The sequence below is a fragment of the Talpa europaea genome (assembly GCF_964194135.1).
Source record: "Talpa europaea genome assembly, chromosome: 12".
In the NCBI taxonomy this organism is placed as follows: Eukaryota; Metazoa; Chordata; class Mammalia; order Eulipotyphla; family Talpidae; genus Talpa; species Talpa europaea.
Genome location: NC_140079.1, coordinates 4,687,099 through 4,748,046, shown reverse-complemented (window position 1 = coordinate 4,748,046; position 60,948 = coordinate 4,687,099). Strand labels below are relative to the sequence as shown.

The window sequence follows — 60,948 nt, the reverse complement described above, 5'->3', positions numbered from 1 at the left end:
TGTGGGTAGCTCCCTGGCTGGGGATTGGGCACAGGATGTTGCATAGTGCTGAGAGTTAACCCCTAGGCCACCAGGGAGGCCATTGGGCTAGGATTTTTCAAAGTCAGTCTCACTGCTTTTTCTTCATGATTCCAACTCTACTTGGATAATATAATTAGTCAAATGTATTTAAAAGAAGAACTCAGGAAATTTTCAAAGAAAATTTTGACTTGAAAAAATGCTTGTATTTGATGTACCCATGGCTAATTATTTTCAGCATCAGATAAGAGGCACTGGCTCGATAACATGAAATTCATTAACTGAATGTATTTAAAATGAAATCACACCATTTAAACTCATTCCGTGATTGCTCTGCTGTGGTTAAGTTGACATCACTTCTGTCTCCATCCCCCAGGCTCACCAGCGACCTGGCGCCAGGAAACCAAACCCACCCCACAGCCTTCACCCTCCTGGGGCTCTCAGAAGAGGCCTTGTTGCAGCCCCTCCTCTTCTGGGCATTCTTGGCCATGTACTTGGTCACGGTCACTGGGAATCTCCTCATCATCCTGGCCATCGTCACGGACCCCCGTCTGCACACCCCAATGTACTTCTTCCTCTCCAACCTGTCCTTTGCCGACATCGGCTTCACCTCCACCTCCGTCCCCAAGATGCTGCTGAACATCCAGACTCGGAACAAAGCCATAACCTACGCGGGCTGTCTCAGCCAGGTGTTTTTCTACATACTCTTTGGAGGAGTGGACAACTTCCTCCTGACAGTCATGGCCTATGACCGGTTTGTGGCCATCTGCCATCCCCTGCACTACACGGTCATCATGAACCCCCAGTTCTGTGGCCTCCTGCTTCTTGCATCCTGGGTGTTAAGTCTTCTGCATTCTCTATTACACAGCTTACTGGTTTTGCGACTGTCCTTTTGCTCACAGCTGCAAATCCCTCACTTCTTCTGTCACCTGGACCAGGTGATCCAGCTTGCCTGTTCTGACACCTTCCTCAATGAGCTGGTGATATATTTAGCAGCGGGGGTTGTGGGGATGATTCCTCTCAGTGGCATCCTTTTCTCCTACTCTAAGATTGCGTCCTCTGTTTTGAAAATCTCCTCAGCGAGCGGCAGGTACAAAGCCTTCTCCACCTGCGGGTCTCACCTATCTGTGGTCTCCCTGTTCTACGGGACGGGGCTCGGCGTGTACCTCAGCTCTGCCGCTACCCACGAGTCCAGGGACAGTGCAATCGCCTCAGTGATGTACACGGTGGTCACCCCCATGCTGAACCCCTTCATCTACAGTCTCAGAAACAGGGACATAAAGCAGGCCCTGGGGAGACTCTTCAGCTGCAGAGCAACCCCACCGTGACGGGGGCCGCTTCCTCAGACTGTCTGGTCGGGGGCAGCAGGGCTCACAGTCTGTGGACTAAGTCATGATCCTGTCCTCAGTCAGTCAGAGATAATCTGTGGTTTCTCTTATGTACAGAGTTTGACATCAGTGTTTTTTACATTATAAATATATTTTCTGTATTAGCTTAATTATTTTTAACTGGTCTGAATAATGGGTTCAGTATTAACAAAAATATAATTGCTGAATTTTTCTTTCGTAGAATGTTAAAACAGGAAATTGGGTACTTACAAAATAATAGAAAGAAATGGAAGAAAAATACATACAACTGTATCTGGTAAAAACAGCTACTTACGGATTATCTGCAGAAAAGCCGTGTCTTGTCAAAGCATCCATGAGTGTCCAGGGTTACTATTCAGCTGTCCCTACTTCCGTAACTTCCTTCCTTCCTTTCAGTGCTTTGTTGTCGACCCATCATACTCCTGTTCATGTCATTTTGCTCAGGGTTTGTGTTTAATTTTTTCTTTCTTGTAGAAGAACTCTTGTCAGCTTTTATGGTGAGGCAGGCAGACCTGACAGTGATAAACGCCACTGGCTTCTCTGCCTGGGGAAGCTTTCATTCACACTCATAATGGAATAATTCTGCAGGGTGGAGTATTCTTGGCGGGAAGTCTTTGTATTTAGGATTATGAACACATCATTCCTCTCTTTTCCTGGAGAGTGACTGGGGCAAAATCTGAGGAAAGCCTACTTTGGAGATCTTTGCAAATTCTCTTATTTTCAGGCATCCTGTATTTTTTTTCTTTTTTCTGATTTTTTATAATTTAACCGTGGGGTGTCATGTTGCAGGTCATTTCACTTTGAGATGTGGGTGTTATCACTACTTCCTGGATATTCGTGCTTATTTCATTCTCTAGGTTTGGGTAATTCTCAGCTATGATTTTTTTTTGAAAAGCATCCCTCCTTCCATCACTTTCACCTTCTGGATTATCCACTGTCCTGATGTTTCCACTTCTAATTGCATCTGACATTGTTTGTAGTGTTTCCTTATTTTTCCTGTGTCCTTGTCTCATTTCTCTCTGTTTTCCTAATTGGGTGATTTATACTTTTGGATCCTCTATTTCTGAAGTTATTATGTCTGCCCGTTTAATTCTATATAAAACTTTCTTTATATTTGTGGTCATTTACATTCGGAGACTCTTTTGTGTTCCTTTAATCTTGTCCATCTCTTGGTGAAGACTCTGGTTCTTTATCTTCTCTCTAAGGTCTTCCAGCTGCCTGTCTGCCCTGAGTCACCTCCCATAACTCACGGGTGTATTTAATGTTGTTGCTCCACGTCGCTGAGACTCCTCTGCTTCTCTCTCCTGTATTTATGAGCCAGAACTTCTGTTCTGCTACTGTTTTTCCTTCCTGTACTCAGATGTTTCTTGGTTTCTAAGTATTGATGTCACCTCATTTCTAGGTTTACGGCTGAGGTGCTGGGGGTCAGTTTGATTGTTTCTCTTCTAGTTCACCTTGGCATGAGGTGGGCAGTGGGGAGTCTGGGACTTAAGATTTGTCTCAGTTTGTTGAGACGTGAACTCTGTCACCTCTACCTCCACCCCTCTCTCTCCACAGAAGCTCCAATGGGTCTTCAGTTGTCCTCACCTCCTTCCCGACCTCCATCTGGTACCTCCTGCCATGGATTGAGTCTCCTGGAGACTGGAGCTGGGTCTAGTCCACAGGGTCCCATCTCTGGACTCAGCTGGCCTGGATATGAAGGGGGCACCTACATGGTCTGTGTGCCCATTGCACAGCTGTGGCCACAGGCAGTGACCACACCACAGCCACCAGCCCTGCTGTCTACTGAGGCACTGGGTTGCAAATGCAACCCTATGTTGCAAATGTTCCCTATGTTCCAATTGTCTCACTTCTGGTTACTTATCTGGAAAATACACTGAAAAAAACACTAATTGAAAGAGGTCTGTGCCAGCTACATTCACTGCAGTGGCACTTACAATAGCCAAGAGGTAGAAACAATCCAAGTTTCTATCTACTATCCACTATCAACAAACAGACCGCATGATGTGGTATTTGTAGAGAATGTAATACTATTTATATTAAAAAGATAAAATGATACCATTTGCAAAACAGAATTATCCTTACTGAAATAAGCCAACCACAGAAAGTCAAATACCATATGATTTCACTCCTATGTGATAAAGAAAATAAACAAACTGATCAATTCAATAAAATGAATTATACTTTTAATTCTGTAAGAACAATCAGTGGCTAACAGCAAGAAGCGGTAAGGGAGGTGGTTAAATCAGAATCAGAGGACAATGGTATAATGAAAGATAAATTAAACTTTTAGTAGTGAACTGAAAGTCGCATATACATATGGTGATTAATAATCATGCATAACTGAAATTTATATAATGTTATAATGTAAGGTTACTTCAATGTAATAAATTGAAAGGAAAACTCACAGGAAATGGAAAAAATTTAATGGGAGTGTCTCCTTTAATAAATAGCTTTGTATTATAATTAACTTAACATTTCAAAGTGAATAATGAAGTTATTTTGCGGTACAAAATAAAATGTAAAATTACTGAATTAGAATAGCCATACAAAATGAGGCTCACATACTGCATGGGTCCTTCATACATAATACACAAAAGATTGCACAAGCTTCAACTGCTTTCTTATATTTAAAAAAGATGTGGAAGCAACTTAAATGTCTATCAACAGATAAATGGATAAAGAAAACATGGTATTAAAAAAAAGAGAGAGAGAAAGAAAACACGGTATAACCATACAAGGGAATATTATTCAGCCTTAACAAAGAAGGAAATCCGGACACATGCTACAACACGGATAAATTTTTAAAACATTGCACTAAATGAAATGAGTCAGTCACAAAAGGGCAAATGCTACAATACATCGTCCCACTTATATGAAGAACCTAAAATAATCAAACTCTTAGAAACAGAAAGAGAATGGTGGTTTCCAGGACCTTGGGGTGTGGAGAAGGGAGGAGTTGCTGTTCAGTAGTCATAGAGTTTCAGTTTTGTGAGATGGAAAAGTGCTAGAGACCTGTTGTTACGCAACTATATGTATATGGTTAACACTACTGCGCTGAACACTTACAAAGGATGGGTTATGGGTGCTTTTAGAGGTGGGAGAACTACAGTGACCACACCAGAGGGGAGGAATCACATATTGTCTGAAAATTAAATTAAAAAAAAAAGATGATGGTAAATTTTATATACTGTGTTTTGCCATAATTTTTAAAACTCCACCTCAAAAGACAACAAAAAGTTATATATTATACTATCTACATGGCTTCCTTATAATTGCAAAACCATAGTAACAGAGGAAATAAGTGAATGCCATAGGCTTGGGGTGGGAAGAAAAGATGCAAAAGGAAGTATTTGGAATGAAGGAACTTTTCTGTTACCTGAATGTGGTGGTGGTTACATGAATCTACACATGATAAAATTCATATAACTGTTCACTCTTCAGAAAAATAATCTTTTCTATATGTTATTTTTTAAATAAAATGAACTATGAAAAAGTGAAAAAAAAAAAAGATGGCCCTAAGTCTGTTTTCTTGAGTATGATAGTGTGGGAATAAAAAAACAATATTCAGATGGATGCTTGAGAAATAAATACCTAGAAAGAGTTTTAATTGTTTAGGATGAGTTTCATTTATGTCTGTTTTTAGGGTTTTTAGTATTCATGGATGTTGGATATAACTGAAACGGTGAACAAGTTTAGTTACAGTGGCAGTATATAAACACAAACAAAATCAGCTGCCTTCCTATATATAAACAATGAGATAGAAGAGAAAACATTAAGAAAATGATACTAGTAACAATCCCACTAAATTAAATATAAGTTAAATACCTAGTTAGTAAACGTAACAGAGTATGTGAAGGGCCTGTATAAAGAAAACTATAAGATGCTGTTAAAAGAAATAGAAAAAGACACAGAGCAATGGAAAGTTATTCTTGCTCATGGACTGGAAGAATCAATGTGGTCACAATGAACACCCTACACAAAGCACTAACACAGAGTCAATGCAACAAATGAAATTTATCAATGGCACACTTTAAGAAATAAAACATACATTACAGAAATTCATATGGATCCACCAAAGACCCGGAGAACAAAGCTACTGACAAAAAAGGAAAAAAATGTCATTATCACAATACTAGAAGTCAAAATATACTATTAAGCTATAATAATTAAAACAATACTGGATAGTTAAAATGATCTGGGAACGATAACAGACACAGAGACCAATGGTCAGAATGAAGACGCAGAAACAAACCAGACATATAGGAACAGTTACTCTACAAAATAGGAGCCAGGAACATACACCGGAGCAAGGTGCCTCTTCAGGAAATGGTATTGGGAAAACTGGGCACAATGCAAAAGAATGAAACTGGATGACTCTATCTCCAAACACACAAAAATCAATTCAAATGAATAAAAGTTTTGGGCCTCCCTGGTGGTACAAGGGCTTAAGCACCGCACTATGAAGCAATCCACAGCCTCTGCAGCATGAGTTCAATCCCTGGCCAGGGAGTTACCCACTTGGCATGGCAGACCTCTCCTGTCTCGCCCACTGCTCCCCTCAGCAGTGTGTTCGGTCAATCTGCCTATTCTGTTCCCCGCTCTGTCTCTGGTGAATCCCCTTACCCCCCGCATCTCTGGCTTGTACCCCAGCTCTTGTATGTATAAATAAATAAATACTAAAGAAAAAAAACAAATGAATAAAAGTTTTGATGTAAGGCCCAATCCCATAAAACATAGAATAAAACTTGGGCAAAACAGTGTACAATATAAATTTCAGATGAGATTGTGGAATCATCTCCAGCAGCAAGGGAAACAAAGCAGAACAAAAATAACTGGGACTATATCGACCAAAATGCTCTGTGCCGTCCAGGAAAACAACACTGCAACACTAAGACAGCCTAGTAAAGGGAGGACATATTTGCACAGCTTAATTCTCTAATTAAAGTCATACAAAGAACCTGGGGTGTTGATGTCCATCCTCTCCTGTTCCACACCCACAGAGACATGCCAAGTTCAAGAGAGGTACCCAGCTGGTGAGGAGACATCTGGTGGATGGAGAGAGGCTATTGGTGCAAGCCCAGTGTGCCATTAGAATGACAGATATAAAATGTTAGTTCCAAAAATGTGCCTAACTTGATGAAATCTGGTACAGGGTGTGAGAACATCCCTAATGTGTTTTGTGGCAACACAGTAGACATTAAGGACAGGAAAGTTAAGGAACATCGATTGTCTCCAAAAGAAGAATGTTCAGTACTGAGATGTGTCCTTCAAAAGTAACTACAAGCGCTTCCTCAGGCTGCAAGAAAAGCAAGGGAGACCCTCCCTTGGAGTTTGTTGTCGTGCCTGCTCCTGCCTCACTGGGCTGTCACGGACCTGCTCTGGCAGTGACGTCTGGGCAGATTTAGAGGTTGCTGAGACAACTGTGGCTGGGGATGAGGACGGTGCCCTGAGAGGACGGTGACGCCCGTGACAGGGGAGGACTTTTGTTGGAGCTGCCCCTGTGCTGGCAGTGGTGCGGGGTGTTAGCACGTTCTGTGCTGCTAAGCAGGACACGCACCTAATCTTTGGGGGGCGGAGGAGGTGCACGGGCTTCAGAGTGAGGGTGGCAGTTACAAAAATCTTTACTCTTTGGCCCTGCACATTTAGCTGGTTAGGAACACAGGCGTTTCCTTTTGGAGTTACAAACATAAGGCTGCTGTAGACACATCACAATAAAACAAAAAACAAAAAATAAATTCCTATTTGCCTTTTTTTAAAAAGATTTATTTATTTATTTATACAAGCACCAGGTACAGTCAGAGCGTGGGAGGGTGAGAGAATTCACCAGAGCCAGAGTGGGGAAAAGAACAGGCAGACCGATGAAGTACGCTGCTGAGGGGAGCAGCGGGCGGCAGGAGAGGTCTGTGTGCGATGTGGAAGCGCTGCAAAGGCTTTGGGCAGCTTCACAGCCCAGAGCTCAACTGCTGCACCACCAGGGAGGCCCTTCATTTGCTTTTGCAAATGTGCCATGACAACAAGGAGTGTGGTGGCTAAGGTTTTATATAGAGAAACTCAAATCTCTGTTTTATGAGAGAGGAATAGCACTATTGGACATATTGAGGCCGGGGTGGGGTGGGGGGGTCTGTGCTTATACGAAATCTGTGCCTTAACGATCCAGGACAAGTCAAGACGGGCTCCTCAGGCACAGACATACTGAAACTTGAACAGAGTGAGAGTAAGGTGCTGGGTGGTTACAGCTCTGGAAGGTGCGGGAGTTCATGAAAAAGGAGTAACTAAAACTTGACATCTAATCTAGTCTCTCGGGATCAGAGAATCATTAAGAAACTTTCCTTCTGTCCAGGCCAGTGTCCACAGGGAAATCATGAGCTCAGATTGGGGCAGGAGAGTGAGGTGTGTCTAATGAGACTGCGTGGAGGGCGGTAAATACCCTGTCTCCCTCGGTCCCTCAGACTGTCCAGCCCGGGCCCGGAGAGGACATGATTCCTGTCTGTGGAGCCCAACCTCTGCCCAGGGACCAGCCCTTGGCGCCCTCCTGAGATCCTGCCTGTGACACAGCCCAGATCCATCCTCAAGCGTCCAGGAGGGACTCAGATGGCTACATGGAGAAGCCCCCCTCACAGCCCCCACCCAGGTGAGTCTCAGAGCCCAGCAGGCACTTGGGACAGATCCAGGGAAAATGCAAACTGAGAAGTTCTGCCTCAGGTCACAGAGATCAAACCAGGCCCAGGGACAGGAGGTTCCCTTGTTCTCTTGCTTGACTGAATCATCAATTTATAATTAATTTACTTAATTTGTGACCCAAAACTGTCCACTGCTCTCAACAATACAAAGAGGGGTGGGGAGAGGAAGGACTAGAGTCAAAATAAGGGGGGAGGTGCAAATGTATGGGGAATATAACCAAAATGAAAATGCACACATTTTGCAAAGATTAAAAATGATGTAAGAATTATATAAAATAAAATATTAAAAAATAACATACAGAGATGGTGCTGACAGTGAAGAGACAGGAAGGAAAATCTGTTAGGATGAGACTGAAGAGGGAGTGGGAGGCTTAACGTGGTTCTAGCAAAGTTAGGACACAGCCAAGTAGGTTTGACATTGAGGCTGCAAGAAAATAGAGCATTAAATGCGATGGGGTCGGCACTGAAGTGAGGGGCTCAGTTTTAGGATGGGGTGTATGAGCAGGTGATCTGTGTTAGAAAGATCCAGACTAATGGAGGAAGCTGTATTAGAAAGATCCAGAGCAGCTGAGGAGAGGAACAGTGTGTAGTGTTCCCTCATAGTAGATGCTCACAGAAGTAATCCTTTTTCCTTATTGTCAGTTGGGGGAGACTAAAGAGTTTTACTTTACAACCACACTATTCCTGGAAAATCTGCATAGTTTTCCTTGTTAGGTTTTGGGATTTTTCAATTATAAATTGAGCTCATTCCTATAATTTATTTACTTAGGGCCTGCATTTTTATTCTGGTTTGTGATTCAAATATTCAAACAGAATTGGAGTTTTTCAAAATAAGTGTTTTTCACTTAGTTCTCCCACATATATATAGTCTTTTGGGCAAAATGTTTAAAAGCTTTCCATTTTGTGTGGGCTTCTGTCAATCTACTCTGTCCCACTATGTATTGAAATATCGGCTGTTTCTTGCCTTCTTAGTGGTAATAATGTATTACACACACTGTGTTCCTGTCACATCTGCTTTCCCTCATCACTATGCCTCCTCACTTTTGTGATTCCATTTGTTGTATTTTCATTCAGATTTAATTGGCATGAAACATGTTGATTTGTGAAAGTTGGAGAAAAACATGTCGATTTCATATATTTATATATTGCAATATGATCACCACTGGAGCACTAGCTGGCACTTCCAACCATACACACAATTAATATTTATTTTTGTCACAAAATTACTAAGAAATCATCTCCTGATAACTTTGAATGCTGAAGAAAATACTGTTGACTCTGTCACAATGCAGTAGATTCCAGAACCTTATTCACCCACCAGTTTCAAGTTTGTGTCCTGAAACAGCCTCTTCCAAATTCCCCACCTTGGTCCATGGAAGCTATTTATGTCTGTTCTAGGACCACACACAGAAGTGATGTCCAGTGTTTGTAGTTCTCTGACTTGTGTCACGTGGCACAACGTTCTTAGGTGCTCTGTTGTCACAAAGGGCAGGGCGTCTTCCTTCTCTTGACTGGATATTATTTGATATTTTACTATATAGAATGTGTATTATAACACACTATCCTGTGCGTGTATTACATATGTTTTACATAATCCATGTATATTCATTGGGGCAGTTAAGAGCAATTGCGTACAGGTATTGTGAATACATATTTCATATCTGTTTGTTTGCACCTTATTTTCTTATGTGTCCACAGATAGATTCAGAGGTTATTTGTATTTTGCTCAATAAGAAAGGGGGTGCAGATAGCTTTTCAATGTTCTGTTTTCATTGCCTTCGTACATGTATGAAGAGAGCATGGGGGAGTCTAACTTTGCTATTTTGAGGCGCCTCTGTTGTCTTACCCAACCTGGGTGAAGCAGTGTATGAGCCCACCGACAGCATGCCAGGGTTCTCTGCGCCCCACTCCCACTACTGACCTTTGCTCATCTCCCTGGGAGCTCTGTCAGCAGGTGTGAGGTGAGGCTCCTGGTTCGGATTTGCATCTCCCTGGTGAGTGATCCTGAGCACACCCTCATGTGCTTGCTGACCATCTAGGTGTCTCCTCTGGAAAACACATATTTAGGCGCTCTCTGGTATTTGCATAGGCAATGACTTCCTTGTGACATGAAAAGCAGGAAGCAACATGTGGTGCTACATACAAGCTTCTGCATACAAGAGAGACAAAGGGACACTGGGCAGCCAATTTGTTCCTAAAAACAGCCTCCAACTTCCCATCTCCTGGATCACATTCTTCTGTATTCAAAGGACAAATGATATTTTCCTCCAGCATATTGGAATCCATTTTTGTTTATCTAGGGAGAAATGATAGCTTTGGATCTGCATTTTTCAGTGCTTTGGAATAAGTGTCATTTCTTGTTTTTCATTTTCAACTCTGCCATTTTATGTTTTAGAGAACCAGTGGATGTGATTAAGTTCTTGATATATCTTCTCTTCACAAAGTCTTAGATTTGTGCTCCATTGTGCTTAAAGCATTCATGCTGATCCCACTACATTTAACCAGGTTTTATTTTTCTTGCTGTTCCATTTATTTTATGAAATAAAATTCCTTGAAATAGTTTCTATATTAATATCACAAAAGTGGGCAAACTAGCTGGTTCCCAGCTCATGTGGATGTTGCATGATGACAGAGAGGGTTGAGCACAAGGAATAGCGCATGTGGGATATGAAGGTCTCAGGAATAAACAACACGGAGGAAAGGGACAGACTGTTGGGGCACAAGCAGGGTTTTATGGAATATTGTCTGGGGAGGCCACTGCTTGTTGGACCAGGAGGAAAACAAGGACCAGTTTATCTGTGTCAAAGGGAGATCAAAACCTAAAGCCCAAGGAAAGCAAATGAAGTGATTCCACAAAAATGAAAAACCAGAGGAGGGACAATCTCAGTCACTCTGTATCATGTACAGTGTGTGGTCACATAAGGGGGGACAGGTACAAAAACAACACTCAGATCAGGAGCCCACTGTCAACCCCACCACGGGCGAGTGGAGTGACAGCGGGTCAGTCGGCCTGGGGGCCCTGGTGTCCAAGGCACTGTTCTCCACCCGGCCTGGCTCTTCAGTTGGGGCCTCACTCACATGGTCTCTGCCTCATTGGCAAGAACTGACTTTTAAATACGTCTCTCCTGTATGCAACAGATCCCAGATTCTTCTTACTGTGGCCTAAAGTAAGATCTGTCTTTTACTCTGTGATGTAGCTCACCTACCCGCACACACATACAAAGACTACACACACATACACACGTATATATGTACACACATACACGCAACTGATGGAAGAGAACTGTAAATCAGTGTCCTGATGTGTTCAGACAATGCACTCGGACATTTTTCTATGGCCTTTACTTGGTCTATTCTACTTCATTCATGTAAACTCGTCTCACCACCTAATCGATGTATCTCAGGATATGAAAATTCCTCTTGGGTGTTCTCCACAACTATTTTAGCATCTCCCTGACTTTCTTTCTCAACTTGTCATTATTTTTGACATGTGGGTGAGCTCCCTGGCTGGGGATCGAATTCAGGCTGTCCTGATGGTAGCACTGAGTCTTGACCTCTAGGCCACCAGGGAGGCCCTAGGACTAGGATTTTTCAGAGTCAGTCTCACTGCTTTTTCTCCATGATTCCAACAATACTTGTATAATTGGTCAAATGTATTTACAGAAAACCACACAATAAATTTAAGGAAAATTTTGATTTGGAAAAATGTTTGCATTATAGGTAAGAATGGGTAATTATTCTCAGCATCAGAGAAGGTGGGTCATGAACAGCCTTGAAAATTTCAGGTAAAAGGCACTAGGTCTATAATATCAAATTAATTACCTCAACATATTTAAAATGAAATCACCCCATTTAAACTCATTCCGTGATTGCTCTGCTGTGGTTAAGTTTACATCACTTCTGTCTCCATCCCCCAGGCTCACCAGCGACCTGGCGCCAGGAAACCAAACCCACGCCACAGTGTTCACCCTCCTGGGGCTCTCAGAAGAGGCCTCGCTGCAGCCCCTCCTCTTCGGGGCATTCTTGTCCATGTACTTGGTAACGGTCACTGGGAATCTCCTCATCATCCTGGCCATCGTCACGGACCCCCACCTGCACACCCCCATGTACTTCTTCCTCGCCAACCTGTCCTTTGCCGACATCGGATTCACCTCCACCACCGTCCCCAAGATGCTGCTGAACATCCAGACACAGAGCAAAGCCATAACCTACAGGGGCTGTCTCAGCCAGATGTTTTTCTACATATTCTTCGGAGGACTGGACAACTTCCTCCTGACAGTCATGGCCTACGACCGGTTTGTGGCCATCTGCCACCCCCTGCACTACACGGTCATCATGAACCCCCAGTTATGTGGCCTCCTGCTTCTTGAATCCTGGGTGTTAAGTCTTCTGGATTCTCTGTTACACAGCTTACTGGTTTTGCGACTGTCCTTTTGCTCACAGCTGCAAATGCCTCACTTCTTCTGCGAACTGAAACAGTTGGTCCAGCTTGCCTGTTCTGACACCTTACTCAATGAGCTGGTGATGTATTTAGCAGCGGGGATTCTAGGGGCCATTCCTCTCAGTGGCATCCTTTACTCTTACTCTAAGATTGTGTCCTCTGTTTTGAAAATCTCCTCAGTGAGCGGCAGGTACAAAGCCTTCTCCACCTGCGGGTCTCACCTCTCCGTGGTCTCCCTGTTCTACGGGACGGCGCTCGGCGTGTATCTCAGCTCTGCTTCTACCCACAACTCCAGGGACAGTGCAACAGCCTCGGTGATGTACACGGTGGTCACCCCCATGCTGAACCCCTTCATCTACAGTCTCAGAAACAAGGACATAAAGCAGGCCCTGGGGAGGCTCTTCAGCTGCAGAGCAACCCCAGCGTGACAGGGGCCGCTTCCTCAGATTGTCTGGTCGGGAGTAGCAGGACTCACAATCCATGGACTAAGTCATGATCCTGTCATGCAGTCAGAGATAATCTATGGTTTGTCTTAGGAACAGAGTTTGATATCACTCTTTTATACATTATTAATATGTTTTCTGTATTTCCTTAATTATTTTTAACTGCTCTGTATACTGGGTTCCATATTAAGAGAAGCACGGTGTGCCTGAATTTTTCTTTAATAAAATGTTTCCAACAAGATATTGGGCATTTACAAAATAATAAAAAGAAATGAAGGAAAAAATATGTACAACCCTGTCAGGTAAAGGAAAACAATTACAGTATATCTGCAAAAAAGTCTTTTCAAACAAAGTATCCATTAGTGTCATCCCTGACTCTGTGCTTTACTTCCTTCATTTTGGTTCTTGTTGCTGATCCATAATACCCCAAACTCTTGTTCAGCTTCTATGGTCAGACATGCAGACCTGACAGTGATAAACTCCAATGATTTCTCTGCCTGGGGAAGTTTTTATTCACATTCATGTTTGAATAATTCTGCAGGGTGGAGGATTCTTGGCGGGAAGTCCTTGTGTTTAGGATCATGAGCTCTTCCTTCCTCTCCTGCCCTGGAGGGTGACTGGGGAAAAATCTGAGGAAAACCTAATTTAGATGCATTTGCAATTCTCTCTTTTTTCAGGCCTCCTATAAATTCTTCTCCTTTTTCTGACTTTTTATAATTCAACAGGGGGATGTCACGGTGAAGGTCATTTTCACTTTGAAATTTGGGTGTTATCGCTACATCTTGCACATTCATGCTTATTTCATTCTTTAGGTTTGGAAAATTCTCAGCAATGATTTTTTTGAAGAGTGTCCCTCCTCCCTTCTCCTTCATCTTCTGGATTATCCACTATCCCCATGTTTCCACTTCCAATTGGGTCTAACATTTTTTGTAGTGTTTCCTTATTTTCCTGTGTCTGTCTTATTTCTCTCTGTTTTCCCAGTTATGTGATTTATACATTTGGATACTCAAGCTCTGAAGTTATTTCATTTGCCATTTCAGTTCTACCTAAAACACTTTCTATATTTGTGGTCATTTACATTCAGAGGCTCTTTTGCCTTCTCTTAATCTTGTCCAATTCTTCGGTGAAGACAGCTGCCCGTCTGCCCTGAGTCACTTCCCATAACTCACGGTGTATTCAATATTGTTGCTCCACGTCACTGAGACTCCTCTGCTTCTCGCTCCTGTATTTATGAGCCAGAACTTCTGTTCTGCTACTTTTTTCCTTCATGTGATCGGATGTTCCCTGATTTCTAAGTATTGATGTCACCTCATTTCCAGGTGTACAGCTGGGGTGCTGGGGGTCAGTTTGATTGTTTCTCTTCTAGTTTACCTTGGGGTGAGGTGGGCAGTGGGGAGTCTGGGAGACTTAAGATTTGTCTCAGTTTGTTGAGAAGTGAACTCTGTCACCTCCACCTCCTCCCCCCTCCCTCCACAGACGCTCCAATTGGTCTTCAGTTGTCCTCACCTCCCTCCCCATCTCCTTCAGGTTTGTTCCTGCCATGGATTGAGTCTCCTGGTGACTGGAGCTGGGTCTAGTCCACAGGGTTCCATCTCTGGACTCAGCTGGCCTGGATATGAAGGGGGCACCTGATGGGCCATGTGCCCATTGCACTGCTGTGGCCACAGGCAATGTCCACCACAGCCACCAGCCCTGCTGTCCACTGAGGGACCCGGGTTGCAAATGCTGCAAGTCAGCTTGATACGTTGCAAAGAGGGTATGTTCTCTGTCCCACCCGTCCTTTCTCTGCTCTGGGATCCATTACGAAGCCAGCTGGTCACTGGTCACTGAGCTCACAGGGTCCCAGGCCAGAAGCGGAAACACTTATTTACGTAATGTTCATGGAATGTAAACTTGTGCATCTGTTATGGAAAGCAATATGTAAAATACTTAAAAATTTAAGAATATAAGTTCCCTATGATCCAATTGTCTCACATCTGAGTATTTAGCTGGAAAATACACACAAAAACCACATATTACAGAGGTATGTGCCACCCACATCCACTGCAGTGGTTTCACAACAGCCAAGAGGTAGAAAGAATCCAAGTGATCGGCAAATGGAAAAAAAGATGTGGTATATGTGTATCATGGAATACTATTTACATAGTAAAAAGATGAAATTGTGCCATTTGCACAAGAGAATTATCCTTACTGATATAAGCCAAGCACACAAAGTTAAATATCCTATCATATGTGATAAAGAAACAAATAAACAGATGATGTCAATAAAACAAACTATACTTTTGGACTATATAAGAACATTTAGTGGCTGACAGAAAAATGGGCAAAGGGAGGTGATTAATCAGAAACAGAGGGCAATGGTCTAATGAAAGACAAAGTGAAACTTTTGGCAGTGAACTTAATGTTGCATATACACGATGATGAATAATCATGCATACCTGAAATTTATATGACGTTATAATGCAAGGTTACTTCAGTTCAATAAATAAAAGCTAAATTCAAAGGAAACGGAAAGAAGGTAATGGGAGTGTCTCTTATAATAAATAGTTTTGTATTAAAATGAACTTACATTTCAAAGTGAATAATGATTTTTTGCATTATGAAATTAAATGTAAAATTAAGGAATTATAGGTCTCTTAAGAAATTAGGCATACATACTGCATGGGTCTCTTTACACCTAATACACAAAACATTACGCAGGCTTTAACTGCTGCCTTACATTATTTTTAAAAAAGATGCCCTAAGTCTGTTTTCTGGTGTCCAATAGTGTGGATATAATAAAGGAATATTCAGATGGATGTTTAGAGAAATAAATGCCTGGAAAGAATGTTTATTATTTTAGGATGAGTTCCACTTATGTCCATATTTTAGGGTTTTCAGCATATATGGATGTTGGATCTAATTGAGGCAATAAACCAGTTCAGTTAAAGTGGCAGGAAATAAACATAAACAAAGCCAGCTCCTCCCTATAAATGAACAATGAGTAAGAAAGGGAAAAAATTAAGAAAATGATCCCATTTACAATCACACCAAAATAAATAAAAGTTAAACATGTAGTTAGGAAACTTGAGAAAGGATGTGAATGGCCTGTGTGAAGAAAACTGTTAAGACTCTATTAAAGAAATAGAAAAAGACACAAGGAAATGGAAAGTTATTTTTGCTCATGGACTGGAAGAATCAAGGTGGCCACAATGAACATCCTCCACAAAGCACTATACAGAGTCAATCCAACACATGATGTTATCAACATCACCTTCATGGAATAAAACATACATTACTGACATTCATATGGAACCACAAAAGGCCCTGGATAGCAAAGTAACTCTGACAAAAAGGGGAACAATTATGACAATACCAGACTTCAAACTACACTATAAAGCTATAGTAATTAAAACAATACTGGATGATTAAAATGGTCTGGCAACAATAACAGACACAGAGACCAAAGGGATAGAATGAAGATCCCAGAAATTAACCAGACTTATAGGAATAGTTAAATGTACACATTAGGAGCCAAGAACAGACACTGGAGCAAGGAGCCTCATCAGTAAATGGTACTGGGAAAACTGCACACACATGCAAAAGAATGAAACTAGATGACCCCATCTCAAATCACACAAAAATCAATTCAAAATCCATAAAAGGGGCCTCCCTGGTGGCGCGGGGTTAAGCACCACACTGTGAAGCTGTCCACAACCTCTCAACAGGAGTTTGATGCCCCAGCTGTCCAGGGAGCACCCACATGGCGCGGCAGACCTCTCCTGACTTGCCCGCTGCTCCTCCCCTCAGCAGTGTATTTCATCAGTTTGCCTGTTTTGTTCCCCACTCTGTCTCTGGTAAATCCTCTCACCCTCCCGCATGTCTGACCTGTACTCCAGCTCTTGTATGCATAAATAAATGAATCTTTAAAAACACAAAATGAATAAAAGACTTTGATGTAAGACCCAAAATGATAACACACATAGAAGAAAATGTGAGTGAAACACTCTTCAAAATAAATTTCAGATGTGTTTGTGGAACCATCCCCAGCAGCAAGGGAAACAAAGGAGAACACGAATAACTGGGACTGGATCAACCAAAATGCTCTGTGCAGCACAAGAACACAGCACTACAGCACAAGGATGCCCACTAGAGGGAGGACATATTTGCACAGCATAATTCTGACAATTAAATACACACAAAGAACCTGGGTGTTGAGTCACATCCTCTCCTGTTCCCTACCACAGAGACATGCCAAGTTCAACGTGAGGTACCCAGCTGGTTAGGACACATCTGGTGGACAGAGAGAGGCTATTGGTGCAAGCCCAGTGAGCCATTAGATTCTCTGATGTAACATCAAATTATTTCCCAGAACCTGCCTAACGTGCATAGAGACCTAGTCTGGGGTGTGAAAACATCACTATTGTGTTGTGTAGCAACAAAGTGGACATCAGGATAGGAACATTATGCATACTAAGGGCAAGAAAATCTCACAACAAGTGGATACTAAGGAAAATAAATTTAAGGAAACTCTATAGCCTTCCAAAGAAGATTTTCAGTACTGAGACGAGTAGTCACAGGTCACCACAAGCCTTTCCTCTGGCTGCTAGAAGAGCAATGGGTGACCCTCACTTGGAGTTCGTTGGGGCGCCTGCTCCTGCGTCCCCAGGGGCTGTCACGGGCCCTTCTTTGGCAGTGAAGACAGGTCAGGATTTAGAGGTTGCTCAGTCAACTGCTGCTCGGATGACATGGTGACCTGTGAGGATGGGACACCCGGTGTCAGGAGTGGACTGTTGTGGGCAGCACCTCACGCTGGAAGCAGGGAAGCGTGTTAGCAGGTCCCTGTGCTCTAAGCAGGACACGTGCTTAGTCTCGAGTGTCAGAGGAGGCGCACGGGCTTCAGGGTGAGTGCGGCCATTGCCAAAATCTTCACTCTGGGCCCTGCACATTTAGCTGGTTAGGAACACAGGCATTTCCTTCTGGAGTTTCAAATATAAGGCTGCTGCAGTCGCATCAAAGTGAAAACAAAGAAGAAATTCCTATTTGCTTTTGCAAAAGTGCCATGAAAACAAGGAGTGTGGAGTCTAAGGTATTATATAGAGTGTTGGTTTGCTGCTCTATGAGAGAGGAATAGCACCACTGGACATATGATGGGGGTCTGTGCCCCAACACATTTGTGCCTTGATGATCTAGGGCACCGAGTCAAGTTGGGATCCTCAGCACAGATTTTTAATTTTTTTTTTTATCTATTTTTTACATCATTTTTCCTTTCTTGCGTAATGATTGCATTTCCGTCTTGATTATAGTCCCCATGCAATTCCCAGCACATTTTGAAAACATGAACGCGGAATTAGAACAGGGTGCTGGGTTGTTACAACATGAAGGCCGGGGAGTAACAAAACTGGATGCACTTGACATCTAATCTAGTCTCTTGGGATCAGAGAATCATTAACAAACTTTCCTTTTGCCAAGTCTAGTGTCCACAGGGAAATTATGAGCTCAGAGCTTGGGGCAGGAGAGTGAGGTGTGGCTAATGAGACCGCGTGGAGGGCGGTAAATACCCTGTCTCCCTCGGTCCCTCAGACTGTCCAACCCGAGACCGGAGAGGACATGATTTCTGTTTGTGGATCCCGACCTCTGCCCAGGGACCAGCCCTTGGCGCTCTCCTGAGATCCTGTCTGTGACACAGCCCAGATCCATCCTCAAGCGTCCAGGAGGGACTAAGAAGGCTACATGGAGAAGCCCCCCTCACAGCCCCCACCCAGGTGAGTCTCAGCCCAGCAGGCACTTGGGAAAGATCCAGGGAAAATGCAAACTGAGAAGTTCTGCCTCAGGTCACAGAGATCAAACCAGGCCCAGGGACAAGAGGGTCCCTTGTTCTCTTGCTTGACTGACTCATCAATTTTTAATTAATTTTCTTAATTTGTGACTCAAAACTGTCCACTGCTCTCAACAATACAGAGATGGTGCTGACAGTGAAGAGACAGGAAGGAAAATCTGTTTGGATGAGACTGAAGGGGGAGTGGGGGCTTAACGTGGTTCCAGCAAAGATAGGACACAGCCAAGAAGGTTTGGAGTTGAGGCAGCAAGAAATAACGTGTTAAATACTAAGGGGATGACAGGAGTGGGCGGGGTGATGAGCAGGGCATCCATGATGGAAAGATCCAAACTAATGGAGGCAGATGACCTCACAGAGCAGCTGTGACGGGGGGATCTGTCAGTTGGGGGAGACTAAAGAGTTTTACTTCACAACCACTCTAGTACTGGCAAATCTGCATAGCTTTGCTTGTAAGAATTTTGCTTTTTTCAATTACAAATTGTTCTCATTCTCACAGTTTACTTACTTACAACCTGAGCTTTTTATCTGGTTTTCTTTCAAATATTGAAATAGAATGGGAGCTTTTCACAATAAATACTTGGCAGTTAATTCCCCCATATATGCAGAGATTGCTGTACAAAATGTTTGAAAGTTTTCAATTTGTGTGTGGGCCTCAGTCGATCCTTTGTGTCCCACTATGTTAAACACAGGCTGTTCTTGCAGTCCTAGTAGTACTAAGCTCTCATACATATTGTGTTCATGTCACATCTGTGTTTCCTCATTACTATGTCTCTTCACATGTGTGATGTGATCTGTTGTATTTTCACTGATATTTAGTTGACATGAAACAGTGTGCAAGCTGGAGACAAACATGTTGAGTGGATATATTAATCTACTGCAGTATGATGGCCACTGCAGCACTAGCTGACACCTCATTAATACACAAATTAATATTTATTTTTGTCACAAAACATTTAAGAAATAATCTCTTCACAACTGGGAAGGTTGCAGGGAAGCACTGCTGACTGTCACATGCAGTAGATTTACAGAGCCTTGTTCATTCAGCAGCTTCCAATGTGTGTCCTGAAACAACTTTTTACAACTGTCCCACCCCGGTCCCTGTCACCAATTTAAGTGTGTTTCAGGACCACACACAGAAGTGATAGCAGTATCTGTAGTTCCTCCACTTCTATCACGTAGCAGAATGTTCTTAGGTGCCTGTGTGGTGGAAAAAGCACGGTTGCCTTCTTTCTCTTGACTGGATATCATGTGATATTTTACTGTATGGAATGTGTATTGTAACAACACCATATCCTGCGTGTGTGTTATTCATTACACGTTTGACATAATCCATGTGTATTTATTTGGACAGTAAGAGCAATCGTGTACATATATAATACAGCACATATATTTTTATATCAACATATATACACACCATGTCTTTTATTTGTCCATGATGGACTTACAGGTTAATTCTATATTTTGCTCACTAAGCAAGGTGGTGCAGATAGCTTTTCAATGTCCTGTGTTCATTTCCTTTGTACATGTATGAACAGATCATGGGGGACTCTAACTTTGCTATTTTGAGCACCTCTGTTCTCTTACCCACTGTGCCTGAAGCAGTGTATTAGCCATAGACAGCACCCCAGTGCTTTCTGAGCCTCATTCCCACTGCTGACCTTTGGTCATCTCCCTGGGAGCTCTGTCAGCAGCTGTGAGGTGAGAGCGCCTGGTTTGGATCCTGGTGAGTGATCCTGAGCACCCCCTCATGTGCTTGCTGCCCATCTAGGTGTCTCCTCTGGAAAACACACATTTAGGAGCTCTCTGATATTTGCATAGGCAATGACTTCCTGTGTAACTTGAAAAAGCAGGAAGCCACACATGGTGCTACATAAACTGAAAAGCTTCTGCATACAAGAGAGACAAAGGGACAATGGGCAGCCAATTTGTTCCTAAAAACCGCCCCCACCTTCCCTCTCCTGGATCACATTCTTTTGTATTCAAAGGACAATCTCCATCTATTCCTCAAGCATATGGAATCCATTGTTGATTCTCTAGGGAGAAATGAGAGCTTTGGATTTGCAGTTTCCACTGCTTTGGAGAGTGTGATTTCCTCTTTTCAATTTCAAGCCCTTGCCAATTTACTTTTTAGAGAACCAGTGAAGGTGATTAAGTTCTTGTTATAACTCTTCTTCCAAAGTCTTAGATTCTGCTCCATTGTGCTTAATGCATTCATGTTGATCCCATTATATTTAACCAGGCTCTATTTTTCCCACTATTCCATTTATTGTATGGATTACAATTCCTTGACATATTTTCTATATGATGAAGTCACAAAAGTGAGCAAACTAGCTGGTGACCCAGCTCATGTGGATGTTACATTATGACAGAGAGGGTTGAGCACAAGGAATAGCGCATGTGGGATATGAATGTTCTCAGGAATAAACAACACGGAGGAAAGGGAGAGACTGTTGGGGCACAAGCAGGATTTTATGGAATATTGTCTGGGAAGGCCACTGCTTGTTGGACAAGGAGAAAAACAAGGACCAGTTTATCTGTGTCAAAGAGAGATCAAAACCTAAAGCCCAAGGAAAACAAAAGAATCAATTCCACAGAAACAAAAACCAGAGAAGGGACAATCTCACTCACTCTGCATGTCACAGTGTGTGGTCACATAAGGGGGAACAGGTACAAAAACAACACTAAGATCAGGAGTCCACTGTCAACCCCAGTACAGGCGAGTGGAGTGACAGCGGGTCAGTCGGCCTGGAGGCCCTGGTGTCCAAGGTAACTGTTCTTCACCTGGCCTGGCTCTTCAGTTGGGGCCTCACTCACATGGTCTTTCCTCATTAACAAGAACTGACCTTTCAAATACTTCTCTCCTGTATTACATGGATGCCAGATTCTTCTTACTGTGGCCTAAAGTAAGACCTGCCTTTACTCTGTGATGAAGCTTACCTACCAGCACACACACACAGAAATGACACACACACGTACACATGTACACAGAATTGATGGAACAGAACAGTCAATCAATGTCCATGGTGTGTTCAGACAATGCACTGGACATTTTCCTGTGGGCTTTACTTGTTCTATTCTACTTCATTCATGTAAAACCAGGTCTGATCCCCTAATGGAGGTGAGTCTCAGGATATGAAAATTCCTATTTTATGTTCTCCACAACTAGTTTAGCATTTTCCTGTCTGTCTTTCTCAACTTGTCATTATTTTTGTGAGACCATATGCTTCATCTAGCTCATGAAATATGCATTTATTTTTCTACTATTCCCAACTAAACTAAGTCAGGGTGGGGTGTCACATTATAGTGAATACATTAATTTCACACTTAAATATCATGCATAGATTCTTGGAAACTGCAACTTTAAGTGAAATGATATATTGCAAAGCACCTGTATCATTAGTGCATCAAAATAAACACGGATTAAATTTCCTATGGCAGACTTCTGGTCACAGAAACATCACTAAACTTCTAAATAAAGACCCTGATGCTTCTCATATTAAACACTATTTTTATTCATCATCTTTTCATTTATCTGCCAATCAGCTTTTTCCAGTCAGGGATACAAAGTAACTAAATTAACGGAGTAAGAGAAACTGGGAAACTCACCCTTGACAGCTGACTACAGAACTGAACCACCAAAGGCGGAGCCAAAACCACCAAAGGGGAAAGGGAAGAACAAGGCAGGAAGGAAGCACAAGGGTCTGGGGTGGTGGAATATGGGTGAGTGGGGGTGGGTGCACTATGGTGCCACTATCTGGTGGGGGCTCCCCAATACTACCTCAGTTACAAATGAATACATGAATCAATAAATATGGACACAGGAAAAGGTTCTTTGATCTTAGGTATCTAGTGTCTTAAAATGCAGAGGAAATAACTTTCTTTGCAACAATTCTGGATAGGTGGCTCTTTGCAAAGTAAAACGCTTCCTATTTTCCTTGTCCTCAGTGATTTGATTCCAATTCTCAGCTCTGCCTCAATGCACAGGTCAAAATGCCCTAAGCGTGGATCAGAAAGTGTGAGTGTGGAGGAAATAAGGGAAATAAGCCTTATTACAGGTAAGGGAAACAGATTACACACCTCGCCCAAGTTGAAGCTGTCTTCCATAACCAAACATTCAGAATTCAGAAGAAATATGAGGGAAAGAAATTATAGTCTATGGCAGGATTAAATTAGGGATCATTTATGCATGTAATACATAATGTTCACACTTAGGCACAGCACACGTAACACAGTCTACACACTAGAAGATCAGCAAATGTACAATGTCATGTGCAGGAACTTCACAAGGCAGCAGGATGTCAGGGCCACCTGCCCACTCTCTCATCTCACCCCCAACACACTCCGGCCACATCCCTACATCGTGGATCTGTAATTGTGCCAAAAACACTCCTATGTTGCATCTATTTTCTGGCTATTTCCCCAAACCCAAATGTTCTTCTCATGCATATAATGTTGCCACGTGATGTCTCCTTCATAGATAAATGCTGCTGCCTTCAGATATTTTTGTTCCAAGTCTGTTAATTGGAAGTGATTATACCGGATTCCTCTTGATTCTAACTCTTCATCCCACTACATTATTTTACCTAACAATAGTAATCACCATATGAAATATTATTTTCTGAGACCACACACATACTTAGAAGAAAACTTGTTGGGGCTTGGATTTTTCCTTTTTAAAAAAATTATTTATTTATTACGCATGCACAGAAGAACAAGGAAACAGGCCAAAGATGCAGTGTGTGAGGCACTCACCAGAGACAGAGTGGGGGCAGGACAGGCAGATCTACTGAAATACACTGCTGAGGGGAGCAGTGGGGAAAAAGGAGAGGTCTGCTGCGCCATGTGGGTCACTCCCTGGCCGGGGATCATACTCAGGCAGTCCCAGTGGTAGCCCTGAGACTTAGCCCCTGTGCCACTAGGGACACCCGAGGACTAGGAATTTTCAAAGTCAGTCTCACTGTTTTTTCTCCATGATTCCAACAATGTTTGCATGATGCCATTGGTCAAATGTACTTAAAAGTAAGTATTAGGACATTTTCAAAGAAAATTTTGACTTGGATATATGTTTACATTAGATGTAAGAATGGCTAATTATTTTCAGTTTCAGGAGAAGGTGAGTCACTTAACAGCCTTGAAAATTTCGGGCAAAAGGCACTAGCTCTAAGAAATGAAATTGATTAACTGAATGTATTTAAAATGAAATCAACCCATTTAAACTCATTGCTTGACTGCTCTGCTGTGGTTAAGTTGACATCACTTCTGTCTCCATCCCCCAGGCTCACCAGCGACCTGGCGCCAGGAAACCAAACCCACCCCACAGTGTTCACCCTCCTGGGGCTCTCAGAAGAGGCCTCGCTGCAGCCCCTCCTCTTCTGGGCATTCTTGTCCATGTACTTGGTCATGGTCACTGGGAATCTCCTCATCATCCTGGCCATCGTCACAGATCCCCACCTGCACACCCCCATGTACTTCTTCCTCGCCAACCTGTCCTTTGCCGACATGGGCTTCACCTCCACCACCGTCCCCAAGATGCTGCTGAACATCCAGACACGGAACAAAGCCATAACCTACGCGGGCTGTCTCAGCCAGGTGTTTTTCTCCTTCCACTTTGGAGGACTGGACAACTTGCTCTTGACAGCCATGGCCTATGACCGGTTTGTGGCCATCTGCCATCCCCTGCACTACACGGTCATCATGAACCCCCAGTTCTGTGGCCTCCTGCTTCTTGCATCCTGGGTGTTAAATCTTCTGCATTCTCTATTACAAAGCTTACTGGTTTTGCGACTGTCCTTCTGCTCACAACTGCAAATCCCTCACTTCTTCTGTGACCTGGACCAGGTGATCCAGCTTGCCTGCTCTGACACCTTCCTCAATGAGCTGGTGATATATTTAGCAGCGGGGGTTCTGGGGGCCATTCCTCTCAGTGGCATCCTTTTCTCCTACTCTAAGATTGTGTCCTCTGTTTTGAAAATCTCCTCAGCGAGCAGCAGGTACAAAGCCTTCTCCACCTGTGGGTCTCACCTCTCCGTGGTCTCCCTGTTCTATGGGACGGGGCTCGGCGTGTACCTCAGCTCTGCTGCTACCCACGACTCCAGTTACAGTGCAGTCTCCTCGGTGATGTACACGGTGGTCACCCCCATGCTGAACCCCTTCATCTACAGTCTCAGAAACAAGGACATAAAGCAGGCCCTGGGGAGACTCTTCAGCTGCAGAGCAACCCCAACGTGACGGGGGTCACTTCCTCAGATTGTCTGGTCGGGAACAGAAGGGCTCATGATCCATGGACTAAGTCATGATCCTGTCATCATTTAGGCAGAGATAATCTGTGCTTTGTCTTAGGTACACAGTTTAACGTCATTTTTTTTATAGATTATAAATATTTTTTCTGCATTTCCTAAATTATTTTTTTTAATATTTATTTATTTACTTATAGAAGCACTGGGTACAGTCAGAAGCTTGGAGGGCTGAGAATTCACCAGAGTCGAGTGGGGAAGAGAACAGGCAGAATGACTGAAATACACTGCTGAGGGGAGCAGCAGGCGGCAGGAGAGGTCTGTGCGCCAGTGGGACCTTCGCTGTCAGCTGGGGATCAAACCAGTCCTGCAGAGGCTGCGGGCATCTTCGCAGCCCAGCGCTCAACAGTTGCGCCACCAGGGGAGGCCTATTCTAAATTATTTTGACCTGGTATGAACACTGGGAAGTGTTAAAAAACATAATCGGTGTGCCTTTTTCTTTAGTGAAATGTTTAAAACAGGATATTGGGTACTTACAAAATAATAGTAAGATGGAGGAAAATATATACAACTCGATCAGGAAAAAATAATCAATTTATGGATTATCTGCAGAAAAATCTGTGGTATCACAGTAACCAGGTGTGTCCAGGGCTAATATTCACTGTCCCTTACTCTGTCCTTTACTTCCTTCCTTTCGATGCTTTATTGTTGACCCATAATATTCCTGTTCATGTCATTTTGCTCAGGGTTTGTGTTTCATTTTTTCTTTCTAGAACATGAACTCATGTCATGTACTTTTTATGGTGAGGCAGGCAGACCTGCTGGTGAGAAACTCATTGGCTTCTCTGTCTGGAAATCCATTATTCACATTCAAACTGAATAATTTTGCAGCAGAGAGTGTTCTTGGCAGGAAGTCTTTGTGTTTAGGATTACCAGCACTTCCTTCTGTTAGGGAGCACTGTATGGAATTAGCTTTAGGACATCCTTTTCCCCCTAACACTTCCTCTCCTTTCCTGGAGGGTGACTGGGGGAAAATCAGAGGAAAGCCTAACTTGGACGCCTTTGCAAATCCTCTGTCATTCCGGCCTCTTGTACATCTATTTTTTTCTGAATTTTTTTTTTTTTTTTTTTTTTTTTTATGATTTAACAGTGGGGTGTCGTGGTGTAGGTCATTTTCACTTTGAAAGTTGAGTGTTGTCTCTACTTCCTGGACATTTGTGCTTATTTCACTCTCGGTTTGGAAAATTCTCAGCTGTGGTTTTTTGAAAAGTGTCACTCCTGTCTTCTCTGTTCACCTTCCGGATTATCCACGTCTATGGAGTCTGACATTTTTGTAGCGTTTCCTTATTTTTCCTGTGTCTGAGTCTCATTTCTCTCTGTTTTCCTAATTGGGTCATGTATATACTGGGATCCTCCATTTCTGAAGTTATTTCATTTGCCCGTTTAATTCTATTTAACACACTTCCTATATTTGTGGTCATTCACATTCAGACAGTCTTTTGTGTTCTCTTAATCTTGTCCATCTCTTTGGTGAAGACTCTCTGGTTCTTTTATCTTCGTTCAAAGGTCCTGCAGATGCCTCTCCGCATCTGAGTTGCTTTCCCATAACTCAGGGGTGTATTTACTGTTGTTGCTCCACGTCACTGACATTCCTCTGCTTCTCTCTCCTGTATAATGAACCAGAACTTCTGTTCTGCTGCTTTTTCTTTCTTCTTATGCTCAGGTGTTCCTTGATCTAAGTAATTATATCACCTCATTTCCAGGTTTGTAGCTGGGGTGCTGTTGTTGAGATTGTTCCTCTTCTAGTTTTCCTTGGCTTCTGGTGGAGGCGGTGGGGAGTCTGGGTCTTAAGTTTTGTCTCAGTTTGTTGAGACGTGAACTCTGTCACCTCCACACCTCCCCTCTCTTTCACAGCAAGGTCCAATGGGTTTTCGGTTGTCCTCACCTCCCTCCCACCACTGTCTGGTACTTTCTTCACGGATGGAGTCTCCTGGTGACTGGAGCAGGGTCTAGTCCATAGGGTTCAAGGTGTGGAATCAACTGGCACTGGTATTTTGGAGGCACCTACATTGGCGGTGACCACAGGCAATGACCACCACAGCCAGCAGGTCTGCTGTCCACTGAGGGACCCGGGTTGCAAATGCTGCAAGTCTGCTTGATACGTTGCAAACAATTGCTGTGTTCTCTGTCCCACCCATCCTTTTCTCTGCTCTGGGATCTATTATGAAGGCATCTGGGCTCTGCCTGAAAATTCTGATTTCTTAACTCTGGTAGAGGGCAGAGATTTCCTCTTCTGGACCGGTCACTGAGCTCACAGGGTCACAGGGCAGAAAAGGAAACACTTATATAGTGTTGATGGAATGTAAACTTGTGCATCTGTTATGGAAACCTGTACGGAAATTCCTCAAACATTGAAGAATATAAGTTTCCTATGATGCAAATGTCTTACTTCTGAGAGTTTAGCTGGAAAATACACACAAAAAGCACTAATTCCAAGAGGTGTTTTCCATTCATGTTCACTGCAATGGTATTTACAATAGCCAAGAGGCAGAAAAAATCCAAGTCTCCACTGATTGACAAATGTCCAGAAAGATGTGGTGTATGTAGATAGCGGAACGCTATTCATATTTGGAAGAACAAAAGGATAAGAACAGAATGATCCTTTCTGAAACAAGCCAAACAGAGAAAGTCAAATACCATGTGATTTCACTCACATGTAATAAAGAAAACAAAATAAACAGATCATGTCAATAAAACAAAATATGCTTTTGACTAGATAAGAGCAATTTGTGGGTAACACTAAGATGGGAGAAGGGAGGCGGTTCAATTAGAAACGAGGATAATGGTATAACGAAAGATAAATGTAAACTTTTAGTAGTGAACTTAATGTCGCATATACATATGTTGATTAATAATCATGCATACCTGAAATTTATATAACGTTATAATGCAAGGTTACTTCAGTGTAATAAATGGAAAGGTAAACTCACAGGAAATAGAAAGAATTTCATGGGAGTGTCTCCTTTAATAAATAGCTCTGTATTAAAATTAACATGTTTCATGGGAGAAAACGCACATAAATTGGATTATAAATGAAAGAGGAGAAATCAAAACAGATGCAGTACAAATCAAGAGAATAATCAGAGATTACTATGAACAATTACATCCAAACAAACTCAACAACCTAGAAGAGATGGGCAAATTTCCAGAATGATGTAATCATCCAAAGCTGAAGGAAGAAGAAATAGAACAACTAAACAGACCAATTACAAGCAGCAAAATTGAGGCAATAGTGAAAGCACTCCCCAAAAACAAAAGCCTGGGCCCAGACAGCTTCACAAATGAATTCGACCAAATGTTCAGCAGTGAATTAGTGCCTATCCTACACACACTCTTTCAAAAAATTGAGAAAGAAGGAATACTACCAAATACATTTTATGAAGCCAAGTTACACTAATACCAAAACCCAACAAAGACAGCCCAAAAAAAGAAAATTACAGGCCAATCTCCTTAATGAACACTGATGCAAAAATCCTCAACAAAATCCTTGCCAACAGAATCCAACAATGCATCAAAGGGATAGTACACTACGATCAAGTGGGATTCATCCCAAGGGCACAAGGATGGTTCAACATACGAAAATTGATAAGTATAATCCAACACATCAACAAAAAGGAAAATAAAAACCATACGATCATATCAATAAATGCTGAGAAAGCATTCGACAAAGTCCAACAACCATTTATGATGAAGGTCCTTGAAATTCTCGGGATAGAAGGAACATACCTTAACAGGATAAAAGCCATACACGACAAACCCACTTCCAATATTATTCTCAATGGCGAAAAGCTGAAGGCCTTTCCTTTAATATCAGGAACAAGACAAGGATGTCCTCTCTCACCCTTGCTCTTCCATATAATACTGGAGGTCTAGCCAGGGCAATAAGACAAGAGAAAGACATACAAGGAATCCAGATAGGGAAAGAACAAGTAAAACTATCACTATTTGCAGATGATATGATGATATACATAGAGAACCATAAAAATTCCATAGAGAAACTACTCAAAATAATCAACCAGTTCAGTAAAGTAGCAGGATACAAAATCAACATGCAAAAATCAATAGCCTTCCTATACACAGTCAGTCTGAAGAAGAAATCAAGAAAACCATCCCTTTATAATTGAAACAAAAAAAAAATCAAATACTTGGGAATAAACCTAACAAAAGAGGTGAAAGACCTTTACAAAGCAAATTATAAAACACTGTTAAAAGAAATTGAAGTAGACGCAAAGAAATGGAAAGAAATCCCCTGCTCATGTATTGGAAGAATCAACATTATTAAAATGGTCATCCTCCCTAAAGAAATATGCAGATTCAATGCTATTCTATTTAAAATTTCAATGACATACTTCAAAGAAATAAAGCAAATACTGGGCCTCCGACTGGTGGCACAGTCAGTTGAGTGCCATGCTGTAAAGTTTTCTGCAGCCTCTGCAGCGCCAGTTCAATCCTGGCCAGCCAGCGAGGGTCCCACGTGGTGCGGCAGAACTCTCCTGTCTCACCCGCTGCTCCCCTCAGCTGTGTATTTCATCAGTCTGCCTGTTCTGTTCCCTGCTATGTCTCTGGTGAATCCTCTTAACCTCCGTGCATCTGGCCTGTACCCGAGTTCTTGTATAAAAAAAAAAATACATCTTCAAAAAAAAAAAAAGAAATAGAACAAATACTGATGAAATTCATATAGAACCACAAAAAACTGAATAGCCAAAGCCCCACTGATGAAAACAAAGGAGAAAGGTGGCATCACACTTCCAAACTGCAAGCTATACTACAAAGCCATAATAATTAAAAGTTTGGTACTGGAACAAAAACAGACGCACATACCAATGAACCAAATAGAGAGCCCAGAAATAAAGCCACAATTATATAAACAACTAATCTTTGAGAAAGAAGCAAAGGATAAGCAATGGAACACAGTTTGTTCAATAAATGGTGCTGGGAAAACTGGACCTCCACATGCAAAAAAATGTAACTAGACCTCTACCTCTCACCGTGCACAAAAATCAACACAAAATGGATAAAAGAACTGGACATAACACCTGAAACTATAATATATGTAGAAGAAAATATAGGTAAAACACTACAAGACATACGTCTCAGAAACATCTTTAAACACTCATCACCCAAAGCAGTGATAGTGAAGGCAAAGAAAAACACCTGGGATGACATCAAACTGAAAAGCTTTTCTATAGCCCACGATAGATACATTAACCAAAAAGATTTAGTCCATTTTAACCCTTTGCACTCCGAACCATTCTAGACATTGGCTGCCAGCTACTCGATGCTACTTTGTGGCGGAAACGTGCATTTACAGACCCTTGTATTATTTAGTATAATTTTGGAACCAAGTAACGTATTATAATGATATTGGACTTATATGAATTGGGTGACATCGAGGAATGTGTATTTGCAAAAAAAAAAAACCAATATTTTATTGTTTATAATTTTGTACAGTATGATAAGTTTTGCAACACTCCCCAATATGCATTGCAGGCTGATTAGTGCATGTGTGACAGTAATCAGTGGTTTGACGCCTGCCACCAGGTGTTTTCCTGTTAGAACACACAATGCAGTCCCGTTTTCTTTGTCCCACATTGGGGATATGTAGTTTATTGTTTAATCTATTGTCCGCAGAAGATGTATATATCTTAGTAATTTTACCATATTTTGATTTAATTTCTTATGACATTTCAAGATAAAACTTCAGGGAAACATGCATGTCTCAAAAAGTTGCGTTGAAATAACTCAATTCCCCATAATCACTAATAAATTGCAGTGTCCCCTGAGAGGGGACATCCGACTGATATGCTAGAATTCCGATGTCCCCTGAGAGGGGACAGCAGAGTGCAAAGGGTTAAGTAAAACAAACATTACCAATTTTCATAAGGAACCACAAAAGACCCCACAGCGCAAAGCAAATATGACATTAAAAGGAAAAAGTCATATTATAATACCAGACTTCAAACGACATTATAAACCTAAAATGATTTTAGTAACACTGGATAATTATAATTTTACGGGATGATGACACAGAGACCAATGGATAGAATCAAGACCCCAGAAATCATCAGACACATAGGAACAGTTAATCTACAAAATGGGAGCCAAGAAAATACACCGGAGCAAGGAGCCTCTTCAGTAAATGGTATTGGGAAGACTGGACACGCATGCAAAAGGATGAAGCTACATGACTCTCTCTCAAAACGCACAAAAATCAATTGAAGATTAAAAAAAAAGACTTTGTGGTAAGACCGAAAACCATAACACACATAGAAGAGAACTCTGCAATAGAAATTTCAGATGTGTGTGTGGAATCATCCCCGGCAGCAAGGGAAACAAAGGAGAACATAAATAATTGGGCCTATAGCAACCCGAATGCTCTGTACAGCCAAGAAAACAGCACTACAGCAACAAGACACCTGCTGAAGGGGAGGGTGTATCTGAACAGCATAATTCTGAAAAATAAAGACATAGGAAGAACCTGGGCTGTTGAGGTCCTTCCTCTCCTGTTCCACAACAACAAGACAGACGGGTCCAGTTCACTGGGAGGTGCACAGCTGGTTGGGAGACATCTGTACGGAGAGAGAGGCTGTCAGGCCAAGCCCAGTGTGCCATTGGATTGTCTGATGTAACATCCAGTTATTTCCCAGAACTTGCCTAACTTGCAAGGGTTGTGAAAACATCCCTATTGTGTTGTGTGGCAACAAAGTGGACATTGAGGGCAAGAAAATTAAGGAAACTCCATAGACTTTCAAAGAAGACTTTCAGTACTGAGGCGAGTCGTCACAGGTCACCACAAGCCCTTTCTCTGGCTGCTAGAAGAGCAACGGGCGACCCTCACTTGGAGTTCGTTGTGGTGCAGGCTCCTGCCTCCCCGGGGGATGTCATGGGCCCTGCTTTGGCAGTGAAGACCAGTCAGGGTTTAGAGGTTGCTCAGTCAACTGCTGCGTTGCTCGGATTATGTGGTGACCTGTGAGGATGGGACACACAGTGTCAGGAGTGGACTGTTGTGGGCAGCACCTCACGCTGGAAGCAGTGACGCGTGTTAGCAGCTCCCTGTGCTCTAAGCAGGACACGTGCTTAGTCTCAGGGGTCAGAGGAGGCGCACGGGCTTCAGAGTGAGTGTGGCAGTTGCCAAAATCTTCACTCTTGGGCCCTGCACATTTAGCTGGTTAGGAACACAGGCGTTTCCTTCTGGAGTTTCAGACATAAGGCTGCTGCACTCACATCACAGTAAAAACAAAGAAGAAATTCCTATTTGCTTTTGCAAAAGTGCCATGAAAACAAGGAGTGTGGATGCTAAAGTTTTATATAGAGGGCTCGGTTCTCAACTTTACGAGAGAGGAACAGCACTACTGCACATATGATGAGAGTCTGTGCCCCCAACACATTTGTGCCCTGATCGAGGATACCGAGTCAAGTTGGGATTCTCAGCACAGATTTTTAAATATTTTTTTTATTTTATCTATATTTTGCATCATTTTTCCTTTCTTGCACAATGTTTCCATTTTCATCTTGATTATAGTCCCCATGCAATTCCCAGCACATTTTGAAAACCTGAACACAGAATTAGAACAGTGTGCTGGTTGGTTACAACATGAAGGCCGGGGAGTAACAAAACTGGATGCACTTGACATCTAATCTAGTCTCTTGCGATCAGAGAATCATTAAGAAACTTTCTTTTTGCCCAATCCAGTGTCCACAGGGAAATCATGAGCTCAGAGCTTGGGGCAGGAGAGTGAGGTGTGGCTAATGAGACCGCGTGGAGGGTGGTAAATACCCTGTCTCCCTCGGTCCCTCAGACTGTCCAACCCGGGACCGGAGAGGACATGATTCCTGTCTGTGGAGCCCGACCTCTGCCCAGGGACCAGCCCGTGGCGCCCTCCTGAGAACCTGTCTGTGACACAGCCCAGATCCATCCTCAAGCGTCCAGGAGGGACTCCGACGGCTACATGGAGAAGCCACCACCACAGCCCCCACCCAGGTGAGTCTCAGAGCCCAGCAGATCCAGGGAAAATGCAAACTGAGAAGTTCTGCCTCAGGTCACAGAGATCAAACCAGGCCCAGGGACAAGAGTTTCCCTTGTTCTCTTGCTTGACTGACTCGTCAATTTATAATTAATTTACTTAATTTGTGACTCAGAACTGTCCACTGCTCTCCACAATACAGAGATGGTGCTGACAGTGAAGAGACAGGAAGGAAAATCTGTTAGGATGAGACTGAAGGGGGAGTGGTGGGGGCGTAAATGGTTCCAGCAACGTTAGGACAGATTCAGGAAGGTCCGGAGTTGAGGCAGCAGGAAATAAAGTGTTTAATGCGAAGGGGATGACGGGAGTGACGGGGTGATGAGCAGGGCCTCTGTGTTGGAGAGATCCAGAGTAATGTTGGCGGATGGCCTCACAGGGCAGCTGAGGAGAGGAACAGTGTGTAGTGTCCCCTCACAGCAGGTGCTCACAGAAGTCATCCTTTTTCTTTAATGTCAGTTGGGGGAGACTAAAGAGTTTAACTTCACAACCACTCTAGTCCTGGCAAATCCCATAGCTTTGCTTGTTGGAATTTTGCTTCTTTCAATTACAAACTGTTCTCATTCTTATAGTTTACTTACTTACAGCCTGAGCTTTTATCTAGTTTTCTCTCAAATATTGAAATAGAATGGGAGCTTTTCACAATAAATACTTGGCAGTTAATTCCCCCATATATGTAGATTGTTGTGTAAAATGTTTGAAAGTTTTCAATTTGTGTGTGGGCCTCAGTCGATCCTTTGTGTACCACTATGTATGTTAAACACAGGCTGTTCTTGCAGTCTGAGCAGTACTAAGCTCTCATACACATTGTGTTCATGTCACATCTGTGTTTCCTCGTTATTGTGTCTCTTCACATGTGTGATGTGATCTGTTGTATTTTCATTGATATTAAGTTGACATGAAACAGTGTGCAAGTTGGAGACAGACATGTTGACTGGATATATATATCTACTGCAATATGATGACCACTGCAGCACTAGCTGACACCTCCTCAATACACACAATTAATATTTATTTTTGTCACAAAACGTTTCAGAAATAATCTCTTCACAACTGGGAAGGTTGCAGGAAAGCACTGCTGACTGTCACATGCAGTAGATTTACAGAGCCTTGTTCATTCAGCAGCTTCCAATGTGTGTCCTGAAACGACTTTTTACAACTGTCCCACCCCGGGTCCCTGTCACCAATTTCATTGTGTTTCAGGACCGCACACAGAAGTGATAGCAGTATCTGTAGTTCCTCCACTTCTATCATGTAGCAGAATGTTCTTAGGTGCCTGTATAGTGGCAAAAGCACGGTTGCCTTCTTTCTCTTGACTGGATATCATGTGATATTTTACTATATAGAATGTTTATTATAACAACACCATATCCTGTGTGTATACTATTCATTACATGTTTTACATAATCCATGTATATTCATTTGGACAGTAAGAGCAATCGTGTGCACATATAATACAGCACATATATTTTTATATCTATATATGTACACATTATGTCCTTTATTTGTCCATGAATGACTTATAGGTTATTTCTACATTTTGCTCACTAAGCAAGGGGGTGCAGATAGCTTTTCAATGTCCTGTGTTCATATCCTTTGTACATGTATGAACACAGCATGAGGGAGCACAAAGAAATAGCGCATGTGGGATATGATGGTCTTAGGAATAAACAACAGCGAGGGAAGGGACAGACTGTTGTTGCACCAGCAATAAACATGAATCTGCCATATGACCCCAGTAATTCCACTCCTAAGTATGTGTCCACAAAATTAAAAAAAATAATTGGAAATAGAACTTGCACTCCCGTGTTTATTGCAGCACTACATATTATAGCTGAAACATCTGAACATATGAACAGAGCAAGAAGATATAGTATATACACACAATGGAATACTACTTAGTCATGAAAAAGATAAATGTATGCCATTTGTGGCAACATGGATGGAAATTGAAATCATGATCCTAAGTGAAAATGTGTTTTGATAATGTTAAATATCAGATGATGGGATCACTATCTGGAATAAAGTAACTAAATGAACAGATTAAGATAAGCTGGGAATCTGACCATTGAGGGTTGACCACAGAACTGAACCACCAAGCAGGGAGGCCGGGAAAGGGGAAACAGCAAAGAGGGAAGGAAGCACAGCGGTATGTGGTGGTGGAATATGGGTGAGTGGGTGTGGGTGCACTATGGTGGCAAAACCTGGCGGGGTTACCCCAATATTCCTTCAGTTATAAATAGATATGAATAAATAAGGATACAGGGCAAGGTTCTTGAATTTTTAGGTAACCAGTGTCTTAAATTGCAAAGGAAAATAACAACAACAGTTGTTATTTACAACTGTTTCTGGACAACAGTTTCTTTACAACAGTTCTGGACAGCTGATTCTTTGAAAAGTAAACACTTCTTACTTTTGCTCTTCATAGTCATTTCCAAATCTCAGCGCTGCCTCCATGCAGAGGACACAAGGCCCTAAGCGTGGATCAGAAAGTGTGTGTGTGGCTGAAATAAGGGAAATGACCCTTATTACAGGTCAGAGAAGCACAGAGGAGACATCTGTCCCAGTGGAGCTGTCTTCTGTAATCAAACATTCAGAATTTAGCCGAAAATGGAGGGAAAACATTGTATTTTATGTAGGGATTCAATGATGGATCATTTATGCATGTAATACATAATGTTCACACTTAGGCTCAGCACACGTAACACAATCTACATCTAGAAGATCAGCAAATGTACAACGTCATGTGCAGGGACCTCACTCGGCAGCAGGGTGTCGGGGCCTCCTGCCCACTCTCTCCTCTCACCCCCAATCTGGAGCACCCCCTCTTGTCACACCCCTGCTTCTGGGATCTGTAACTGTGCCAGGAATGCTCCTGTACTGACATCTTTTTCTGGCTATTTCCCCAAACCCGAATGTTCTTCTCATGCATATATTGTTACAACATGATATCTCCTTTATATAAAAATCCTGGTGACTTCACATTTTTTTTTGTTCAAAGTCTCCTAATTGGAAGTGATTATACATGTTTCCTCTACATTCATCCTCTTCATCCAACTCCATTATTTTTCTTAACATTAATGATCACCATAGGAAATATCATTTACCGAGATGACACACATACTTAGAAGAAAACTTGTTTGGGGCTAGGATTTTTCTTTTTAAAAAAATAGATGTATTAATTATTTATGCATAGAAAAACTGGGGTGCAGGCCAGAGGTGCAGGGGTGAGAGGACTCACCAGAGATAAGAATGGGGAGCAAGACATGTTGAGCTACTGAAATCCACTGCTTCGGGGAGCAGTGGGGAGACAGAGAGGTCTGCTGCACCTTGTGGGTCAGCTCCTTGGCTGGGGATCAAACTCAGGCAGTCCTGGTGGTTGTCTGAGACTTAACCCCTAGGACACTAGGGAGGCCCTAGGGCTAGAATATTTCAATGTAGTCTAACTGCTTTTTCTCCTTGATTCCAACAATATTTGGATAATGTAATTGGTTCAAAGTTTAAAAGAAAATATTAGGACATTTTCAAGGAAATTTTGACTTGGAAAAATGTTTGAATTAGATGAAAGAATGGCTAATTATTTTCAGCATCAAGAGAAGGTGAATCATAAATAGCCTTGAAAATTTCAGGTAACATGGGCCTCCCGGATGGTGCAGGGGGTTAAGCACAGTACTGTCAAGCTATCCATGTCTTCCTCAACATGAGATTGATCCATGGCCAGGGAGCTACCCACATGGCGCGGCAGACCTCTCCTGTCTCCCCGCTGCTCCCCCCAGCAGTGGATTTTAGTCAATCCGCCTGTTCTGCTCCCCACTCTGTCTCTGGTGAATCCTTTCACCCGCCCACATATCTGGCCTGTACCCCAGCACTTGTATGTATAAATATATGAATCTTTAAAAAAAAGAAAATTTTAAGGCCTCCCCTGGTGGTGCAGGTGGTTGAGTGCTGCACTCTGACACTGTCCACAGCCTCTGCAGCACCGTTTCGAACATGGCCTACCATCAAGGGTCCCACATGGCACAGCAGACCTCTCCTGTCATGCCTGCTGCTCCCCTAAGAGTGCGTTTTGTCAGTCTGCCTGTTCTGTTCCCCCTCTGTCTCCAGTGAATCCTCTCACCTCCTGTGCATATGGCCTGTACCCCTGTTCTTGTATAAATAAATCTTAAAATAAAAAAGAAAGAAAATTTCAGATAACAGGGACTATCTCTATGAGAGGAAATACATTAACTGAATGTATTAAAATAAAATCATGCCATTTAAACTTTTTTATACTTTAAAATTTTTATTTATTTTTTATGTATTTTTACATCATCCTTCATTTTTTTCAATGTATGCTTTCTCATCTCAGTTACTGTCCCCATGAAATTCCCACCATCAATTCATCCATGTCTCATCACCACAGTCCCTTGTGCTCCTCCCACCCGTTTTGATCCAACTACCTTCTCCATCCTGCAGAATGTCTCCAGTTTATAGTTGCTAATTCATTTTGATTTTCACTTTATTATAATAACTTTTGTACCTGATCCCTTATTTGTATCCTCTACATTCCTCCTGTAAGTGAAACCATCCCATAGTTTTCTTTTTCTTTCTGGCTTATTTCAAGAGCATGAGCCTTTCGTGCTCTATCCATGTGGCTGCAAATTGCATGAGTTTATCTTTTTTGATTGCTGAGTAATATTCCATTGCATATATGTACCACATCTTCTTGATCCAGTTGGCTATTTTGGGGCATTTGGGTTCTTTCCATAGCTTACATACTGTAAATAGTGTTGCAATAAACATAGGGGTGCATGTCTGCCTTGGAATAATATTGTTGTGCCCTTTGGGCAGATACCTAGGAGTGGAATTGCTGGATCATATGGAAGCTCCATCTTTAGCAGGTTGAGGAATCTCCACACAGCTTTCCATAGTGATTGACCCAGTTTTCACTCCCACCGGCAGTGCACGAGAGTTCCTTTAACAAAAACAAAGAGACGCCTAATGATTGGGAGAAAATTTTTGCACACATACTAACGATAAGGCAGAGAACACAAAGATCTACAAAGAGCTGAGGAAACTCAACAAAAATAGAGTAAACAACCCAGTCAAAATATGGGCAGAAGAGATAAAAAGAGACTTTTCCAAAGAGGAAATGCAAATGGCCAGCAGTCATATGAAAAAATATTGAATATTACTTGTAATCAGGGAAATGCAAATCAAACCACAATGAGATACCATCTTACACCAGTGAGAATTGCACATTTAAAAAAAGCAAGCAACAACAAATGTTGGTGAGGATGTGGAGATAAACTCATTTCTTGATTGTTCTGCTGCGGTTAAGTTGACATCACTTCTGTCTCCATCCCCCAGGCTCACCAGCGACCTGGCGCCAGGAAACCAAACCCACCCCACAGCGTTCACCCTCCTGGGGCTCTCAGAAGAGGCCTCGCTGCAGCCCCTCCTCTTCTGGGCATTCTTGGCCATGTACTTGGTCACGGTCACTGGGAATATCCTCATCATCCTGGCCATCGTCACGGACCCCCGCCTGCACACCCCCATGTACTTCTTCCTCGCCAACCTGTCCTTTGCTGACATGGGCTTCACCTCCACCACCGTCCCCAAGATGCTGCTGAACATCCAGACACAGAACAAAGCCATAACCTACGCGGGCTGTCTCAGCCAGATGTTTTTCTTCTTACTCTTTGGAGGACTGGACAACTTGCTCTTGACAGCCATGGCCTACGACCGGTTTGTGGCCATCTGCCATCCCCTGCACTACACGGTCATCATGAACCCCCAGTTCTGTGGCTTCCTGCTTCTTGCATCCTTGGTGTTAATTCTTCTGGATTCTCTATTACACAGCTTACTGGTTTTGCGACTGTCCTTTTGCTCACAGCTGCAAATCCCTCACTTCTTCTGTGACCTGGACCAGGTGATCCAGCTTGCCTGTTCTGACACCTTCCTCAATGAGCTGGTGATATATTTAGCAGCGGGGATTCTGGGGGCCATTCCTCTCAGTGGTATCCTTTTGTCCTACTCTAAGATTGTGTCCTCTGTTTTGAAAATCTCCTCAGCGAGCGGCAGGTACAAAGCCTTCTCCACCTGCGGGTCTCACCTCTGCGTGGTCTCCCTGTTCTACGGGACGGCGCTCGGCGTGTACCTCAGCTCTGATGCTACCCACGACTCCAGGGACAGTGCAACAGCCTCGGTGATGTACACGGTGGTCACCCCCATGCTGAACCCCTTCATCTACAGTCTCAGAAACAGGGACATAAAGCAGGCCCTGGTGAGGCTCTTCAGCTTCAGAGCAACCCCAACGTGACGGGGGCTGCTTCCTCAGATAGCCTGGTCGGGAGCAGCAGGCCTTACAGTACTTCCTGGTTATTTGTGCTTATTTCACTCTTTAGGTTGGAAAATTCTCAGGTATGATTTTATTGAAATGTGTCCCTCCTTCTCTCTTCACCTTTTGGATTATCCACTGTCGTTATGTGTCCACTTCTCCCTAAGGCTGGGATTTTTGGCAGCATTTCCTTATTTTTCCTGTGTCTGTGTCTATTTCTCTCTCTTTTCCTTGTTCGGTGATTTATAGATTTGGAGCCTCATTTCCGAATTTATTTTGCTTGCATTTTAATTCTATTTAAAACACTTTCTATATCTGTCTTTGGGAACAAGCAGAGACTCTTTTGTGTTCTCTCAATACTGTCTACATCTTTGGTGAGGCGCTCCCATGTTCTTTTATCTTCTTGCTACTGCCTCGCAGCTGCCTGTCTGCCCTGAGTCATGTCCCATAACTCACCGGTGTATTTAATATTGTTTCATTGGCTTCACCGACACTCCTCTGCTTCTCTCTCCTGTCTCTATGAACCGGACCTTCTGTTTTGCTACTTATTTTATCTTTCTTGTGCTCAAATGTTACTTGATTTTTAACTATTTATGTCACCTCATTTCCAGGTGTATAGCTGGGGTGCTGTGGGTTAGGTTGATTGTTTCTCTTCTAGATTTCCTTGGCTTGAGGAGGAGGTAGTTGTGGGTCTGGGAATTAAATGTTGTCTCAGTTTGTTGAGAAGTGAACTCTGTGACCTCCACCCTCCTCCCTCACAGAAACTCCAATTGGTCTTCAGTTGTCCTCAACTCCCTCCCCACCTCCTTCTGGTCGCTCCCACCATGGGTTGAGTCTCCTGGTGAATGGAGCTGGGTCTAGTCCACAGGGTTCTATCTGTGGACTCAGCTGGCCTGGATATGAAGGGGGCACCTGTGTGCTCATTGTGCCCATTTTACAGCTGTGGCCACAGGCAATGACCACACCACAGCCCCTAGCCCTGCTGTCCATTGAGGGACCTGGGTTGCAAATGCTGCAAGTCTGCTTCAAACTTTACAAGGAGTGGTTTGTTCTCTGTCACACTGTCCTTTCCTCTTCTCTGGGATCCATTATGAAGCCATCTGGGCTCCGCTGAAAACTTTGATCTCCTCACTCTTGTAGAGGGTGGAGATTTCCTTTCCTATCCTGGTCACTGAGCTCACAGGGGTCCCACCAGAAGAGGAAACACTTATGTTGGTGGAAGGGAAACTTGTGCATCTGTATGGAAGCAGTATGGAAATCCCTCAAAATTTAAGAATATAAGTTCCCTGTTCTCAATTGTCTCATTGTGAGCTTTTAGCTAGAAAATACCCCATATACACTTATTCAAAGAGTTGTGTGTCAACATGGATGGCGCTGGAAGGGATCATGCTCAGTGAAATGAGCCAAAAAGAAAAAGAAAAATACCGGATGGTCTCACTCATAGCAGGAATCTAGAAAACGTAAATAAGGGACCAGGAAAATGAATAACTATAAGAAAGTCAAAATCAAAATCAACAAAAAACTATGAACCAGAGACACTTTTTGGGTGGTGAGGGGCGGGAGGGGAGGGATTGGGGTCAGAATGGGGGGGTTGCAATTGTATGGGGAATATAAATATAAAATTTATTATTAAAAAAAAAAGAGTTGTGTGTCACCCTTGTTCACTGCCATGGTATTTATAATAGCCAAGAGGTAGAATCAATCCAACTGATCGACAACTGGACAAAAAGATATGGTTTATGTAGATAAGGGAATACTATCTGGATATTAAAAAGATGAAATTGCACCATTTGCAACAACACAAGGGAAACAACAGAATTATCTTTACTGAAATAAGCCAAGCAGAGAAAGTCAAATACCATATGATTTCACTCATATGTGATAAAGAAAATAAACGAACAGATCATGTCCATAAAACAAAATATACTTTTGGACTATATAAGAAAAATTAGAGAGGTGGTGAAATCAGAAACAGAGGACAATGGTATCATGAAAGATAAATTTGAACTTTTAGCAGTGAACTAAATGTTGCATATACTCATGTGGATTAATAGTCATGTATACCACAAATACATATAAGGTTATAATGCAACATTACTTCAATTTAACAATTAAAAACTGAACTCAAAAGACATGGAAAGAATTTAATGGGAGTGTCTCCTTTAATTAATAGCTTTGTATTACAATTAATTTACATTTCAATGTGAATAATGAGGCTATGATGCATTTTAACATATAATGCAAAATTACTGATTTAGAGGAGCAATAAGAAATTTAGCATACATGCGGCATGGGTCCCTTCATACAGAATACACAGGAGATTAGCGAGATTCAACTGCTTTCTTAAACTATGTTTTAAAAAGATGCCCTTAAGTCTGTTTTCTTGCATACAGCATTGTGGGAATAACAAACCAATATTCAGATGGATGTTTTCAGAAATAAATGCCTGTAAATAGTGTTCATTATTTTAGGATGAGTTCCATTTATGTCCAGTTTTTAGGGTTTTCAGGATACATGGATGTTGGCTCTCACTCACAATCAGCCCGTTCAGTTAATGTGGCAGGACATAAACACAAACATATCAGCTGCCTTCCCATATATACACAATAGTTAGAGGATGAAAAAGTTAGAAAATGATCCAATTTACAACCAACCAAACAAATAAAAGTTAAATACCTATTAGCAAACTTAACAAAGGATGTGAAGGGCCTGAATTAAGAAAACTATAAGATTCTGTCAAAGAAATAATAGAGACACAAAGAAATAGAAAGTTATTACTTGTGAAAGGATTGGAAGAATCAATGTGGCCACAATGAACATCCTCCACAAAGCAGTCTACAGAGTCAACACATTCACCTGAATTTTTCAATGGCACATTTTAAGAAATAAAACATACATTACTGAACTTTATATATAACCACAAAAGACCCTGGATAGCAAAGCAACTCTGACAAAAAAAGATCAAATGTCTCTACTACAATCACAGACTTTAAACTATACCATAAAGTTATGATAATTAAAACAACACTGGATAAATAAAATGGTCAGGGAACTATAACAGACACAGAGACCAATGGGATAGAATCAAGACCCCAGAAATAAACCAGACTTACAGGAACAGTTAATCTACAAATTTGAGCCGAGAACATATACCAGAGCAAGGACCCTTTATTGGGAAAAGTGGGCACACATGCAGAAGAGTGAAACTAGATAACACTCTCTCAAAACACAGAATAATCAATTCAAAATGAACAAACTTTTGATGTAAGACCTAAAACTGTAACACATATGAGAAAACTTGGGGAAACTCTCTGCAATAAAAATTTCAGATGTGTTTGTAGATTCATCTCCAGCAGCAAGGGAAATAAGGAGAATATAAATACTTGGGACTATATCAGCCAAAATGCTCCGTACAGTAAAAGAAAACAGCACTGCAACACTAAGACTGTGTACGTAAGGGAAGATGATATCTGTACATCATCATTTTGACCATTAAAGAAATAAACAGTAACTGGGCTGTTGAGTTTCTTCCTCTCCTGGTCCACACACACAGAGACTTGTCAAGTCCAACGTGAGGTGCCCAGCTGGTTAGGGGACATCTGGTGGACGGAGAGAGGCTGTTAGTCCAAGCCCAGAGAGCCATTAGGTGGCCTGATGTAACACTGAGTTATTTCCCAGAATGTGCCTAACTTGCATAGACCTGGTACGGGTCTGAACATCCCTGTTGAGTTGTGTGGCCACACAGTGGACATTAAAGACAGGAAAGTTAAGGAAAGTCGATTGTCTCCTAAAGAGGAACTTTCAGAACTGAGACGAGTCTGTCACAGGTCACTACAAGCCCTTCTCTGGCTGCTAGAAACCAATCGGAGACCCTCACTTGGACATCCTTGTCATGCCTGCTCTGCCTCCTCATGGGCCCTGCATTGGCTTTCATGGGCCCTGCATTGGCTGTGAAATACGGGCACGATTTAGAGGTTGCTCAGACAACTGAAAACTGCAGGTGGGGATGAGGACGGTGACCTGAGAGGACGGTGATGCCCCTGACAGGGGAGGACTTCTGTTGGAGCTGCCCCCGAGCTGGCAGCGGTGTGGGGTGTTAGCACTTCCCGGTGCTGCAAAGCTTGACATGTGTTCTTGAGGGGCTGAGGAGGTACACGGGCTTCATAGTAGGTGGCAGTTACAAAATGTTTACTCGTTGGCCCTGCATATTTAGCTGGTTAGGAACACAGTCGTTTCCTTCTGGAGATTCAAACATAAGGCTGCTGCAGTCACATCACAATAAAATTAAAAAAAAAAAGAGGTTCCTATTTACTTTTGCAAGAGTGGCATGAACACAAGGAATATGGTGGCTAAGATTTTATATAGAGGACTCGGTTATCTGCTGTGAGACAGGAATAGCATTATTGGACCTACAGGGGGTGTCTGTGCCCCCAACACATTTGTGCCTTGATGATCCAGGACACCAAGTCAAGATGGTGCCACAGGGACACATTTAGAAAACTGAACACAGAGTGAGAATAGAGTTCTGGGTGGCGACATCTGTGGAAGGTGCGGGAGTTCATGCAAAAGGAGTAACGAAAACTGGATGCACTTGACATCTAATCTAGTCTCTCGGGATCAGAGAATCATTAAGAAACTTTCCTTCTGTCCAGTCCAGTGTCCACAGGGAAATCATGAGCTCAGAGCTTGGAGCAGGAGAGTGAGGTGTGGCTAATGAGACCGCGTGGAGGGCGGTAAATACCCTGTCTCCCTCGGTCCCTCAGACTGTCCAACCCGGGCCCGGAGAGGACATGATTCCTGTCTGTGGAGCCCGACCTCTGCCCAGGGACCAGCCCTTGGCGCCCTCCTGAGATCCTGTCTGTGACACAGCCCAGATCCATCCTCAAGCATCCAGGAGGGACTCAGACGGCTACATGGAGAAGCCCCCCTCACAGCATCCACCCAGGTGAGTCTCAGAGCCCAGCAGGCACTTGGGACAGATCCAGGGAAAATGCAAACTGAGAAGTTCTGCCTCAGGTCACAGAGATCAAACCAGGCCCAGGGAGAAGAGGTTCCCTTGTTGTCTTGCTTGACTGACTGGTCACTTTATAATTAATTTACTTAATTTGTGTCTCAAAACTGTCCACTGCTCTCAACAATACAGAGATGGTGCTGACAGTGAAGAGACAGGAAGGAAAATCTGTTAGGATGAGACTGAAGGGGGTGTGAGAGGCGTAAATGGTTCCAGCAACGTTAGGACCAGCCAAGAAGGTCTGGAGTTGAGGCAGCAGGAAAATAAAGTATTAAATGCGATGGGGTCAGCACTGAAGTGAGGGCTCAGTTTTAGGATGGGGTGTGTGAGCAGGTGATCTGTATTAGAAGGAGCCAGAGTAATGGAGGCAGATGACCTCACAGAGCAGCTGAGGAGAGGAACAGTGTGTAGTGCGTCCACTCTATTTGGTGCTCACAGAAGAAATACTTTTTCTTTAATGTCAGTTGTGGGATACTAACGAGTTTTCTCTGCAACCACTCTATTCCCGGCAAATCTGCATAGTTTTCCTTGTTAGAATTTTGCTTTTTCAATGACAAATTGTGCTCATTCCTACAATTTATTTATGTAGAGCCTGCATTTTTATTCTGATTTGTAATTCAAATATTCAAAAAGAACTGGAGTTTTTCAAAACAAGTGTTTTGCACTTAATTCTCCCACATATATATAGGCTTGAGGGAAAAATGCTTGAAAGCTTTCCATTTTGTGTGGGCCTCAGTCAATTTACTGTGTCCCACTATGTATTGAAACATCCGCTGTTTCCTGCATTCTTAGTGGTAATAATAAATTACACACACTGTGTTCATGTCACATCTGTTTTCCCTCATTCCTATGCCTCCTCCCTTTTGTGATTCGATTTGTTGTATTTTCATTGAGATTTAATTGAATTGAAAGAGTGTGAAAGTTGGAGAAAAACATGTTGATTTCATGTATTTATACATTGCAATATGATGACCCCTGGAGCACTAGCTGACACCTCCATCAATACACACAATTAATATTTATTTTCATCACAAAATTACTAAGAAATAAACTCCTCATAACTTTGAATGTTGTAAGAAAATACTGTTGACTCTGCACAATGCAGTAGATTTCAGAACCTTATTCACCCACCAGTTTCAAGTTTGTGTCCTGAAACAGACTCTTGCAAATTCCCCACCCTGGTCCGTGGAAGCTATTTATGTCTGTTCTAGGACCACACACAGAAGTGATGTCCAATGTTTGTAGTTCTCTGACTTGTGTCACGTGGCACAACGTTCTTAGGTGCTCGGGTTGTCATAAAGGGCAGGGTGTCCTTCCTTCTCTTGACTGGATATTATTTGATATTTTACTATATAGAACATATTGTAACAATACACTATCCTGAGTATGTATTACACCTTATATGTTTAGATAATCCATGTATATTTATTGGACAATTAAGAGCAATTGTATACATGTATTGTGAATATACTTTTATATCTATACATGTACACATTATTTTCTTTACTCATCCACTGATATTCTCATAGGTTTTTTCCTAATTTTGATCAATAAACGGGGTGTGGATAGCTTTTCGATGTCCTGTTTTCGTTGCCTTTGTAGATATATGAACAGATCACGAGGGAGTCTATTTTGCTATTTTGAGGTGCCTCTGTTTGCTTATCCACCGTGGCTGCAGCAGCGTATTAGCCCACGACAGCATCTAGGGTTCTCTGCAACCCACTCCCACTTTGGTCATCTCCCTGGGAGCTCTCTCAGCAGCTGGAGGTGACAGCTCCTGGTTCGGAATTCCATTTCCCTGGTGAGTGATCCTGAGCACCCCCTCATGTGCTTGCTGACCATCTACGTGTCTTCTCTGGAAAACACATATTTAGGAGAAACATGACCAAACTTCTCAATAAATTGAGACCCTGACACTTGTACTATTAAACACTATTGTATTCATTCACCTAGTCATTTATCTCCCAATAAGCTTATTCCAACTAGAGTTGAGGGTAACTGGGGCCCTCCAAGAAGCAGACGGTGTAAAGGAACTGACCCTGACGGGATGCTGTTCAGATGCAGGGCAGTGGGCCACACTCGCTGCAGGTGGGAGTGCAGCTGGTCCAGCCCTTACAGAGAGCAGTGAGGACGTGTCTCACACTGTAAATATGGGTCTCCCACCATGACCCAGTAATCACACTCTCAGGCATTCATCCAAAAAATTAAAAAAAAAAATTTGAAAGGAAACTTGCTCTCCCATGTTTATCGCAGCTCTGTACATTATAGCTGAAACATCCTAACATATGAGCAGATCAAGAAGATGTAGTATATATAAAAAAAGATGTAGTATATAAACACCATGGATACTACTCAGCAATCAAAAAAGATAAGCTATGCCACGTGTGGCAACATGGATGGAGCTTGAAATCATAATGCTAGGGGAAATAAGTCATGAGAAATATAAATATCAGAGGGTGTGACTGATACATGGAATATAAAGTAACTAACAGATGAAGACAAGGTTAGAATCTAACCCTTGACAGCTGACTACAGAGCTGAGACACCAAGGGTGGAAGCCGGGGGAAGCAGAAGAACAAGCGGGAAGGAAGCACAATGGTTTGAGGTGGTGGAATATGAGTGAGTGTGTGTGGGCGCACTATGGTGGCAATACCTGGTGGGGGTACCCTATATTCACTCAGTTACAAATAAATATGAATAAATAAGGATAAGGCCAAAGTTCTTAGTTTTTAGGCATCCAGTGTCTTAAAATGCAGAGGAAAATAACTTTCTTTAATACATTTCTAGAGAGCTGATTCTTTGCAAAGTAAACCACTTCCTATTTTCGTTGTCCTTGGTGATTTGATTTCCAATTCTCACCTCAGCCTCAATGCACAGGACAAAATGCCTTAATAGATCAGAAGAGAGAGAGAGAGTGTGTGTGTGTGTGGCAAAATAAGGGAAATAACCCCTTACGACAAAGTGAAGTACATTAGACATTTGTCCCAAGTTGAAGCTGTCTTCTATAATCAAATACTCAGAATTGAGATGAAATATAAGGAAAGGAAAGGACATTATAGTTTATGGAGGGATTAAATTACGGAAAATTTACAGGTTTAATACATAACACTCACACTTAGGCACAGCACATGTAACACAATCTACACTGTAGAAACTCAGCAAATATACCATGTCTCATGCAGGAACTTCCAAGGCATCAGGATATCGGGGCCTCCTGCCAACCTCTCTCATCCCACCCCCTACCTGGAGGGCCCCCTCCTGTCAACCCCAACTTCTGCTTCTGTAACACTGCCAGGAACCGCCTCTACTGACATCTTTTTCTGGTATTTCCCCCAAAGCCAAATGTTCTTTTCATGTATATATTGTTACCATGTGATATGGCCTTCATATAAAAAATCTCGTTGATTTCAGATATTTTTGTTTAACGTCTCCACATTGGAAGTGATTATACAAGTTTCCTCCTGAGTCTACCTCTCCATCCAACTCCATTATTTTACTTAACAATAATAATCACCATATGAAATATTATTTACCGAGACCACACAGATACTTAGAAGAAAACTTTTTTTTGGGCTAGGATATTTTGGGTTTTTTTTAAGATTTTATTTTTTTACTATTTATGCATAGAAGACCTAGGGTGTAGGCCTGAAAGATGCAGGTGGTGAGAACACTCACCAGAGACAAGATTGGGGAGCAAGACAAGCAGATCTACTGAAATACACTGCTGAGTGGAGCAGCAGGGGGACACAGCGGCCTGCCGGCCATGTGGGTCATCTCCCGGGCTGGAGATCACTCAGGCTGATTGGATGATAGCCTGAGACTTAAATCCTAGGCCATAAGGGAGGCCCTGGGGCTAGGATTTTTCTGCTTTTTCTCGATGATTCCAACAATATTTGGATAATATCATGGTAAAACGTATTTAAAAGAAAATCTCAGAAAATTTTCCAAGAAAAATTTGAATTGAAAAATATTTTCATTGGATGTAAGAACAGCTAATTATTTTCAGCATCAGGAGAAGGTGGGCCATTCAACCGCCTTGAAAATTCAGGTACCAGACACAGCTCTATAACATGAAATTTATTAAGTAAACATGTTTTAAATAAAATCACCCCATTTAAACTCATTCCTTGATTGCTCTGCTGTGGTTAAGTTTCCATCACTTCTGTCTCCATCCCCCAGGCTCACCAGCGACCTGGCACCAGGAAACCAAACCCACGCCACAGCGTTCACCCTCCTGGGGCTCTCAGAAGAGGCCTCGCTGCAGCCCCTCCTCTTCTGGGCATTCTTGGCCATGTACTTGGTCACGGTCACTGGGAATCTCCTCATCATCCTGGCCATCGTCACGGACCCCCGCCTGCACACCCCCATGTACTTCTTCCTCGCCAACCTGTCCTTTGCCGACATGGGCTTCACCTCCACCACCGTCCCCAAGATGCTGCTGAACATCCAGACACAGAACAAAGCCATCACCTACGCGGGCTGTCTCAGCCAGGTGTTTTTCTGCTTCCTCTTTGGAGGACTGGACAACTTCCTCCTGACAGCCATGGCCTATGACCGGTTTGTGGCCATCTGCCATCCCCTGCAGTACATGGTCATCATGACCCCCAAGTTCTGTGGCCTCCTGCTTCTTGCATCCTGGGTGTTAAGTCTTCTGCATTCTCTGTTACACAGCTTAATGGTTTTGCGACTGTCCTTTTGCTCACAGGTGCAAATCCCTCACTTCTTCTGTGACCTGGACCAGGTGATCCAGCTTGCCTGTTCTGACACCTTCCTCAATGAGCTGGTGATATATTTAGCAGCAGGAGTTGTGGCGATCATTCCTCTCAGTGGCATCCTTTTGTCCTACTCTAAGATTGTGTCCTCTGTTTTGAAAATCTCCTCAGCGAGCGGCAGGTACAAAGCCTTCTCCACCTGCGGGTCTCACCTCTGCGTGGTCTCCCTGTTCTACGGGACGGCGCTCGGCGTGTACCTCAGCTCTAATGCTACCCATGACTCCGGGGACAGTGCAACAGCCTCAGTGATGTACACGGTGGTCACCCCCATGCTGAACCCCTTCATCTACAGTCTCAGAAACAGGGACATAAAGCAGGCCCTGGGGAGGCTCTTCAGCTGCAGAGCAACCCCAACGTGATGGGGGCCGCTTCCTCAGATTGTCTGGTCGGGAGCAGCAGGGCTCACAGTCCGTGGACTGAGTCATGATCCTGTCATCAGGTAGATACAACCTGTCGTTTGTCTTATGCGCACTTTGATAGCAGTTTTTTATACATTATAAATATGTTTTCCGTGTTTCCTTAATTATCTTTTACTGTTCTGTGTACTGGGTTCAGTGTTACCAAAAACATCGTGAGAGCTAATTTTTCTTTAGTAAAATGTTTAAAAGAGGAAATCGGGTACCTACAAAATAATAGAAAGAAATGGAAAAAAAATGTACAACTGTATCATGTAAAAACAAGCAACTTAACAATTATCTGCAGAAAACTCTTGTCATATCAAACTATGCATGAGCGTCCAGGGCTAATCCTCAGCTGTCCCTACTTCTGTAACTTCCTTCCTTCCTTTCAGTGCTTTGTCATAGACCCATATTATTCCTGGTGATGTCATTTTGCTCAGGATTTGTGTTTCATTTTTTCTTTCTTGTGGAATAACCCTTTTGGCTTTTATGGTCAGGCAGGCACCTGACAGTGATAACCTCCATTCACTTCTTTGGGAAGCTTTTTTTTTTATTCACTTTCACCATTGAATGATTCTGCAGGATAGTGTATTCTTGGTTGGAAGTCCTTGTATTTGGGATTATGAACACTTCACTTCTCCCCTATCCTCGAGAGTGACTGGGGAAAAATCTGAGGAAAGCCTCCTTTCAATGCCTTTGAAAAGTCTCTTATTTTCAGGCCTTTTTAAAATTATTCTTTTTCCTGATTTTCTATAATTTAACAGTGAGGTGTTATGGTGTAGATCATCTTCACTTTGAATTTTGGGTGTTATCGCTACATCCTGCACATTCATGCTTATTTCATTCTTTAGATTTGGAAAATTCTCAGCTGTGATTATTTTGAAAAGCATCACTCCTCTCTTGCCTCTTCATCTTCTGGGTCATCCACTATTCTTATGTGTCCACTCTTCACTGAGTCTGACATTCTTTGTAGCATTTCCTTATTTGTCCTACGTCTGTCTTATTTCTCTCTGTTTTCCTAATTGGGTGATTTCTACACTTGGACCCTATATTTCTGAAGTGATTTGTGTTCTCTTCATATTGTCCAGTTATTTGGTGAAGATTCTCTGGTGCTTTGATCTACTTTCCAAGGTATCGCAGCTGCCCCTCTGCCCTGAGTCACCTCCCATAATTCATGTGTATATTTAATGTTGTTGCTCCATGTCGCTGGGACTCCTCTGCTTCGCTCTCCTGTATTTATGAGCCAGAACTTCTGTTCTGCTACTTTTTCTTCCTTCTGTGCTTGATGTTCCTTGATTTCTAAGTATTTATGTCACCTCAATTCCAGTTTTAGAGCGGGAGTGCTGGGGGTCAGTTTTGTTTGTTTCTCTTCTCGTTTACCTTGGGGTGAGGTGGGCATTGGGGAGTCTGGGACTTAAATGTTGTCTCAATTTGTTGAGAAGTGAACTCTGTCACCTCCAACTCCTGCCCCCACCCTCCACAGAAGCTCCAATTGGTCTTCAGTGTCCTCACCTCCCTCCCCACCTCTGTCTGGTACTTCCTGCCATAGATTGAGTCTCCTGGTGACTGGAGCAGGGTCTAGTCCACTGGGTTCAAGCTGTGGAATCAACTGGCACTGGTAAGTTGGAGGCACCTACATGGGCTGTGTGCTCCTGCAGCTGTGGGCACAGGCAATGACCACATGCAATGACCACCACAGCCACCAGCCCTGCTGTGCACTGAGGGCCCTGGGGTGCAAATGCTTCAGTCTGCTTGATACTTTGCAAAGAAGTGCTGTGTTCTCTGTCCCACTGTCCTTTCTCTGCTCTGGGATCCATTATGAAGCCATCTGGGCTCTGTCTGAAAACCCTGATCTCTAAATTCTGGAAGAGGGTGGAGATTTCCTTTACTGTGCTGGTCACTGAGCTCACAGGGTCCTGGGCAGAAGAGAAAACACTTATACAGTGTTGATGGAATGTAAACTTGTGCATCTGTTATGGAAAGCTGTATGGAAACTCCTCAAACATTGAAGAATATGTTTCCAATGACGCAAATGTCTTACTTCTGAGTATTTAGCTGCTACCTACACATAAAAAGCACTAATTCCAAGAGGTGTTTTCCATCCCTGTTCACTGCAATAGCCAAGAGGTAGGAAAAAATCCAAGTCTCCACTGATCAACAAATGTCCAAAAAGATTCAGTATATGTAGACAGCGGAATACTATTTATATTTGGAAGAACAAAAGGATAAGAACAGAATGATCCTTTCTGAAACAAGCCAAACAGAGAAAGTCAAATACCATATGATTTCACTCATATGTAATAAAGAAAACAAATAAGCAGATCATGTCAATAAAACAAAATATTCTTTGGGACTATATAAGAGAATATAGTGGGTAACACAATGATGGGAGGAGGGAGGTGGTTCAATCAGAATGAGGACAATGGTATAATGAAAGATAAATTTAAACTTTTAGCAGTGAATTTAATGTGGCATATAATACGTTGATTAATAACTTGCATACCTGAAATTTATATAACGATATAATGCAAGGTTACTTCAGTGTAATAAATGGAAAGGTAAACTCACAGGAAATGGAAAGATTTTCATGGGAGTGTCTCCTTTAATAAATAGCTTTGCATTAAAATTAACTTATATTTTACAGGAGAAAACATATAAATTGGATTATAAATGAAAGAGGAGAAATCACAACAGACTTAGTAGCAATCAAGAGAATAATCAGAGATTACTATGAACACTTATATGCAAACAAACTCAACAACCTAGAATAGATGGACAAATTCCCAGAATGATACAATCATCCAAAGATGAACAAAGAAGAAATAGAACAACTAAACAGACCAATTACAAGCAGCAAAACTGAGGCAGTAATCAAAGCACTCCCCCAAAACAAAAGCCTGGGCCCAGACAGCTTTACAAATGAATTCTACCAAATGTTCAGCAGTGAATTAGTGCCTATCCTCCACACACTCTTTCAAAAAGTTGAAAAAGAAGGAATACTACCAAATACATTCTATGAAGCCAACATTACACTAATACCAATAACCCAACAAAGACAGCACAAAAAAAGAAAATTACAGGCCAATCTCCCTAATGAACACTGATGCAAAAATCCTCAACAAAATCCTTGCCAACAGAATCCAACAATGCATCAAAGGGATAGTACACCACGATCAAGTGGGATTCATCCCAGGGGCACAGGGATGGTTCAACATACAAAAATCGATCAGTGTAATCCAACACCTCAACAAAAAGGAAAATAAGAACCATATGATCATATGAATAGATGCTGAGAAAGCATTCGACAAAGTCCAACATCGATTTATGATGATGGCCCTTGAAATTCTCAGGATAGACGGAACACACTTTATCATGATAAAAGCCATATACGACAAACCCACTGCCAATATTATTCTCAATGGTGAAAAGCTGAAGGCCTTTCCTTTAAGATCAGGAACAAGACAAGGACGTCCTCTCTCACAACTGCTCTTCCATATAATACTGGAGGTCAAGCCAGGGCAATAAGACAAGAGAAAGACATACAAGGAATCCAGATAGGGAAAGAACAAGAAAAACTAACGCTATTTGCAGATGATATGGTAATATATAGAGAGAACCCTAAAAACTCCACAGAAAAACTATTCAAAATAATCAACCAGTTCATAAAGTAGCAGGATACAAAATCAACATGCAAAAATCAGTAGCCTTCCTATTCACAATCAGTCTGAAGAAGAAATCAAGAAAACCATCCCTTTTATAATTGAAACAAAAAAAAAATCAAATACTTGGGAATAAACCTAACAATACAGGTGAAAGACCTTTACAAAGCAAATTATAAAACACTGTTAAAAGAAACTGAAGTAGACACAAAGAAATGGAAAGAAATCCCCTGCTCATGGATTGGAAGAATCAACATTATTAAAATGGTCATCCTCCCTAAAGAAATATGCAGATTGAATGCTATTCCAATAAAAATCTCAATGACATTCTTCAAAGAAATAGACCAAATACTGGGCCTCCCACTGGTGGCACAGGCAGTTGAACACCGAGCTGTGAAGCTTTCCGCAGCCTCCGCAGTGCCAGTTCGATCCTGGCCAGCCAGCGAGGGTCCCACCTGGTGTGGCATAACTCTCCTGTCTCGCCTGCTGCTCCCCTCAGCAGTATATTTCATAAATCTGCCTGTTCTGTTCCCCGCTCTGTCTCTGGTGAATCCTCTTATCCTTCTGTGCATCTGGCCTGTACCCGAGTTCTTATATAAAAATAAAAAAAAAATCTAAAAAAAAAAAATAGAACAAATACTGATTAAATTCATATAAAACCACAAAAAACTATGAATAGCCAAAGTCCTACTGATGAAAACAACGGAGAAAGGTAGTATCACACTTCCAAACTGCAAGCTATACTACAAAGCCATAATAATTAAAAAAGTTTGGTACTGGAACAAAAACAGACACACAGACCGATTAACCAAATAGAGAGCCCAGAAAAAAAGCCATAATTATATGAACAACTAATCTTTGACAAAGGAGCACAGGATATGCAATGGAACACAGTTTGTTCAATAAATGGTGCTGGGAAAACTGTACCTCCACATGCAAAAAAATGTAACTAGACCACTAACCTTCACCGTGCACAAAAATCAACTCAATAATGGATAAAAGAACTGGACATAACACCTGAAACTATAATATATGTAGAAGAAAATTAGGTAAAACACTACAAGACATACGTCTCAGAAACATCTTTAAAGACTCATCACCCAAAGCAGTGATAGTGAAGGCAAAGAAAAACACCTGGGATGACATCAAACTGAAAAGCTTTTCTACAGCCCAAGATACATTAACCAAAACAGAGAGACACCCCACTGATTGGGAAAAAAATCTTTGCACTCCATGCAACTGATAAGGGACTGATATCACAAAGATACACAGAGAACTCACAAGGCTCAACCAAAAACAAAATAAACAATCCAGTGGAGAAATGGAAAGAACATTTCTTCAAAGACATTTCTCCAAAGAGGAAATGCAAATGGCCAACAGGCATATAAAAAAAATGTACAACATCCCTTATCATCAGGGAAATGCAAATCAAAACCATACTGAGATACCTCCTTACACCAGTGAGAATAGCACAGATCAAAAAAACAAGCAACAACAAATGTTGCCGAGGATGTGGTGAAAAAGGAACTCTTCTGCACTGCTGGTGGGAGGGCAAACTGGTCCAAACACTGTGGAAAGCTGTTTGGAGGTTCCTCAATCTACTAAAAAAGGAGCTACCATACGACAGGCATTTTTTCTCCTAGGGATCTACCCAAAGGACACAGAAACATTGATTCAAAATACCACCTGAACCCCTATGTTTATTGTAGCACTACTTACAATAGGTGAAACCTGGAAACAATCCAAATTCCTGAAAATAGATGACTGGATCAAGAAGAATTGGTCCATATACACAATGGACTATTATTCAGCAATCAAAAAAAAAGATAAACTCAGGCCATTTGCAGCAACATGGATGGAGCTAGAAGGAATTATGCTCAGTGAAATAAGCCAGAAGGAAAAAGAAAAATATCGGATGGTTTCACTTATAACAGGAATATAGGGGAACCCAATAAGGCATCTGTGTAAAAAAATAATAACAGTACAATACACATTAAAAAAAAAGATTGAGTCCATTTTAAGTAAAACAAACATTACCAGTTTTCATAAGGAACCACAAAAGACCCCACAGAGCAAACCAAATATGACAATAAAAGGAAAAAGTCATATTATAATATCAGACTTCAAACTATACTATAACGTTATAATGATTAAAATAACACTGGATAATTATAATGGTGGGGGACGATGACACAGAGACCAATGGATAGAATCAAGACCCCAGAAATCATCAGACACATAGGAACAGTTAATCTACAAAATGGGAGCCAAGAAAATACACCGGAGCAAGGAGCCTCTTCAGTAAATGGTATTGGGAAGACTGGACACGCATGCAAAAGGAGGAAGCTAGATGACTCTCTCTCAAAACGCACAAAAATCAATTGAAGATTAAAAAAAAAGACTTTGTGGTAAGACCGAAAACCATAACACACATAGAAGAGAACTCTGCAATAGAAATTTCAGATGTGTGTGTGGAATCATCCCCGGCAGCAAGGGAAACAAAGGAGAACATAAATAATTGGGCCTATAGCAACCCGAATGCTCTGTACAGCCAAGAAAACAGCACTACAGCAACAAGACACCTGCCTCAAGGGAGGGTGTATCTGAACAGCACAATTCTGAAAATTAAAGACATAGGAAGAACCTGGGCTGTTGAGGTCCTTCCTCTCCTGTTCCACAACAACAGAGACAGACGGGTCCAGTTCACTGTGAGGTAACATCGAGTTATTTCCCAGAACGTGCTTAACTTGCAAGGAGACCTGCTGGGTGTGAAAAAATCCCTATTGTATTGTATGGCAACAAAGTGGACACTGAGGACAAGAAAGTTGCGGTAAGTCTATTGTCTTCCGACGAGATTTTCAGTACTGAGGCGAGTCGTCACAGGTCACCACAAGCCCTTCCTCTGGCTGCTAGAAGAGCAACGGGCGACCCTCACTTGGAGTTCGTTGTGGCGCCTGCTCCCGCCTCCCCGGGGCTGTCAGGGACCCTGCTTTGGCAGTGAAGACTGGTCAGGATTTAGAGGTTGCTCAGACAATAGCTGCTCGGATGATGTGGTGACCTGCGAGGATGGGACACACAGTGTCAGGAGTGGACTGTTGTGGGCAGCACCTCACGCTGGAAGTAGTGAAGCGTGTTAGCAGCTCCCTGTGCTCTAAGCACGACACGTGCTTAGTCTCAGGGGTCAGAGGAGGTGCACGGGCTTCAGTTAGTGAGTGCAGCAGTAGCCAAAATCTTCACTCTTTGGCCCTGGTTAGGAACACAGGCGTTTCCTTCTGGAGATTCAAACAAAAGGCTGCTGCAGTCACATCACAGTGAAAACAAAGAAGAAATTCCTATTTGCTTTTGCAATAGTGTCATGACAACAAGGAGTGTGCTGGCTGAAGTTTTATATAGAGGACTCGGCTCTCAACTTTACGAGAGAGGAACAGCACTACTGCACATATGATGGGGGTCTGTGCCCCAAAACATTTATGCCTTGATGATCCAGGGCGCCGAGTCAAGTTGGGATCCTCAGCACAGATTTTTAATTTTTTTTATTTTATCTATTTTTTACATCATTTTTCCTTTCTTGCAAAATGTTTGCATTTTCATCTTGATTATAGTCCCCATGCAATTCCCAGCACATTTTGAAAACTTGAACACGGAATTAGAACAGGTGCTGGGTGGTTACAACATGAAGGATGGGGAGTAACAAAACTGGATGCACTTGACATCTATTCTAGTCTCTCGGGAACGGAGAATCATTAAGAAACTTTCCTTTTGCCCAATCCAGTGTCCCCAAGGAACTTATGAGCTCAGAGCTTGGAGCCAGAGAGTGAGGTGTGGCTAATGAGACCGCGTGTAGGCCGGTAAATACCCTGTCTCCCTCGGTCCCTCAGACTGTCCAGCCCGGGACCGGAGAGGACATGATTCTTGTCTGTGGAGCCCGACCTCTGCCCAGGGACCAGCCCTTGGCGCCCTCCTGAGATCCTGTCTGTGACACAGCCCAGATCCACCCTCAAGCATCCAGGAGGGACTCAGACGCTACATGGAGAAGCCCCCCTCACAGCCCCCACCCAGGTGAGTCTCAGAGCCCAGCAGGCACTTGGGACAGATCCAGGGAAAATGCAAACTGAGAAGTTCTGCCTCAGGCCACAGAGATCAAACCAGGCCCAGGGACAAGAGGTTTCCTTGTTCTCTTGCTCTACTGACTCGTCAACTTATAATTAATTTACTTAATTTGTGACTCAAAACTGTCCACTGCTCTCAAGAATACAGAGATGGTGCTGACAGTGAAGAGACAGGAAGGAAAATCTGTTAGGATGAGACTGAAGGGGGAGTGGGGGGCTTAACGTGGTTCCAGCAACGTTAGGACAGATCCAGGAAGGTCCGGAGTTGAGGCAGCAGGAAATAAAGTGTTTAATGGGAAAGGGATGACAGGAGTGACGGGGTGATGAGCAGGGCATCTGTGTTGGAGAGATCCAGGGTAATGGGGGCGGATGACCTCACAGGGCAGCTGAGGAGAGGAACAGTGTGTAGTGTTCCCTCACAGCAGGTGCTCACAGAAGTCATCCTTTTTCTTTAATGTCAGTTGGGGGAGACTAAAGTGTTTTACTTCACAACCACTCTAGCACTGGCAAATAGCATAGCTTTGCTTGTTAGAATTTTGCTTCTTTCAATTACAAATTGTTCTCATTCTCACAGTTTACTTACTTACAGCCTGAGCTTTTATCTGGTTTTCTTTCAAATACTGAAATAGAATGGGAGTTTTTCACAATAAATACTTGGCAGTTAATTCTCCCATATATGGAGAGATTGTTGTACAAAATGTTTGAAAGTTTTCAATTTGTGTGTGGGCCTCAGTCAATCCTTTGTGTCCCACCATGTATGTTGAACACAGGCTGTTCTTGCAGTCTGAGTAGTGCTAAACCTAGTATACACATTGTGTTCATGTCACATCTGTGTTTCCTCATTACTATGTCTCTTCACATGTGTGATGTGATCTGCTGTATTTTCATTGATATTTAGTTGATATGAAACAGTGTGAAAGTTGGAGACAAACATGTTGATTGGATATAGTAATCTACTGCAATATCATGACCACTGCAGCACTAGCTGACACCTCCTCAATACACACAATTAATATTTATTTTTGTCACAAAACAATTAAGAAATAATCTCTTCACAACTGGGAAGGTTGCAGGAAAGCACTGCTGACTGTCACATGCAGTGGATTTACAGAGCCTTGTTCATTCAGCAGCTTCCAATGTGTGTCCTGAAACAACTTTTACAACTGTCCCACCCGGGTCCCTGTAACCAATTTAGTCTGTTTCAGGAGCACACCCAGAAGTGATAGCAGTATCTGTAGTTCCTCGACTTCTATCACGTAGCAGAATGTTCTTAGGTGCCTGTGTGGTGGCAAAAGCATGGTTGCCTTCCTTCTCTTGACTGGATATCATGTGATATTTTACTATATAGAATGTGTATTGTAACAACACCATATCCTGTGTGTGTGTTACTCATTACATGTTTTACATAACCCATGTATATTCATTTGGACATAAGAGCAATCGTGTACACATATAAAATAGCACATATATTTTTTATATTTACATATGTACACATTATGTCCTTTATTTGTCCATGATGGACTTACAGGTTATTTCTACATTTTGCTCACTAGGGGGGTGCGGATAGCTCTTCAATGCCCTGTGTTCATTTCCTTTGTACATATATGGACAGATCATGAGGGAGTCTAACTTTGCTATTTTCAGCACCTCTGTTCTCTTACCCACTGTGCCTGAAGCGGTGTATGAGCCCATCGACAGCACCCCAGGGTTCTCTGCACCCCACTCCCAGTGCTGACCTTTGGTCATCTCCCTGGGAGCTCTGTCAGCAGGTGTGAGGTGACAGCTCCTGGTTCCTATTTGCATTTCCCTGAGAAGTGATCCTGAGCACCCCCTCATGTGCTTGCTGCCCATCTAGATGTCTCCTCTGGAAAACACATACTTAGGTGCTCTCTGGTATTTGCATAGGCAATGACTTCCTTGTGGCATGGAAAAGCAGGAAGCCACACGTGGTGCTACATAAACTGAAAAGCTTCTGCATACAAGAGAGACAAAGGAACAATGGGCAGCCAATTTGTTCCTAAAAACAGCCCCCAACTCCCCATCTCCTGGATCACATTCTTCTGTATTCAAAGGACAATCTCGATCTATTCCTCAAGCATATGGAATCCATTGTTGATTCTCTAGGGAGAAATGAGAGCTTTGGATCTGCAGTTTCCACTGCTTTGGAAAGAGTGTCATTTCCTGTTTCTTTTTAAAAAAATAGATTTATTAATTATTTATGCATAGAAAAACTGGGGTGCAGGCCAGAGGTGCAGGGGGTGAGAGGACTCACCAGAGACAAGAATGGGGAGCAAGACATGCTGAGCACTGAAATCCACTACTTTGGAGTGCAGCGGGGAGACAGGAGAGCTCTGCCTCACCTGTGGGTCAGCTCCTTGGCTGGGGATCAAACTCAGGCAGCCCTGGTGGTAGCTCTGAGATTTAACCCCTAGGACACTAGCAAGGCCTTAGGGCTAGAATTTTTCAATGTCAGTCTCACTGCTTTTTCTCCATGATTCCAACAATGTTTGGATAATGTAATTGGTTCAACGTATTTAAAAGAAAATATTAGGACATTTTCAAAGAAATCTTTGACTTGGAAAAATGTTTGAATTAGATGTAAGAATGGCTAATTATTTTCAGCATGAAGAGAAGGTGAGTCATGTATAGCCTTGAAAATTTCAGGTAACATGGGCCTCCCTGATGGTGCAGAGGATTAAGCACAGCACTGTCAAGCTATCCATGTTCATCTCAGGATATTTTTTTTTTTTTTTTTGCTGTGGAACCACTTTTATTTAAATCAAAAGTTAAGAAAATACTAGCTTTTCCGGTGTTATCTAAATCCCTTGATTTGCTCAGTAACGTATTTTTTTTAATAAATTTTATTTTTATATTCCCCATACAATTGCAACCCCCTTATTTTTGACCCCAATCCCTCCCCTCCCCGCACCCTACCCCCCATAGAATGTCTCTGGTTCATAATTTTTTGTTGATTTTGATTTTCACTTTCTTATAGCTATTCATTTTCCTGGTCCCTTATTTAGGTTTTCTAGATTCCTGCTATGAGTGAGACCATCCGGTATTTTTCTTTTTCTTTCTGGCTTATTTCGCTGAGCATGATCCCTTCCAGCGCCATCCATGTTGCTGCAAATTGCATGAGTTTATCTTTTTTGATTGCTGAGTAATATTCCATGGTGTATATGGACCACATCTTCTTGATCCAGTCATCTATTTTTGGGCATTTGGGCTGTTTCCAAAGCTTAGCTATTGTAAACAGTGCTGCTATAAACATAGGGGTGCAGGTGCTCTTTGGAATGGATGTTTCTGTGTCCTTTGGGTAAATCACCTAGGAGTGGAATTGCTGGATCCTATGGAAGCTCTATGTTTAGTAGGTCCAGAAATCTCCACACAGCTCTCCATAGTGGTTGGACCAGTTTGCACTCCCACCAGTAGTGCAGGAGAGTTCCTTTTTCTCCACACCCTCGCCACCATTTGTTGGTGCTAGTTTTTTTAATATGTGCCATTCTCACTGGTGTAAGATGGTATCTCATGGTAGTTTTGATTTGCATTTCCCTGATGACAAGTGATGTTGAACATTTTTCATATGCCTGTTGGCC

At 42.4% G+C, this 60,948-nt stretch overlaps 5 protein-coding genes across 5 annotated transcripts; all 5 read left to right on the top strand.

Moving 5' to 3' along the window:
- Nucleotides 1-506: 506 nt before the first annotated feature.
- Nucleotides 507-1,346, top strand: LOC311180653 (olfactory receptor 7C1-like; the record flags this gene model as incomplete). Its single annotated transcript, XM_084248567.1, has 1 exon — nt 507-1,346. One exon carries the CDS (start codon nt 507-509, stop codon nt 1,344-1,346), a length of 840 nt encoding a protein of 279 aa, XP_084104693.1.
- Nucleotides 1,347-12,013: 10,667 nt separating this feature from the next.
- On the top strand, nt 12,014-12,937 carry LOC311180651 (olfactory receptor 7A10-like; the record flags this gene model as incomplete). Its single annotated transcript, XM_084248565.1, has 1 exon — nt 12,014-12,937. Exon 1 carries the CDS (start codon nt 12,098-12,100, stop codon nt 12,935-12,937), a length of 840 nt encoding a protein of 279 aa, XP_084104691.1. The 5' UTR covers nt 12,014-12,097.
- Nucleotides 12,938-24,158: 11,221 nt separating this feature from the next.
- Nucleotides 24,159-24,998, top strand: LOC311180650 (olfactory receptor 7C1-like; the record flags this gene model as incomplete). Its single annotated transcript, XM_084248564.1, has 1 exon — nt 24,159-24,998. One exon carries the CDS (start codon nt 24,159-24,161, stop codon nt 24,996-24,998), a length of 840 nt encoding a protein of 279 aa, XP_084104690.1.
- Nucleotides 24,999-31,084: 6,086 nt separating this feature from the next.
- LOC311180649 (olfactory receptor 7A17-like) lies at nt 31,085-39,385 on the top strand (the record flags this gene model as incomplete). The annotated part of the gene is made up of 3 exons (XM_084248563.1): nt 31,085-31,205; nt 32,969-33,044; nt 38,434-39,385. 3 exons carry the CDS (start codon nt 31,085-31,087, stop codon nt 39,383-39,385), a joined length of 1,149 nt encoding a protein of 382 aa, XP_084104689.1.
- Nucleotides 39,386-43,314: 3,929 nt separating this feature from the next.
- Nucleotides 43,315-49,545, top strand: LOC311180647 (olfactory receptor 7A17-like; the record flags this gene model as incomplete). Its single annotated transcript, XM_084248561.1, has 2 exons — nt 43,315-43,403; nt 48,594-49,545. The coding sequence occupies 2 exons, from the start codon at nt 43,315-43,317 to the stop codon at nt 49,543-49,545; spliced, it is 1,041 nt and encodes a 346-aa protein (XP_084104687.1).
- Between the last annotated feature and the right edge of the window lie 11,403 nt (nt 49,546-60,948).